At 40.3% G+C, this 72,089-nt stretch overlaps 1 protein-coding gene across 2 annotated transcripts; it reads right to left on the reverse strand.

The window, feature by feature from the left end:
- Positions 1–5,038: 5,038 nt before the first annotated feature.
- Positions 5,039–24,326, reverse strand: LOC147442960 (patatin-like protein 1). 2 transcript variants are annotated; one of them, XM_086528928.1, is made up of 8 exons: positions 24,074–24,326; positions 15,253–15,458; positions 8,464–8,635; positions 7,596–7,757; positions 6,996–7,076; positions 6,669–6,890; positions 6,216–6,391; positions 5,039–5,307 (listed from the first exon to the last, which is right to left on the reverse strand). In XM_086528928.1, the coding sequence occupies exons 1-8, from the start codon at positions 24,209–24,211 to the stop codon at positions 5,253–5,255; spliced, it is 1,212 nt and encodes a 403-aa protein (XP_086385054.1). In that variant the 5' UTR covers positions 24,212–24,326; the 3' UTR covers positions 5,039–5,252. The 2 variants fall into 2 exon arrangements, with proteins under 2 accessions (XP_086385054.1, XP_086385055.1); XM_086528929.1 differs by having other exon boundaries at positions 15,277–15,458; positions 24,074–24,323.
- Positions 24,327–72,089: the final 47,763 nt, after the last annotated feature.

Consider the following 72,089-nt stretch of genomic DNA (forward strand, 5'->3'; position numbering starts at 1 on the left):
AGAGGCCCGGTGCCTTCCTGGCAAGACCGCCTACTTCTTGACAACGTGCATGTTGATATAATGGGTGACATTTATATCCTCATTTATATGAGTTGACATGGTATCCAGATGACTTGTGGGTATGTGGAACCATTTGGGATGTTGAGATTGATGTTTGTGATGTTGATGATGCTATTGGTGGAGTTGATTCTCCTACTAGTTATGATTTTTATTGTGAGCAAGAGGATGGTTTTAGTGATTTGGATTGTGATGGTAGTCTTGATTTGGGCTTTGATGATCCGCAAGTTGATATGGATGAGGAGATGCAAGTCAATGTGTGCCATGCATTGTCAAGGGAGAAGAAGCTTAGGAAAACTTGGATTGTAACTTGGAAAGTTGTGATAGCCATGATGACATGGATACAATGGATGTTTTGTCCTGACCTAATGTGAGTGATACATCTCATGGTGGTGAGAATGTTAATCCATGATCTTTTGGTTTGTATGGAATGACGCTGATGGTTGGAGCTCACTAGTGATTGATGATTGTCTTTTTGACTTTGAAGGACGCCATAATGTGTGCACGATGGATGCAAGGGATAATACTTTCCCATTTGATTGTGGTAAGGGTATATGATGCTAATGTCCGTGTACATGATGTACTTTTGTACATAAGCTTGTGCATAGTGTAGTGCTAAGAATGAATGCTCTAGTAGACTGGGGGTTTTAGCAAACTATGTTGCACGTATTTTGGACACCCCATTTTTAAAAAATTTGTACATATGGAAATGATTCCAAGTGTTAAACGTGTGTGTGGGATTTATTTTTTTAAGCTTGGTTTAGCAAGCACATGTACAGGCATGAAAAGTTGCTAGTGTAGCACAAGCTGCTGGGTTACTGTAAGTGCCCATAAGTGAGTTTTTTCAAGTGAAACTTGTATATAACTAAAACTCATGTCAAAACTTAAGAAAATTTCACATAGCGACGTGTATAATCAATTTTAGTCATCTTAAGATTTCTTGCCAGTCATTTTGCAAGCTTTTTTCCAAGCTTTAAAGTGTCCCAATCGGAGTTATGCTCTTCAGGTTACGACTAGTTCTCTGTAGGGTTATGGCTATGACAGCCTAGTGGCAAATTGTGTGTACACAAATTGGGAGGGAATGTATCTATGAATTGTGGAGTTGATGTTGAAATTGTGGCTTTTTGATGTTCAATTGTGAAAGGGGAGGCCCTTGTCTTTATATGCATTGGTCGATGTGTGTTGTAAATGCGTACTTTGACAGGGTTTTGCTCGTATGTTATGGTCCTTTGGGTGGGTGTGTGATTGTAAGTTCCCAAGGGAGCATAGGCCTTTTGGTTGGGTGGGCGTGTGATTGTAAATTCCCAAGGGAGCATAGGCCTTTTGGTCGGGGTTTACTAAGAGTGGTTTTGGTATACGTTTTAGTGATGAGGTTGAAATTTTAACACTCTTGGGCTGTAAAGCTATCGAGTTGTCCCACCTTTTCTTTTTCCCAATAATGTCCATTTATAGTACCTCTTTGGCCATACCACGGTCAATCGCTCCATAGGCCACTCTTTCCCTCACTATCCATGGGGCCTCCACGAGGACGACTGCCACTAGCACAACCACCACCAAACTGCTGCAGTCAAGAACCTGAAACCAAATTGATATTGTTTTTTTCATATGAGCTCATTTTGTGTGTAATATTGCCTTCAGACTCTGTGATTGTTCTTGTCACAATATATTAATTTTGCAAAGGATCCCTTTCTCCTTTTTGAGAAGTGAGAATAGTGCATTTGTGATGTTAAATAATCTTTGGTTTATATTAATTTCACCAATAGTGTTTAATTTTGAAGTGACATCTCATTTAATGTCATTTATTATTCAAAAAGCAGTCAAAAGACATGGTGTGAATGGTCTTAAAAAATGAATTGACTTTGGGTTTTCTATAAAATGCCAAAAATTCACACATATCATTCATTCACAACTTTCTCTCTACTCTTTTTAAAATTTTCTCTTTCAATCTTCTCACATCTACACATTTACCGTGTTGAGGGGTAACTATGGACAATGTGATGAGTGTGGGCAAGCGGTTCGATGGGGGCATGAGTCTCATCATGGTCCACCAGTCCCCCATGTCCACCCCATCAATATTATGCATGCCAATTATATTTTGAACACTTTGTATACAATGGGTAACTTATGTGAAACACAAAAGTGCATGCAACAACACAGAGGCTTTTCATGCAACCAATGAAGCCACCAAGTTCCTAATCAATGCCATGTATGAGTTAGATAGTAATACACACCCAACCAAAGAGGATTTCAAGCAAGTTGTTGTTATTGCCCACAATGCAATGAATTGGGGAGATCTTGGATATCTCACCCGCATAAGTGTGTAGCCTTCAAGGGACATGTGGAGGCTTGGGTAGAAGTGTGTATGGCATACATTGCTTCACATGGATAATTGAGTGGAGATAACAATGGAAACAAAGAGGACATTGACAATGACAACGATAACGACAACGACAACGACACTAGTGACGATGACAACTAGATTTTTCCACTTTATGCTAGTGTTTGAACAATAAGCCTATAAACTTTGTAGCCATTTGAAAATATTATATTGTTTTGTTTCACTTCATGTTTATATTTTTTTAATTGTTGTTTCAATTAAGATTTTACTTTAAAGCCTTTCAATATTAGTATATGCGTATGTTTCATCCATTTCTCAATGTTGTTCATGCACTTTGTCATATATTAAAGGTTTTTAAGCTTATTTTCAACAAGGAGCATTGTCTACTATTAGATCATATTATATGTGTTGCATATTGGATAGTATCCCACTTCCACAAAAGGAATCATTGGAATCCGATCATTGGATTCCAAAAAGCGATTGCCATGAAATGCTTGCCAAAAAAACATACCCCAATAGTAAGAGGAAGGTATCCATGTCAAAAGGACCTTTACACACCAAAAAGTATGCCTCCAACATAAATAGTAGTAAGAGGAAGGTGTCCATGTGAAAAGGACATTTGCACACCAAAGAATCTAAGGTAACGACCACCACTGAAGTAGTAGAGTAGCACAACAAATAGTACTTATGTTACTATATGAGAACCTAGTGGCAAGCAATACAACATGCTAGGCAAACATCCTTCTAGCCTCATTGAGCCACAAAACAAGATTTGATACATAAGCACCACCAATATGGTTTTCCATATCTGTTAAGCCTATTATGATCTAAAGAAACCACATTAAAAGAAACAAACTAGAATAAACAAGCTAGAGAGGTGTAGCGATGAGGCCGCAAGGTAAGAAGCAAGCAACAAGACTTGTACTTGAAAAAAAACAGCCAAAGACTTTTATGGAAGTAGCAAAGTGGAATTTATAAGCATTGGCCCCCATATTGTCATGCCTTTTATACCTGCTTCTACCCTTGGTTCTTGCCTGCTTTGCTAATCACTCAACACCAGTCTTTGGCTTCAAGAGACTTTTGTTATAGATTTGACAATATCTTTCAAGAAGTCTAGTTGATAAAACCCTTACATTAGAGTAGGCTTAAGATTTTTTCAACATCCCCAAAGAGCTTTGTGTAAGAGTTTTCAAACTTTTATCATACCTACAGAAAGATTGATGACATCTGACACTTGTCTCTATTAAGTAATAAATTGAAGTTTTTCTTAAAATTTTCTAATTTTAGAATAATTAATTTTTTATGTTTGGACTTCAAATGCAAAGATGACTCTGACAGTCTTCTTCAGAGTCTAAACATATGCTCAAGAATTTTCATGAGGCTGTTGCATCATAAATACAAGTTCCTCACATGAGCCACTTTTGTGCCACTCCAAGGACGAGTGTTAAATTAAGAGTTAGGGCTCCTAGCACGACTACCTTAGTGTACCATGAACATCTCTCTAAGCAAGAAACATGTACTATAACATTTTGACTGACTCTTGAACGTGTGATGCTCAACAATTGTGATTCTACTTTGGCTATCCTCCCTATCGGAATCATGCATATTATCATGACCCATTCCCCCATGCCATCATTGTTCAACAATATCATCATAGCCATAACTACGAAAATTCTACATGTTGTTGGGTTTATGACATTTGGGTCTAGAGAGTTTTCCTTGGTGCTTTTACCTCATAATTTATTGAGGCATTATTTTGTATTTATTAGTAAGCTATTCATCAAGTGCTATCAAATTTTGTAATTATAGTTGTGATTTTTTTCCACAAAAAATGTGTCTCTCAAAGTCATGTATTCTTCCAAAATTCTGAGGAGTTCAAGCACATATTGAATACAGGCACACAACCACATTGCAATGGGCAAATATGGTCTAGACTTCTTCAGAAGATGTTCTCATCTCATAAACATCGTCTATAAGTAGCGAGCTACAGTGAGGTCTCACCTTGCTTTATTGTGAATGACTTCTTGTTCTATGGAAAGACGATAACATCTGGATTACCCTCTTGCACAATGTTGCTTATGAAGATCCTATTTTTGAGCTACAAAACAAATGTAGATTTAAGGCTTTGAAATTTTGAATCAATTCCTATTAATGAAACCAAAGTAAAATTGAACAGACATACTGGCTTAGAGTTATGCAGTAGGGAAGGATCTAAAAAATTGGATAAAAGTATTGAGTTGGAATGTAAACTTATCATGAAACTATCTTTCCAAGGCAATGAAAGGACAACTATTCACTTTTCAAATCAGCCAGGCTATCTTTAAGAGTGTCTCTAAAGGATTTTGTCCTACCTCACTATGGACTTGGCACCATACATACATGGGGAGCGACATTTTTCAAAACAAAGGTATGACCATTTACCGTGTTGCTTTGATAAAAGCCACTAGCCTTTTCCAATCTGTAGACTTCCTACTTTTCCAAGGGCAAGTATCATTTCCTCGCATTCTAACACAATGTCACTGACTTGCGGAACCACCATTTTCCAAATCAGAAAGAGTGTCTTTGAAAGATTCCATTTGAGCATTTTGACATACTATTGAAGCACTTTTTTCAAGCCTTAAGCCCACACACTAACACATCATGTACAATTAAGTGTTGGTTTCATTTCTCATACACGTTTTCATGCAAATACATGATGTAAATACAATGAATGTAAACCAACATGTGTTCCTTATTAAGAGAGTTTTCAATTTGTAGAAATGTTTCACTGCAATCCTTGGCCTGCTCTCTAGATGGAAACTATCTGCTCAAATCTTGCAACCTTTGATGAAGAACACCACATTTGCAATTTGTAGTGTCATTCAGCAAAATGACACCTCCCTTTGCGTTCTTTCGACAATTTTTTTGCAAATCTATTCAACACCAAAAGAGTAGCATGTCTTAGATAAGTAGAAACCCAAGCACCCTTCCTTTCAATACCTATTTCTTAACAATTCACAAATTTGAATTTCTCCGAGTAGAAAGCCAAGAACAAACAAGAACCAAGAAAAGCAGTCATTGTAGAATTAGAATGATGATTGCTCAGTATATTTTCACCATTTATGTGTAGCTGTGTTTAGAAATTGTACAGTTTTAAGAGAATCTTGCTTCATCAAGAAGGTCAAAGTTCAACACTGTTGCAGAATTAGCCTTTGTTGACTATATAAGTGAGTTGAATGCAATTGAATGTTTTACTCAATGTTTATCCATGATTTTGATAATCATATTTTATATCCTAAGTCATTTAAATAAAAATGCCTTTATATGCAATGATGAAGGTCCACTCAATGTTGGATGGCTGGGGAGATAGACAATCCTCTAATCAAAATAGTAGAATGCAAAGTTTTCTATGCAACCCATGCCTGTACTTGTCCCTCCTTGTCCACCTATTACAGTATCTGTTTTGAAACAATTTATTTATATTTTTTTCTCGAATAACAAATACAATATGTCCATGTTAGCTTCTCAATGCTTTGTTGCATAGATGCAACTTCACAATAATGCACATATACCTTTAGTGCATTGCGTATGAACATGACTAATTTCCTAAATAAGCATTTAAGTCTTTTTTCCTTTAATTTAACATTAAAGTATTATATTTAATATTTTTGATAGCTTAAAGAAAACTTCCATAAAGTATTATATTAATGATTTTTTGATAACTTACATAAAATTTTGTACGTTATAAGATGCACCATAAAAAGCTAATCACCTTTTCATGATTTTACCCTCTTAGTAAACATGAAAAGCATAAATAAATATATATTAAGACATGGAATACCTTGTGAGAGCCTCTTTATTTGTTCCTCGATTGGGGTGCGAGATGTATTTTCCAGTATCGACATCTGGGAGCTTCACATGTCTATTTAGAACTTTCTCACTAATTTCTAGCAAATTGTTTATATTGCCACTTTGAGCATTGTCAAACGATGCCACATCACCGGAAAGATTTGTGGGCTTGTAAGTCACAAAATGACACAATTAGAAATCAATATTGTAAAATACAATAAATGAAAATATCATTTTGATGAGGTCACTGTGCCAACAAAATAGAGAGCCAGTTCTCATAGAAATCAAAGTTTAAGTCAATTCTTTGGTAAGTAGTGAACCAATTAACAAAGCCGAGTAGAGTCAATGCAACTAAAGTTTCATCAAAATAAGGTTAAATAAAGAGACATACATTGAGCTGAATCATGCTTAAACTAATCACATAACAACCACTTAATATTTTTACCTGGATACGCAAGTAATTCTCTGGACACTCAAAAGTGGTAAAGAGAACAGCAAGATTAAAATCCACTACATCAGCACTTGCTCCAGTGATAATATCTAGGATGGGTACTTTTCCTTCATTGATAACCCATGGTACAATCCCCCACCTTGATGCTTGCTCTGAATTATACGACTCTGCAAAGCTTCCCGTCCCCAAAGATAACACCAACAAGCTTTTTAGGTCCTGGAAAATTTTCAAGTTCTTTTTGTGTCCAAAAACTAGGATGGATGTTTCTTAAAACTTCGTCTTAAAAGGAGAAGATCCCAAATATAATGTAATAAACTCCACCTGTCCTTTTAATATTCGGCTTGCATAGATAGGGTTCTTTCTGAAAATCTCCCTTTGCACATGTACAATGGCATGATGGGTCTACAAAATAGTCATTCCTTAAAGTTAATAAACAATATCAATAAATAAATAAATAAATAAATAAATAAATATATATATATATAGAGAGAGAGATGTCTCATTTTTGTGAGAACAAATGCTAGAATGCAATATCTCGCCAATGGGTCTTGAACTCAAGATCTAGGTAGGCGTTTTCTTCCAACATACTAATTTGAGCTTTTCAACATATATAATCCTTGATATGTTTTAAAATCAAGGTTTCCTAGGAATGCGTTTTAAAGAGGGACCATATTCATAAATCTCCAAATTTGAGATTTTCAACATATATAATCCTTGATAAGTTTTAAAATCAAGGTTTCCTAGGAATGCTTTTTGAAGAGAGACCATATTCATAAATGTCCAAGTTTTGAACCTAGTCATCACACTAATCAAATAAATCCAGGCCCTTACACATTCAATTTGAAAGTATCAAAACGCTACTTGAAATTACTTCCCTACAAGAAGAATATATTCCTTTCCATAATTAAATAGACAAATTACCGGATTGTTGATTCCAACTCCTCCATCAATAAGATTGAAGGCCCTACGTTCTCCTTCGCAATTGGTTGTATAGAATAATGCTGGAGGAAAGTAAATTGGAGCTGCAGTGGTACCCCTCAGAACATCTCGTATGAATGCGTTTTTTGATTCGTCACGTTTGGCCTAAAATTAAAATAAATTGTGAAGTGATTTTGACATAACATAGCATATAGTAAATATTTATATGATGGTTTCGTTGAAGATGATCACTATTAACATAGTTTTTAAAGCAATTGAAAGAAATAATAAAGAGAGGCTTGCAAGATCTTTATGTTGTGGTCTATTTGCTAACCTAGGAATTTTCTTTGACAACCAAGTCCTCTGCAGGTTCACCATTAAGTACCTCCTTATATAATGTGCGTTCACGCGATATTAAAAAAACTTCGCTTTTAACATATCTGAATGAATAAAATGACTTTTTATAATATAATTTTTTTTTAAAGATTTGAATATTAAAACTCTTAATTTTAATATATTTTTGTTAAATTACCTAAAATTTTTATATTTTAAAACTTCTCTTTTCGAATTCACGTTATACATTAACATGATTACATAGTGCACCCCCCAAGGTCAAGTCCTTCGACTCAGGTAATTCATCAAGAGGAGAATCTAATTTTGTTCTTCCAATCACATTTTGATCCCTTTGTTTTTCTCAACAATTGAATGTGTCAATGGGGATAATTCCAATTTCCCTTCTCCTAAGGTTCCTTTCCCAACACAGACAGTGAATGAGTGTGTATGCTAATTAATAGAGAAGAAGGTGTGCATGGGTTGTCAAAATGAAAGCAAATGTGCATGAATAAGAGGATGTGTGCATCCCTTTTCTTACCTCACAAGTAGAGAAATAGGTTGGTTCCATCAGTTTGATGTCAAAAGTGGGGATTACAACATCCGTTAAAGTATCCTTGATTTTAACATCCCTACAAACATCCTTAAGAATCTCTTCTAGTCCACTTGCTTCATACTTGGGTCCAGTTATAGTTGAAAGAACGGGAATATTCCTGAGTGAACAAAGGAATCATGTTAATAAATAAGAAGATGATAATATAGCCAACTCATTGTTTGTGAGTATTGCAAAAAAAAAAGAATAGTAAAGAAAAGAGGATGATCACTTTCTCCTTTGGAGAGAGTACTGTCAAAACGAAAAAAAAGAGGAAGATCCAATTACTTTCTCCTTTTGGAAAGAGTACTCTCACTCCTCTACTTGGAGGGACTATGGCTAAGATCGAAAATTTCACAAAAATCATCATTATACTGTTCCTTCCATTCAAAATGTAACATATGTATGTATATGCATACACATACATACATGCGCACACGCACACATATGTATATATGGTCAAAGTCGATGATGCAAAATTGTAGAATTAGAGCGAGATACCACAAGAGAGAGAAAGAGAGTGAGGTTTGCTCAAACCAACCAACTTGGCGATGCATAAGATGATTATAAAATGGGGGTAGAGAGCTTCATATATACTACTAGCAGTGCCTAGTAGGTTTGCACGCATGTCTGGTTTGGGCGAATCTTCGAGGATACCACTTTGCTAGAGTGGGAAAGAAAAGGTAGCCTTTCGAGTAAAAAAGGGGGAAGAGGGCACGTGGAGAGAGGGAGAGAGAGAGAGAGAGAGAGAGAGAGAGAGAGAGAGAGAGATTATTTTGGCGAATCGTTAGAGACGGGGAGAGTTTTATTCCTGAGTTTCATTTAGAGCAGTGCAAGGAGCGCAACTCAGAAGCAGCTTGCGGGCCACCACATGGAGTGTAGCAAAATGCGAGGAGCACATGACAGGGGGCTGGAGAGCCGAGGGGTGTTCGCAGGGGTGACACTGCTGTGCGTTTCTCTGCAAGGGATGCCCCGGGTGGGTCGCATATGGAGTCGCAACATATGATGACCGGAAGTCAGGTGTAAGGTCATGCGCAGACCATCAACTGTATGGAGAAGGTGGCAACACAGGAGGAGTGAAGGTGGCAAGTGCCACACCTCAAGTCTGTCTCTCTCTCTTTGACTCTCTCTCTCTCTCTGTGTGTGTAATTTTCAGCCGAAAGCAGGGGGTTGTCTGATGGAAACAGTGCAGGTATTGACCTCCAAAAGAATTCCGACGAGCTGTGCGAGGTGGCAGATCGTATGTGTGTGTGTGTAGATGTGCAAGGAGGAGGTGGCGTGACGTGTTGCAGCACAACCGAGGTGGATCTCATGCACAAGGGCAATGGACAATAGCATGGATGGGTTTTTATCGCACAAACAAACGGGAGTGTGTAGCCGGGAAGAGGGGAGGGTTGTACAGAGCAAACCAAGCCAGGGACGAGTTTCCGCACTAGGTGATTTCTCTGAGAGCCATTGCAGGGCAGGGGACTATAGGGCCTTACGGAGCTGGCAAGAGAGGGGGCTGATTACTGTGTCTCTCACTCCATTGTGCACTCTCCATTGCGCACTCATGACGTTGCTCGACACAAGCCGAGGCCTTGGGGAAATTCCATATCGCTTCTGTTCGGGTCGTCGAGTATGCAGGCAAGGATCGTCGCGGACTGGCTCACGACAAACGCTAAGTTGCTAAAAAGCTTCCAAATGTGTGCAAGGAATCTGGAGAAGATTCTCTATAATGAATAAAGACCGAGTAGGAGTAGGAGTTGATGGAGTACGCAAAACATGCAATAGTTGGGAATCCCCCCCCCCTTTTTAGGGGCTGCATTTAGATCCCCTTACCCACCACGAACACATGCTTTGAGAGTGAGTCCAGGTGCGCACGTGCACGCACATTGGCATTTGAGCATGGGGTTTCCATGGTGGCTCAAGAATTCCTTGGAGGGAGCATGGAGCTCGCAACTGCAGGCCATTTCAAAACGCTACATCTCAAAATGATCTGATTAGAGAGCAAAAACATGGCCAATTGGAGGCCCACTAGCTAGCGTTTCACAGCGCTAAAAGAATGCAGCAAATTTTCTATGTCACTTTCTATAACATTCCAAAACACTCTGGTGGTGAGGCAAAAAAAAAACTCTTATCAACCACTGTCTACCTCAAAATTTGTTGGTTTGGTTGGGGCATAGGGGCCAATAGAAGGTAGGGACAGTGGTGACATCATCTTTACCTCCTCTCGCATCCGTGGGCTCTTATGCTTTAGAATCTCAAAGGTGTTTGGCTCACCTAAAAAGCCTGCCCCACTGAAGGTAAATGTCTATTGGTCTTCTCTTGGTTTGCTAGTTCTTAGATGTTGTTGGGTTCTTTAATGTTGGTGCCATGTGCACTTCGGGGTAGGGTGGCAACCCACCAAGAATGGTGGCTCTCATGACACTAGTTGCTACTTGTATTGCCTGGCCTTGTTTAGACGATTTTATCTTATGTATAGGCTTCAAGCTTCCTTGTAAAAAAATCACATTTATAAACTGATATAAGCATCTTTATGGTTGGTGGTTGTCCTCCATGGCTCTCTGTGAGCATGGAGTTATTCTTTTTTGTTTGATTTTATATAATCATCACTTGCTCTAGTTGGAGGGAGTATTGCTATAAACAAAACAATTTTTTTTGAGAAAAATCATCTTTAAATCGTTCCTTCCATTCAAAATGCAATATATACATGTATATGCAGACACACACATATGTGCACGCACACACACATATGTGCGCGCACACAAACATAAGTATCTTTTTAAATATGTATCTATGTATATATTGTGAAATACAATGATGCAAAATCATAGGGTTAGAGAGAGAATTCACAAAAGAGAGAAAGCATTGATCGAACGAACCAACTTGGCAATGCATTAGATGAATATACAATGGGGTATAGTGCTTCTTATGTACTATTGGTAGTGCCTACTAGTAGTGTCTTAAAAAAAACACAATACTTCAAATATCCATCCCCCTGCCCTTTTGTTTCATGCACATAGCCATCCCCTCCTCCCTCTTGCCTCCCATCTATGTGCATACCATCTTCCCCACCATGAGTACATGTTCAGGCTTTGCATTTTGACCGCCTTCCCCACCACAAACACATGCTTAGAGAGAGAGAGAGAGAGAGAGAGAGAGAGAGAGAGAGAGAGAGAGAGAGAGAGAGAGAGAGAGAGAGAAGGCTCTGAAAGATAGGGCAAGAGAGCGAGAAATAGAGAGAAATGAGAACCTCTTAGCTAAGAGAGAGAGCCTTGCATGATGCAATGTCTGCTTGACCTATCACTTTGCCCACCAAATAGAAAGACTCCACAAACAGTAAGGCATATTCTTGTCTAATTAACCAATAAAACAATAAATTTGAATCGGTACCCCCTAGTTGGCGAACAACAATGGATTGTTTACACAACATCCGTAGTGTTTTTTATATGTCATTTGGCTCCTTGCCATATGCAATGTCCTTGAACTCCAACACACATGTTTAAACACCAGTGCCTTCAACTCTTACACGGAGGTCCAAATCAAGTATTGGGAGCACCATTTGCCCCTCTCTGCCACTCACGTGCCTCTCTCTGGTTGAAGCATGTTGTGGAAACCACCACTGAACTAGAAAGCTAGAATAGAATTTGGAAGAAAAAATGGACAAAAGAACACTGGCAAAAGAGGGCTATTATCATCTGGGAGACTAAAGAGCCAGACTACATAAAGGTAATCATCTGAAAGGTGCTTTGGGGAGCTTTGACCACTGGGATTAAGGTGAAAGCTTCAGACCTCGGCTCAGGAACTTGCTCAGAAGGCTGCAAGTCAGCCTTGGAAGAACCCCTTCATCTGTTTTGCAAGTGCCCTACTTCGCGGGGACTAGCCTCTAGAGTGTGCAAGTGGGTAAGAAGAACTTGGAAGTTCACCTCTGTTACGGATGACCTGATCTTGGGAGGGAGTGGTTTCAAAGCCAGGCCGTTATGGTATGCACTCAAATGGTCAGATTCTGCTACTTGAACCAAGTATGGAAGTCCAGGATCATTCGAGTCTTTGAGGGAAAAATAGAGGTTGCTCTCTTTGATGATATTGTGCGATTAAGCACTGAGCTCATTCACATCGTAAGAGAAAGAAGAGGGGTAGTTGACAAAGATGAAGGTTGGATGCATGCTTTGAGTATTTAGAACACCCAAGAGGATAGGAGTAACACATATGGTCTTCTGTGTACAAGTCTCTGATGGAACCTTAGCCCCCTCAAGGCACATGTAGTTCTTGAGGCTGTTGTATCCTTATCGGGTTAATATAAATTATCTCAACTCACAATTGTGAGTATGGAAAAAAAAGAAAGAAAGATAGAATTTTTGCCAATGTAGTTTATGCCAGATTGGTAGACTGTTGAGTCGTTAAGAGAATCATTGTCCCACCTATCCTCAGCAAGCTTTCCTTTGCCTTTGTCCTTTTGTAAGCTCTTGTCTTTGCCTTTGGATTTACAATATTGAGACAAATGACCATGCTTTCATCAATCATAACAAAGGCTTCAAGAATTCTTTTTAATTTTTGAAGTAACTAGTGTATCACCACCACTTCACAAAACTCGGACTTTCCTTGAGAGACTAGGAAGATTTAAGATCATCAAAATCCAGTTTTCCTTCATGATTTGCAAGCTTACTATCGTCGCCACCATCTTGTACTCCTCAAGAAACTTCAAAAGTACTAAGGTAAGTAATTGAGTACTAGTCAATGCACTTTCTATATCCAAGAGTTGATCATGGAGGACCTTTACCTTCATCACAAGATTGCATAAAAGTTAGGGATTTAAACTTAATGGAGAATAAATGTCCAAGAAGGGTGATTGCTCGCATCGTTGAGTCACGATCAAACATTTCTTCGAGCTTTGACAACACTTTACTGACAGTTTTCAAAGTTTGTACAATGGGAGAGATTCCTTTGTTTGAGTGCTTGAACAATGGGAGACATGGTTTTCACATTCCTTGCATCTTAATCAACACATGATTGTAGATACTTGTGATCCTAAAGTCGAGTGTACCTATTATTGATGTACCTTGTAGGTCATGCCTCCTTTTCGTCAGTGATATCCCATAAAGTCTTTGTGTAGAAACTAGAGCATCATGATCAATTTCCAATTAGCATAGTTGTCTCCAGTAAGTTTGTCGCGGCTCTGCACAAACTTGGCCCATTTGAGCATGGGGTTGCTCCCTTCCTCCTAGAGAGAGCAAGGAGCTAGCGAGGGTCTGCCATTTGAAAACGCTACCCATTCAACCCTCTCACAACGCATTTCAAAAAACCGTCAAAAACAACTAGCAATCGTTGTCTCTTGAGTCTTCACCCTTTGTAGCCAAGCATCTCAAAACAATGTGATTAGAGAGCAAAAACACAATCAATTGGAGGCCCACTAGTTAGCGTATCACAACGCTAAAAATAATGCAGCAAGTTTCTCTGCCACTTTCTACAACGTTTCAAAACTCTATGCCGGTGAGGCAAAAAAACATTGGATTGCTCGAACAGAATCCGCCACCGTACCCTTTTTCTTCATCATGCCTTACGACTCTCGAGGTCAATGAGTCGAGGGCTTTGATACCATGTCAAAGTTGAGAATGTGAAAGAGTAGGATTAGAGAGAGAATGCAAGAGAGAGAGAGAGAGAGAGAGAGAGAGAGAGAGAGAGAGAGAGAGAGAGAGAGATTTGCTCAAACCAACCAGCTTAGCAATGAACTAGATGATTATACAATGGGGCCAAAGTGCTTCTTGTATACTATTTAGGCTTGGTTCATATTGCGTGGAGCAAGGCGTAGCTGAGAGGTGCGCTCGTGAGTTGGCATCCAAGTACTGACTAAACTAGAATGTTACAATATCTGAACCCACCCCAGGTACCCCCCTCAACGAGCAGAATCTCCATGTTCTTTTCAGTGCCAATCGCACGCAATGTTGTGGGCACCATACCCCACCGACGAGGACACTTTGTTTTATTGTTGTAGCGCTCCCGCGGGGGGGGGGGGGGGGGTGTTCACTATGTATAAATTGTGTATATCGAGTGCGTTCAATGACTATTTATAAAACTCCTTATCTGTGAATTTTTAACAAATAAAATATACCCTTTTCCTATCCAATCTGTAAATTATTTTACCAATTCCATTTAAGGTACCCTTCTGTATGTGAAAATGTGAAACAAAAATAAAACTTAATAATCCTTTTTACTACACTCACGTGATAGTCACATAATTATTAAGTGAACCCTCCCCCCGAATTGCAGCGTCAGAAGTTTAGTTCGTTTGATGGGCTTTAGTGTGTGAATGGTACGAACTTGGAAACGGTAGTGGACAAGTGTATAAGGTGTGCAATCTAAACGTAGCCTTAAGGGTCCCCCCCCCCCCCCCCCCCCCCCCCCCCAAATTGCCTAACCCCAATATCATGCCAAATAAGATCACATTGCTCATTGTGAGTGTGCCTAAAACTAGCCTTAAAAAATTGGAACCCTCTTGAAAGTAATAAAGCGGATTGCCTTAACAATATTTTCAGTTCCTAATTTTTCGTGACTTTGGGCTAAAAAGTTTTGAAACCTATTTATACTAACTTGTGTGGTCGCACCCTTAGAGTTGATTAAAAACTTTTTAGATCTCTTTGGAAAGTTGCTATTACATACATGTATATAGATATGGATATACATATATTGTGTGTGTGTGTGTGTGTTCATCTCAAGTGATGTCCTCACACAAGTACAAACATTCTTTCAAATGACAACCTGTCAGTTGGGAGAATACTTAACGATCTTCTCGTAAAGATAGTGGTGCCATCTTGAATGTAGAAATTAGAGGCATCCTTGGCTGTGTATCGAGGGCGACCTTTCTCATCTGGAAGTGCTAATGCACTCGCAATTAATCCACCCGTGCTGGTCCCAGCAATTACATCAAAATAATCAACAATTCTTGCATTTGGTCCATCCACTATCTGCAAATGCAATTTCAAATTTTAGTTTTTCAATGACCTGCACAAGTAAACAAGTATACATTTGTTATTATCCAAATGAGTGAACATAACTAGGACTAGTTTGTAGGCGTCACCTCCAATGGCAACACCTCTCTCTCTCTCTCTCTCTCTCTCTCTCTCTCTCAATGCACATTGGCCTGAACCCCGTTGAACGCACGAGAGACATGTTCGGGGAGGGGCCCTTTATATATAGTATAGATACCTCGGTCATTGTTATCATGGAGAATGCATATCAGATCCGATTATGTCATATTAATGTCTGCCACACATACATAAACCGACATTGTGCCAACATGCATGCATCTTGTACATATGGCTGTCCCACTCGTGTGGACTTGTAGAAAGTTGGACAAGCATTTGTGCCAAATTTCTAAAATTCATACTAAAAATGGTGGAGAGATCCAATTTCCCTAAGAACTTGTACCGTAGTAATTACCTAGTTGTGTCCTTGAATAGAGCTAGGACACATACTTGTGGGCTTGCAATCTCCCATTGCTCAAAATCACAAGCCTCTCTTTGTCCACGCTCTGATTTATTATGCTTGTATGATGTGGCATATGTTACTTTGAGGTTGTATAATCCATATCGATCACATTTATTGTATTAGTGTAGTTCAACTAATGTCATTAAATGTGGTAATATGTGAGCTCCAGTTCTCGACAAAAGGTTTGCCTTAGCTTAGCCTTGAGTCAATTGAAAATCCAGTTGCAAACCATGGTGAAGGGAACAAAACTAGTAAAAGATGAGAAAACAGTTCAAAAATCCTGCAAATTTGATAAATTCTACTAGTATTTTCAGTTTGCATCTCTACAAGGAGGAAACTCGGTCGCTCAAGAAAAAGAACTTTCCTCAACACTGGTGACTTTTAATGCTAAAGCACAGTATGCCCTAATCCTAGTGACTTGTGTTAACAGCAGTCCTATAAAAGAATAGCCTTCAACAGATGTTAAGATGTCTAAACAAAAAACCCTCCTAGGGAAATAAGCCCATCACATAGTATGAGTTGATAAAAAAATGTTGAGAACGTAAATCAAGGGTTCAAGTTGTTTTTGCATGGTCATCTGTAAAGACTAATTTGGTAAGATGCATATACTTTTACTAAATTGACTCAATGGTAGACTTTTTTTTTTTTTTTGAGCAGACTCAAGCTTCTCCCTCAATAGGTATGTAATGAGCCTATCATACTTCTATGTTGCTTACATAAAGACCGATAACATTTACTACTCGCCTGGGTTAAGTAGTAAATTATAATTTTACACAAAAAAGCTCTTTCTAAAAAAGTGAAAAGTTTATTTTTAGCATTTTTAACTCGAATATGATTCTTAGAGTCTTAGACACATCCTAACAGGATGCTCAAGAAGTTTCATGAAGTTTCAGAGTCATACACAAAAAGTTATGGTTAAAATACTAGAATCTAGGCATGAGCCACTTTTGTGGCTCATTACAAGACTAGTGTTTAATTAAGAGCACATTCGCACGCTACAAAGGTGGCGTTTGGTTGAGATTAGCAATGTTGGCTGCATTGCATAACTCGACGACACTCCAATTGTCTTCTTTGATTTTTGCTTGAGAGAGAGTAGAGAGAGATGGACAGGGTTTTCCCAACTTTGTCGAAATTGGCATAGTTAAGGCACAAGAGCAACGTTATCAGCAAACGACAATTGGGTGATGATGATGCAGAACACTGTTGAGCAAATCGTGCGAATGCGCTCTAAAGAGTTTTCAGGTGAGATTGGTTTGTAATGCAAATTGTTCTTTTATGGGATCAATGTCAAATCAAAATGTATAGATAAAGTGACAAGCCCATATCGATAATGATATGCTCTTGCCCAGACATTATGCTTCTCGTACAACGGGATGGCCCCCTATTTTGAGACGGACAAGTTGACACCGCAATGGAGAATTGTCAACGCTCGACGCGCATGGCTCAAATCTTGCTGGCGCCAACTTTACAGGCGAAAAATTTGTCTGCTGTCGGGCGGGCTGTGGGAGGCGCGCCATCGTGGACGAGTTCTTTGGCCTACAGGAAAGGCCTTAGTGTTGAGCGACCTTAGGCGTTCTTTCACGGATGTGCTCCACATGGATGGCCAACTATTTTGGAGGTTAGAAAGGCGTGCAAAAACGTGCTTGGAGCCGTCTGCAGTTGCAGTTGCACTTTCTTGACGAGGACTCTGGAGTCGCGAGGGCTTGAGGCAGAACACAGAAGACGCCCTGTTGCATTAGCACGTGCGAACTTCATTGTGCTCAGGAGTTTCAACACCTTGGGTTTGTGCAACCTGTCCAGACGTCGACCCAAGGCTGGTGCGCTTCAGCAATACTCCTTGTGAGCTTGAGCACACCTCGGTTTTTTGCACTTGTCTAGACGTCCACGTGTCATCTTGAGGCTGCTGCGCATCAATAAATGCAGCCAACTTGTGCAGAGTCCAGACGTTCGATTGCCTGAGAGAGAGAGAGAGAGAGAGAGAGAGAGAGAGAGAGAGAGAGAGAGAGAGAGACTTGTTGGGTGTACCTCCACCTTACCTTCCTCCTGCAAACTTTCGATCACCTCAAAGAGAGAACTCTCCATAGCTGCCGCTGTCCTGAGGCCTCAAACAGTGCTCAAAAACAACTTTTTTCCAAAAACTTGGCAAACCTACATATGTGAAGGAGCTCATCAAAATCTCTGGTTTTTGAAGGATCACAGTCGAGCAGCCATGTCGCTCATCCCTAACATACGTGAGTTCGTTCTCTCTCTCTCTCTCTCTCACACACACACACACACACACACACACACACACACACACACACACTAGATGCAAAGGGAAGGTGTTTGGGCAAGAAGAAGCTATGTGCCGCTTTCACTGAATGGAAAGGGAACCAGCATGTTGCCTTGCGTTTAAAAATTCACGAGAAATTGCTTATCAGGGTCGACATGACGGTCCAAGGGGGTGCAGAGAGAGATATGCATGCATGACATATATTGTTTTTTGGATCTCCTGGCTTTTTACACAGGTAGTCGATAGCCAGGCTTTAGCAGGCGCATGAGGCAGAGGCTAAAGAGTCGGTAGCCAGGCTTCGGTAAGTGTAGTTCATCCTTACTAGTGTGCATGCATGCACCTCTCTCTCTCTCTCTCTCTCTCTCTCTCTCTCTCTCTCTGCGCGAGCATCCCATCGCTGCCGTCTCTCACTGTCCCTGTCGTCTCGCTGTTTTCCATCACCGTGACAGGTCATGTAGCTGCTGATGTGTCTTTTTGAAGCATTGTTAGGCAATGTAAGCCTTGAAATTTGAATCTGTAAGAAAATTGATTGGTTTTATATAAAGAGGAGCCAGTAGGTGCTATGGTCTAGTTAAGAGAATAGAGGTAAATTGACAAAATGTGAAGGTTTTTTCACCAAATTTACATTAATTTTTTCAAAATTCGGTAGGTTTTCTCACCTTCAAATATAAAATTTAGAGGTAAATTTCAAAATTTGTAGGTGGGATTACACTAAACATGGGTTTCTTTTGAGGACTGCCCCGCGCCATGTATTTTGTTTGTAGGTATTTGCAGTGGCTTCTTTACTTGCACATAATATACGTTTCTTTTCAAGGTGTTTCTATTTCATAGGTCAGTGTAATATTTTTTTCCATTCCAATTGCGACTATTTACCTTTCTCCACGGAAGCAAGCTTAAGCTATGGTCTTCTACGAATGGAAACTACCCTTAGACGCGCAAATCAAGCCCATTTAGAATAGGTAAAGATATTTGTATTTTACGTGTAGATGAAGACATGAATTGATATATTACATACAAAAGGCAAAGCTCTTGTTTTATATATATATATATATATATATATTATATATATTGTAAACATGTGGATCTAGATGAATGCACAAATTTACACATACATACATACATACATAAATATGTATGCAAGCATGAACATAATATCCAAAAGCCAATTTAATATAGAAAGAGATAACCATTGTATAATTGAACACGTTGCATGGATGCACCAAAATTTTAGAGTTATGTAGATAGCTCTTGGTATATGCATTTGTTTAGTTTATAGTTTTTGTAGAATATATAGAGAAAATTCATGTATTAATTAGTAAAGCAAGAGGCCTTAGCTACCAAGACATAGGTTAAGTGTATACTTGTTTGAGTACAATATCTACATTGGTGGAGTGACATGCTTCAAGTCTTGATAGCTCTCCACACAGGAGCACATCCTCTTCCAATTCCTCTTCACTTCAAGGGGTATCATAAATGTACTACATCGTTGTTTATATCTTGTTTCACAATTCATCTCGATAAGAGGTATCACAACTATTATCACGGATTATTTATGTCATAGCTTTGATGGGTAGAGCAAGTTCATCAATACGCGTATATAGTCAATTAGAAACCTTTCATATAGTAGAAAAAGCTCATATTTTAGGTTTGTAATGTGGAGTATAAGGGTCTTGCCTCGATTGAATTATCATGAAACTTTACTTCTTTGTTAAGTCAAGTACAAACAACTTGCACCAGACACCTACACACGACCATCTTTGTTGAGATTCTTGATTGTAATTTGGGTTTGGTAATAAAGCAAGAGGCCTTCACTACCAAGAGGCAAGTTGAGTTAGTATATACATGTATAAGTAGAGATTGAAACCGGCACGCTATTAAGACGAGACACAATTTACCACGAGCACTGATTTTTGGAAATCCTTTTCCCTCCAAGTGCTCGGGAAAAATCATTTCCTCGAGCATGCAAATTTCTTTCCACTGAGTTTGTCAAGAGGAAACTTTAGGCTCGTCCATTCACTGTTTCTATGATGTTCAACGCATGAGCATGGTGGGAACCCTAGACCACCAACACACACTTGTCCACTAGTTTATTACTACCTTTGAATTTGATGTTTCTTGCATGTGTCCAAATGTGTCAAATCCATTTAATAGATTTGATAGTAAGTTAGCTTTAAGACTCAGTCAAGTCAACGTTGAGAAAGAGAAGGGAGGTTGTAGTATATAAGTGGTCTTGCTGCTTCAAAAATTAGAATCCTTCCATTGGCAGGCCCTCATGATCCCTCACCTTGTTCTTGCAAGTAACATTTCTCCCTACCTACCTTTCGCGCAAAACAGATCTCGAAATGGTGCAGAAAAGCAGGGCTGGAGGGCCATTCAGGGTAAGGTGGTGCGTCTATTTGGCAACCGCCATCATTGTGTGGTGGGCATGCATTTGGTAAGAGGCATTTGGGTTCAATTTGCACCATTCTTGGCCATTATATGCCACTTCCCACAATTTTACCCTGGAAAGTCGGATAGGAAGGAGCATTCGCCGCACAAGTTTTCCCTCGCAATGACTCGAGCATAGCGAAGCGAGCAATGGAGGAAAAATCCCAAAAGTGCCTCTGCTGTCAAAAAAACATTGCACCTGTAGTTTGTTGCCATAGTATTGGCATAGTTACCTTAGCCTAAGGAGACTAGGCCTTTCATACATTAAAGAAGACTCTGCCAGAGAAGGTGGAGGTCAAAAACACATACATTATGGTGGTCCTGGTCGGCATTGTTCAAGAAACGATGCATAGCCGAGCTGACGGACTCCTCTTTGGTATTTGGCTTCATGGACAGGGTGCCAGGCAAGGCAGAACTCATCAACTAGTTTCATTGTCGAGGAGTTTTGAATCACGATGAACCACTGGACCTCATGCCATATCTAGCAAAATGACTCTATATAGTCCAATTCAATGACCCATCATCAGTGTCCAAAGTCATGACCAAATGCTCGTTGTATCTCAACAAGTCACTAGAATTATGCATGCTCCCATGGGACCCATCTTATGAAACTCCAGACACATTTAAAGACCTATGCCTAGCATGGGTTGAGTTTGTCAACATTCCCATGTGGGAGCATTGTTTCCTCCTCCTTAAGATGCAAATTAACACTACTAGTAAAATCTTTCACGTTTACAAGATTTTTGAACTATTTCCTTGTAATTTTTGCCGGTTTTTCTTCTCTTTTTCTTGGTTTCAAACAAGCTAATCTTGAATTTGAACTAGGTTGAGGAAGACCTTTCCCGAGCACTGATGCCAAGAGGGTGCCAAGCACTTGAAAAGTCCCCTAATTGACTCCATTGGCATTGGCTAATTGTACATTCCTTTCTGAGTTAATATAACACATCCATTCACAATTGAGAGTATAGAAAAAAGAAGAAGTTGAGAAGGAGACTATGAGGCCTTAATTGGAGAGACCCAGTATGGGGTACCCAGCCGTAAAAAATGAGAAAAGATCCCCTTAAAAGCGAACGTGCTTGCGACGCAATGGGTCTGTCTGACTTGGAGCCTTGAGATGCGAGCGAAGAGGGGGGGCAATCCAGGTGGAGGCCATGCCCCTTCCTTTCCATTTTCTCTCCCCCTCTTGCTGAGACTCTCTCTCTCTCTCTCTCTCTCTCTCTCTCTCTCTCTCTCTCTCTCTCTCTCAGACTTGCAGACGTCAGGGGCTACAAAGTTCATCGAGAGTATTTTCGCAGGGTGGGGAGGGGGGGCAATCCAGGTGGAGGCCATGCCCCTTCCTTTCCATTTTCTCTCCCCCTCTTGCTGAGACCCTCTCTCTCTCTCTCTCTCTCTCTCTCTCTCTCTCTCTCTCTCTCTCTCTCTCTCTCTCAGACTTGCAGACGTCAGGGGCTACAAAGTTCGTCGAGAGTATTTTCGCAGGGTGGGGAGGTGCAGGTCGAATGAGGGAGGAAAGGGTGAGGAGAGGAGGTAGGAGGGGGCAGACGGCGGAGATGAGGTCGAGAGTATTTGCGTAGGAAAGTGCAGGTCGAAGGAGGGGGAGAGGAGGGCAGACGGCACGGCTGAGGTCGAGAGTATTTTTGCAGGAAGGTGCAGGTCGAAGGAGGGAGGAAAGAGGAAGAGGTAGGAGGGGGCAAACGGCGGGGCTGAGGTGCAGCAGTGGTGTCGAGGGAGGATGGTGAGGGCCTTAGGGTAGAGGAGCCAGTAGGGGGACGGGTAACTTGGGGAGCTTTAATCTCCCTCCTCCGAACTCAAATTTTTGCGCTGAGTAGCTCAATTTAATCACCTTTTCATAAGCTTTCAGGAAAAATAATTTGGGATTGGTCGGGTTTGAAAGTCGATAGCCGCGGCGCGATTTTCGGAATGACGTGTATCAAAAATCAGCATGAATAAGAACACCAATGGGGGCCAAAAGAGGTAAAATGCAGCCACAACGTCTTGAACCCACACCCTAGCCAATGAGAAGGCTGTGTTTCAAATGAACTAGCCGTTTCAACTCCACCTTTTTGTGCTTCTTTTGGTCCCCAAACATATTAAAATTAGGGGTTCATGTGTCTTTTCTCTGGGGGCCGTACCACAACTGGCCCCTCTACCCTAGTGAGACTTAAGGGAGGAGAGAATCTCGAAAAGAAAGTAACGCTTTTTATTTAATGAGCCTGCGTAGGAGCCTGCCATTCATACTAGACTAAAGAAAGGCATTTAAAAATTTGTACTTCTCCCTTCTCCTCAGAGAATGTTTTAACATGCAAAAGAAGATGTATGAAGTCTTTATTTGGATGGCCTAGGGTGTCCATCGAATTCGGGCCAAATGCTTCTGGTTATTGGACATAGTGCTCACATATCTTGGTTTGTAGTGTAAATTTCCAGACTGAAAATCAGAAATATGTGTTACGATTTGGTTGCACCATAATATTCAACTTCAAAGTATGGGCAACTCGGTCTTAAATCCCAATAACTACCTTAATGGTCTCACTAGCACAAGAAGATTTATAAATTTTCTCATGTAGGAAAACAGAGTCTTTTTCAACGTTTTTCATATAATGCATAACATCATGAGCTTCTGTGACGGAGGCACTTTATACCTAGCTAGGTACGATCGGGGGTAGGGGTGGTGGTCCCCCCACTGGGCCAGCTGGCGCTCCCCTACCCCCAATCGTACCTAGCTAGGTATGCGGTGCCTCCCTCATAGAAGCTCATGATGTTGAGGTAAGTCACAATGTGGGAATTATTGTGAGAATTTATCCATAACTTCTTGTGTATATAGCTTGCCCTTGAAATGTTCAAATCCAAAAAAGAACAAGACCGGGTTACAAATATCCCCACCTCAACTCTGAGTGCTAGCATATATAGCTTATTTGTCATGAGGATGTGGACTCATCACATTACCAAACCACAAACGGGGGGCTACTATTTGCATAAAAACTGGGAAATTTTTTCAAGTTTTAGTGTAAAACGGACTAATTTTGATCTAAAGACCATAATATTTTTCGCAAGCCTTGCTTCAGGTGGCGCACAAGAAGTTTTGGACAAATTTTCACAATAATTCCCACATTGTGACTTACCTCAACATCATGAGCTTCTGTGAGGGAGGCGCTGCATACCTAGCTAGGGACCGCCGGTCTGGTGCGGGGGACGGTGGTCCCATGCCCCCAATCGTACCTAGCTAGGTATGCGGTGCCTCTCGAGCAGAAGCTCATGATGTTATTCATTGTATGAAAAACACTCCGTTTTCCCACATGAGAAAATTTCTAAATCTTCTTGTGAATTTGCTTCTAAATAAAATATTATAAGGGGCTCCAAGAGGCGAGGAGAGAGAAATTAAAGAAGGCGGCTGACCTGAAGCTGGTGCTCCAAGAACTCGAGCATCTTGCAAGGGATGAGGCCGCGCACTCCTCCTCCATCAATGCTCAGGATGCTCACTCTTCGTCCCACTCTCTCGTCTGCGTTGCCGCTGCCTGCGATAGGAGCAGCCATGGTGGAGGGAGGGGGACGGAGGCGTGGCTTCTCTGCGCCTCTTATAAAAGTGTCCGGGTATCAAAGCAAGCGGACAAAAATCCGTGCGCTAATTGCCTTGCTTTCGCACGTTATCACTGCTTGATGAGAAAACCATATGTAAATTAATTATTAGCCCTGTAACTTGTGAGCTTTTGTATTTGCCATACAAGCTTCTATCTATTATGCTTTTAAATACTCGTGTTGATTAACCTTTTTGATAATACTAATCAATCTTTTTTGCATTTTAAAACAGAAAAATTTACCTGTATTTAAAAGGGAAAATTACCAAAATACCCCTCTAATTTGTGGAAATTCTCAAAATACCCTCAAATTTCAAAAATTTCCAAAATACCTTTTTATCTATTTTGGTAGATTATTCAAGCTTATTAGTTCTTTATTCTTTTCTGACAATCAAGATCCGTCTTTGAGTGCTTAGCATGTAATTTATTACAAATTACCACGCAAAAAAGGGCAATTATATCTAAAAATAATGAAGCAATTCATCTTCAAAGCCTACATAACCTACTCAAATTCTAGTTTTAGTATCTTGTATTGATAGACAACCAGTCTTCTTATGAAAGGTACAAATTTTTTTATCTTTAGAAAAATATAAGCTTACAACCAGGGGTATTTTGGGAATTTTGGAAAATTTGAGGGGCATTTTATGTCAAAATATTGGGGGTATTTTGGGAATTTTTGAAATTTGAAGGGTATTTTGGTAATTTTCCCTATTTAAAAATCTATATGTTTAATGTGTCACACATGGTTGTGCTCAGAGTGCATAGAGCAAAAATGGGAGTGTGCTTCTTGTAAAACAAAAACAGATTTTAAAAAACCTAGAATTCTGCGAATCTTAAGAAAACATATAGCGACATTAATCAACTCGACATCTTCTCCCGGGAGAAGGGAATCTCAAGCCCTCATTGGACCATTTTCCTTGTATAACAACCCTGTCAAAATTCGAAATGATACCAAATGTAGATATCATGTTCACTTCATACTAATTTTTTCGATGATTAGGATAATTTTATCAATGTTTGCAAAAACCCGCGGTTTAATGTATGATTAACCGACTAAAATTGAAAAATATTTGCTAGAATCTGAGCTTTCTTTGAAGAAAATTGACAAAATTTCACAAGCTTCAGCGAAGATATCGGCAAGCGATTCAATTTTTGACCTAAAATGGTTCAAGTGTGCCCTTATTCATTTCAATTAAGAAAAATGTTTTTGGCAGGCCCTGACTATAATGCCTTGCTTTGCACTCCATTGTTGCCATAGATCTAGGGTTTGGCCATGGCTTGTTGTTGACACAAACACACATTTCTTGTACCAGTTATGGGACTCAGTGTACTTTGAGGCTCAGTGTAATTTTTTGCAACTTTTTTCAAATTTAAATTATACTATTCTCCAAAAAAAAGGTCACCGACTCGTTCAAAGTGGACACATGCAACGTAGCATGCAACCACCTTAACGAAAGAGACAAGATCTAGTCCTTGCTCCATAGAAAACATCATCTACGCTACTTATGTTGAAGATCCTCTTGTTAAAGAAAACTATTCCTTGCTCTATAGAAAACATCATACACTACTCACCTTTTAAGATCCTATTGTTAAAGAAAATAATCAACCTATAATTATACTTTCGTGGTAGGTTCAACTTAGTTCCATCAATATCTCTTTCATTAGAAGGAATTTTTCATCCTTCAAGTAAAGAACAACTTATTTTTTTAATGCCATAGCAACAGTAGGCCTATTTCTCTTCATGGCGTCTACAACTCTTTTTCACAACAACCTGTCTAGTGATTGAAGCTCATCACTTGACTTAAGATACCTTCCAATAAAGTTCTCAAGATTTCATATTTTTCTTCTCCTTGCTAGAGAATTAAAAGCACGTGGCAATCATAGGAGCCAAGGTGGGAGAATAAAGGGTTGGGCTCATTCAAGAGTACTAGTACAATAGTATAACACTATGGTTCAATTGATAAGGTGTTCGAATAGGCTTCTAAACATCGAGAGTTCAATCCGTCCATCTCCCTCGATGCAAGTTGGTGCGGTGTCCATGTGTTCTTGAGGCTAGTAACAAGTTGAAGAGTCACGAAAGACTACTGAAGTTAAGGGGGGGATGAGAGTTGTGGGGAAGTTATCACAGGTCTTTTGGCTGGCCATGTCAAGGGCTTTTCCCAACAATATCACAATTTTATTTTGGACTGCAATGGAGTGCATTTTCGAGGGAGAGATTGCAAGGGGGAGTCTACCCAAGAGACAAGCCATGCTTTAAAAAGGATTTTTTATAAGCAACTAAACGAATTTGAATGTGCAAGCAATTTAATCATAATTTAGTTTACAATAGAGCACTGGAAGAACCTAATAATCAATACCCTGATTAAAGTACATTAAGAAGTGTTTCAAATCTTTTCTCCTTTTTTTTTTCATACTCACCGGAGAAATTGCATTAACTCAACAAAGAGTTATATTAATTGTGTTTCAAATCTTTTGTGTTTTTGGTGCAAAACTCACAATCATGAGTGATTGTATTATATAGTCACCAATAGATATGCAAATCAACCTCAAGCTTAGACCGAGCCTTCAGGGACAGAGGGTTACAATCGAACTTAGTTTTACAAGTATCTAGTAGTTTACTATTGCACAGGGCTCAACCGGATGGCAAGGGTTGCCCTAAGACAATCATCCAAGCTATGCCTTTTACTTATCACCTATATTATTTCCTTGCTTTCTTGTACAATTTCTGAGAAGCTAGCCCCAGAGAGGTCTCTACTATCGAAGACACGACAGTTCTTGGCCTTCCAAATATTGCTTAAGGAACAATATCTAACAATTTGAGTACAAATTAACAGTGCAGAACTTGAAAACTGTTTACCACCAAGGCACAATTTGCTCTTGCAAAATCCTATCTTCCATGTCCTTTGTACCCATTTGCACATCTTTCCTGCAAGGCCTCTAATAGCTAGGCATTCCATGAAGAGGTGGCCGAGGTCTTCCCTAGCCAATTTGCACCCTGAACATCTATCGGGTCCCATACCACGCGCTTGAATCTTGACACTTGTTACAAACGGAGGCACGGAGGGCCCTGCAAAATACCGAGAATAACATAATACAATCCATAAAATTGACAGATCTGCATACTTGACACATCCACGATCACATAATCAACGATATACACAAACAGACAGAGACAGAGAGCCAGGCAGAGTGTGAGAGCATGGGCAGGCGCACCTTCTAGAGCGGAGAGCTACGTCGGCACGGCGAGAGAGAAGAGAGGAGAGGAGAGGAATAACGCAGACACTGGGTGCAATCTCCCCCCGTGGAAGAGTGACCATTTTCCTCTTGCACATGTTTACTTTATAGATTTCTTGATTGGTCAAAGTGAGTACAAACTGGCCGGCCGGTCATAAATTGCCAAAGCTCATTGAAGAGCACTTGAATAATAAAGTGTACATAAAATATATATATTCATTCGCATAGGCCTAGATCGATCAAGCCTTTTCGACCTGTCAACTGCAATAAATAGTAAAATATCAATTCCAAAACATACCTCTCCGTTGGAAAGCAACTGTCCTCAATTGTAAAGATAAGAATCTGCAAACGATACTTATCAAAAACAGTGATAAGTATATATTCTGTGTCAAGATATCACCACATAGTAAAAGAAAAATTTATTAAACTAAACAAAATCATTTATGCCTGCCGTCATTTATATACTACCTATTCTAGTGTCCCATACCACTAGAATAAGTAGTATATATCATATCCTGATGAATCAGGATATCATTGGCCACACTCATCACTCAATAATCAAATCCCCATCAATCTCAAGTCCAATTCCATAAATACTGTCACGACAAGAAAATGTCATATACCAAGTTCAAATCCCACATAAATCCAAGTCCAAATATCTGCCAACATATACCCATTTCAAATCCAAATCCAAATATCCTTCATTTTATAGGAGGGATTGTGAAAGTTTTAAAAACGCTTTGACAAAAGAGCTTGTTTTCTTTAAAGATGGAAAAATTCACTTAAGTGAAACAGGTAAGCTCTTGGGGACGAACTTTGGAAAAGACGGGATGAAGAAGCTAGTTGAGGACATGGCTACTAGCCATGAGATCTCAATGGTTGAGGTAGCCGTCTATGGGTTGAAGGTGGATCCTATTAAGAAAAAAGGATTAGTCAAAGTTGGAGAAGAGGAATCTCATGGTATTAGAGAGCTATAGCCATGCACTATAGAGTCTGCTATGAAGGGTAAAATGACTACAGAGGTTTTACATGAAGCTGGAGATTGCATTCAGCTTGAAACAGGTTGGAATGACCCTGTGGACTCTTTGTCAGTGCATGCATACATTGCCAAATGTCAAGAAAATGAGGCCTTTGTTGAAGAGAACCGTAGGTGCGAGAATGGGGATGAAGGGCCTTCAAAGCGGGCTACGATGAGTGGAGGTAGAAATGACACAGTGCCTCTTAGATCACCTTCCCCGCAACAGATGCCTGCCCCCGAAGTGCCTATGCAAGAAGACTCTAAAGAAAAGAAGAAGAATGCAACAAAATCCAAAGCAAAGGGTCCGGCCTACAAACTCCAATCCGATATAGAGGCAGCAACGGAGCTCAAAAAGGTTTTGGAAGAGAGGATTCCAAACAATTTACCTTGAGTGAGGTCCTTGGTATAGCAAAGCGAGAATTCCACGAAGAAATAATTGATATCATAAAGAGAAAAGCAACAGTCTCTTACTGAATCTATCCATGTACAGGGTGAAGGAGAGACTTTAAATACATAAGGAGTACCGGTCTATTGCGAACAAGGTGATGAGACTATTGTTGGATGCTACAAGTCTAGGGGAGGAGTACAACACGTTCGCTTCTTGGATGATGAAGATGAAGTTGAGACCACTCACAAGAGTTACTACTTGAAGAGTCACTGAGCAAGAGAAACTACTGAGACCCTAGTAAAAGTGGGAGACTTAGAAGAGCCATACATTGCGTTGATAGATCATGGGTCATAGATTAACCTCATGTCAAAGAGTCTTTATCAAAAAGGAAAATGGCCAATTGATATAAATCATGGATGGATGATTCGTGCAACAAAAAACTCATCAAGGGAGTTGTACGTAGCTTGTCCAAATGTTAAGGTGACTATAGTGGATGTGAAAGATGACCCAAAATTTCTTTGTACAGGAGATGTCTACATACCCTCTTATCCTTGGCTAGCCATACATCACTGCTACTCGCATGGAAACCAAGGTAATGGAGGATAAGGAGCATGGATGGGATGCTTGCAGTACATTTCCTTACTGTTTGTGTGGGCCATGAAAGGATCCGTGAAAGTCTTAGAGAGCAACCCTTGCCAAAGACAAACAAAGAATTCAAGGACCAGAGGGATATGAGGGGTTTTGGCCATGTACCATTGTAGAGAGGGATTGCAGTGATACAAGAAGAGAAAGGTTCTCGCATGATGTATATGCAAAGGAAACATTTTCTATGGGTTTTGTAGGATTATCAGAGTATGGATCTATTGCTTTTACAGAGTGTGAGGACTTAAAGTGGGGTGAACGACAACATGTAAATAGTGTACAAAGAGTTTTGCAGATGAATGCTTTGCTAGAAGATGATGAATGCATTGCAGGTGTGTTTGATGAGTGTTCGTTTGTGGATACTATGCAAGATTTGGAGTCTTTAGTGGATTGCAATTTTCCTATGGGAAGTGAGGTCGTGAAAGTATGATCAATAGAAATGTACAAGGTCATTGAGGATTTCAAAAATGCTCAAGGTGTTGATGTACGAGTGGAGACTAAGTATAAGTCCGTGGAAAAGAAAGTGAAACCAGTGGCATTACCTCTACCAAAAGATTGCACAAATAAGATGGAACAAGTTGCTTTGCAACCTAGCCTTTGTGACCTAAGCAAGATTGGACACAAGTTCACACATGATTTTTTGAAGGAGTTAAAGGTTGCGAGGACAGTTTGACAAAAGATGAAAAGATATCCTTTAAGACATGCTTGCCAAACATGGAAAAGCTTTTGCATTTGAGCCTTATGAGATAGGGTGTGTTGATCCATCCATTGTTGCTCCTATGGAAATCTTCACTATCCCTCATGTACCTTGGAACTTGAGGCCTATTCATCTTCCAAAGGCTCATTTGCCAAAACTCATTGAGTTGCTTAATGAAAAGATCAAGATGGGTATTTTGGAGCCTTCTTCTGCTCCATATTCAAACAGCTGGTTCACAGTTTCGAAGAAAAATGGTTCTTTACGCTTTACTCAGGATATGCAACCTCTAAATAAGGTGACAATCAGAAATGTGGGTATAGGGCCAGTTGTTGATGAGTTTGCAAAGGCATTTGCAGGAAGGGCAATATATTCTATGGGAGATTTGTACTCAGGGTATGATTAGTTTCAACTAGCAATGGAAACAAGGGACCTGACTACCATGAGGATGCCCTTGGGTCTAGTAATGATGTGCACCTTACTTCAGGGGGCAACTAATTCAGTTGCACATATGATGAATGGTATGAAAAAAGTCCTACGTGACTTCATACTGCAAACTACAATGCCTTTCCTTGATGATGTGCCAATTAAAAGATGTCATGTAAACGATATAGATGTGGCTCTGGATGCGAGGGGGTGCCACAAGTATGTAGCAAACCATATCAATAATTGTGATGAGATATTGTCAAGATTCGAAGAGGTGAACCTTACCTTGTATGGACAAAAGTCAGTGCTTAGTGTGAATGAAGTTCTTATTGTGGGACATATGTGCGGGCCATATGGTAGAAGGACTTGTCCAACAAAGATTGATGTGATTCAAAGAATGAAAGAGACATGTATTAATGTAACTGAGGTTTGAAGGTTCTTGTGTGCATGTGTGTTCTATGTTATCTGGATCCCACATTATGCGCATGTGGCAGAACCTTTGTGTCCACTTTTGAGAAAGAACCAAAAGTTTCAATGGGAAGAAATGCATACCCATGCCATGAGAAAATTAAAGAAGTTGGTGCTTATGTCTCCAACTTTGAGAAAAGCAAACTATGAATGTGGAAGATATGTAATTGTGACAGTGGATACTAGCCCCACAGAATTTGGATGGGCAATTCGGCAAGATGATGATGATGGCAAGCGATATGTGGTGAGATTTGGAGCAAAAGTCCTAAGTGCTCCTCAACGCAATGTTAGGAAATTTGACGTAGCTAAGTAGATAATTGAGTAGATTACTTAATGGAGAGAGATAATTTTCACACACAAGAGATTATAGAGTAGAGAGAGAGAGAGAGAGAGAGAGAGAGAGAGAGAGAGAGAGAGAGAGAGAGTACACACGATATACGTGGTTCACCCAATGTGGGCTACATCCACGTGAAAGTAGCCACTTAATGGCTTTAGTACTTCAAACAACAAGTAGGTTACAAAGGGATTATACTCTTAATAGAGCTCCCACCTTGCTTCACTCTCACCACCTCACACCCACCTTGTTGCATCAACTTCACACTGTGAAATGTGTGTAGAAATGGCCTCCTTTTATAGGCCAAAAGGGCTGCCCTCTCTCATGAGAGGCATCCATGTGTAGGCACCCTTGTGTAGATAGGTCCAAATCGGACCCTCCAATCCGCCCATGAGAAGACAAGTCCGCTTTTGAATTTGGCCACCAGCCATTGACTTCTGACCACCGGCCACTGGTCAACCGGCCAACCGACCGATCATTTTTTGACCACTTTTCGGCCGTCGTCCGGCCATAATATTCCAGTGAAAAGGAATATTCCGGTGGGGCTCGAAACTGCCGTGAAAATTTTGATTTCTGACGATTGATTTTATTTTTCGGCGAGTTATTTTTCTTCATGGATTCTCCTCATAATGGGGGCCTTACAGATGTGCATTTTTAACACAAAAAATTACAAGGGGTGAATCAGGCTCCATACTTAACAATCTCCCACTTGGAGACTGATCTCCAAACCAAAACTGTGACTGCTTTCCATCCTGGCTTCTTATCCTTGAATGCCGATTGAAGATGAGCAAAATATCAACTTCTCCTTGTTGACCACCTTTGTAAACATGTCTGCAGGATTTTCACTTGTATGCACCTTTCCTAGCTTTAGCTGCCAGTCTTCCAAAAGAGTGCGTACGAAGTGATATCTCACCTCAATGTGCTTTGTCCTTGAATGAAAGGCTGAGTTCTTCACAAGATGGATAGCGCTTTGGCTATCACTATACAAGACACAATTGTCTTGTTTGAATCCAAGCTCTTCTAAGAATCTATGAAGCCACAGAATCTCTTTGCTTGCCTCCGTCATTGCTACATACTTTGATTCCGTGGTAGAAACTAAGACCACTTTCTACAGCTTTGAAGCCCAGCTTACTGCTGTGCCTCCAACCGTGAAGACATAGCCATTAGTGCTCCTTCGTGTATCTTTGTCACCTGTCATATCTGCATCAGCATACCCTTCTAGAAAAATATCAATTCCTCCAAAATACAAAGCATTTTTTGTTGTCTCTTTTAGATACCTAAGTATCCACTTCACAACTTTTCAGTGCTCTTTACCTGGGTTTTCCATGAACCTACTTACAACTCCCACTGCATGTGAAATGTCTGGCCTTGTCCAGACCATAGCATACATAAGAGAACCTACCACTGCAACATATGGAACTTTAGACATATAGGCTATCTCCTCTCGTGTCTTTGGACACATTTCCTTGGTTAGTTTAAAGTGACCAGACAAAGGTGTAGAAACCGTTTTTGCATTTTGCATTGCAAACCTTTCTAGTACCTTCTTGATGTAATCCTCTTGAGATATCTTTATTGTCTTCTTCGTCCTGTCCCTTGATATCTTCATACCAAGTATCCTCTTTGCAGCACCTAAATCTTTTATTGAAAAGGATTTAGATAACTCCTCGTTTAGGTCTTTGATGTCCTGCATGTTAGCACTTGCAATCAACATGTCATCAACATACAGCATTAGGATGATGAACTTCCCATCTCCCAAATTCTTTGTGTAGACACCATGATCTGAGTTGCATCTTCTGAATCCATGATCTAACATCCATCGATCGAACTTCAAGTACCATTGTCTTGATGGTTGCTTTAAACCATACAAGATCTTCTTTAATGTGCAAACCCTTTTCTCCTTACCTTTTACTTCATACCCCTTTGGTTGAAGCATGTAAACTTCCTCCTCTAAGTCACCGTGAGGGAATGCCGTATTTACATCCATTTGCTCAAGATTTAGATCATGAGTAGCCACAAGGCTTAAGACAAGCCTAATTGAGTTCATGTTTACAACATGAGAAAATATTTCATTGAAGTCAGTACCTTTCTTTTGAGAAATTCCTTTTACTACAAGCCTAGACTTATACGTTTTCTTCCCACCTTCTTCTTCCTTCAGCTTATACACCCATTTGTTCTGAAGTGCCCGCTTATCTTTAGGCAACTCAACCAGCTCCCATGTTTGGTTGCGATGTAATGAATCCATCTCCACTTGCATGCTCTTTATCCATTCTTCTTTGGATTCATATTGCATAGCTTCTTCATATGATTCCCTCTCTCCAGAATCTGAGATCAAGAGATGGTTGAAGGAAGGAATGAACCTTTTTGGAGGTCTACTTTCTCTTGTAGATCTTCGGGGAATAGGTTGAGGCTCCTCATTTGGTTGACGTTGTTGCACATTGTCACCGTTTGTAGTCCTTGAGTCCTCATCGTCCTCAAGCTCCATGTACTCATCACTTGTTTCTTTTGTTTGTTTTCTTTCCAAGTAATCTCTGTACATATTTTGTTTGTTAAAAATTACATCCCTACTCCTTAAGATTTTACCATCTTCAGGATTCCATAGACGATAGCCAAATTCACCTTCTCTATAGCCAATGAAGAAACACTTTCTGGACCTTGCATCTAGCTTTGATCTTAGGCTTCTATCTATGTGCATGAAATCCTCACACCCAAACACTTTGAGAAATGCATAATTCACAGGTTTACCTGTCCATGCCTCTTCTAGAACTCCCCCATCTAATACCATTGAGGGTGACCACTTGATTAAGTACACAGACGTACTTACAACTTCCGCCGAAAGCTCAAGCGGTAGGCCTGCATGTAGCCGCACGCATCATGCTCACTCCATGATTGTCCCATTCATCCTTTCTAAAATCCCACTTTGTTGAGGTGTCCTTGGGGTTGTCTTTTGCCTCTAAATGCCATTGATAGCACAAAAGCTTTCAAAAGCTTGGCTGCAATATTTACCTCCATTGTCGTCTGAGGCATTTAACCTTGATACCTACTTCATTCTCCACAAAGGCTTTACACCTTTGAAATATGGAAAACACATTGGATTTATTCTTCATGACATGAACCCATGTTTTCCTGGTGGCATTGTCTATGAATGTTACATAATACAATGAGCCACCAAGTGATGGTGTACTTGTTGGACCCCAAACATCAGAATGAACCAACTCAAGTTTTTTATTTTTTCTTTCATTTTTCGATTTTTGAAATTTTACCCTCTATTGTTTACCATGAATCTTCACACAACTCTAAGTTCACTTCTTTCAAACCTGGTAGAAGCTTCTTTGTTTGAAGTATTTGCATACCTTTGGCACTCATATTGAAGATTGAGTGCTAACAGTACACAAGTAAAGTGTACGGACCTTTTCTCCCTTGGCAAACACCAAAGATCCCTTTGAGGTCTTCCACCGTTTTCTTCCAAATGCAATGTTGTGACCTTCATCGTCCAATTGTCTTGTAGAGATCAAATTTTTGCAAAGAGAAGGAACATGCCTAACATCTTTAAGCTTCCATTCATTTCCGTTAGTAGTTTTGACACAAACTGCACCTTTGCTAACAATTTCACAAGCTTCATCATCTCCCAAGTATACATACCCAAAATTACCTTTGGTGTAATCTTGGAAATGTTGCTTGTGTGGTGTCGCATGGAATGAAGCCCCGGAATCTACTATCCAAGAATTAGACACATTTTCTAATGAGAGAATTAGAGCATCTTGCTCTACTTTACCTGCCACATTGGCCTCCGATGTTGGCTTGTTGTCTTGAGACTCCGACTCCTTCTTCTTCTTGGACCAACAATCCTTCTTGACGTGGCTCTTCTTGCCGCAGTTCCAACATTCAAGAACTGACTTTGTGTGTGACTTGCTTCATCTTGAGCGATCATGACCCTTTGGTTTTTGAACCTCTCCTTAGGCCTTCCTCTTGTTTCCATTGACATTGCAACACTTGATGATTCTCCTGTGCTCCTCCTTTGCATTTCCTCACTTAGGAGAACACCCACAACATCATCAAACTTAAGAGTATTTGTGCCAGAAATAGAATTACTTACAGCCATCATAAGGCTGTCCCAACTATCTGGTAGAGACCATAGTATAAGGAGAGCTCGCGCTTCGTCATCGAAATTTATTTTCACCGATCAAAGTTGACTTATGTTGGTGTTAAAGTCATTTAGGTGTTCTTCAACTGAACCATTCTCTGCCATCTTTAGATTGAACAAGCGCTTCATGAGAAATATCTTATTGGATGCTGATGGTTCTTGTAGAAGTCGTCAAGTGACTTCATCAAGTCCTCTGTGGTCTTCATCTCCAAAATGTTGAAGTCCACAGTTGACGCCAAGCTTAACCAGATTGTTCCTAGTGCCTTTCAATCAAGGACAATCCATGCTTCATCTGCCATTGTTGCGGGCTTCTTTGCAATACCTCCTAGTAGCAAATAGACGTTCTTCTGGTAGAGATAGTCTTCAATTTGCATCTTCCAATGTTGGTAGTTTTTGCCGTTGAACTTCTCGATCTTGAGCTTCCCTTCCTCCGCCATTACTCCCACTCAATTCAAGGAATTCTTTCTTTGAGATAATTTAGCTACGAGCAAACCTTGCTTTGATACCAATTGTTAGGAAACATGACGTAGCTAAGTAGATAATTGAGTGGATTACTTAATCAAGAGAGATAATTTTCACACACAAGAGATTTTATAGGGGAGAGAGAGAGAGAGAGAGAGAGAGAGAGAGAGAGAGAGAGAGAGAGAGTACACACAATATACGTGGTTCACCCAATGTGGGCTACATCCATGGGAAAGTAGCCACTTAATGACTTTAGTACTTCAAACAAGTAGGTTACAAAGGTATTATACCCTTAATAGAGCTCCCACCTTGCTTCACTCTCACCACCTCACAACCACCTTGTTGCATCAACTTCACACTGTGAAATGTGTGTAGAAATGGCCTCCTTTTATAGGCCAAAAGGGCCGCCCTCTCTCGTGAGAGGCAGCCATGTGTAGCCGCCCTCGTGTAGATAAGTCCAAATCAGACCCTCCAATCCGCCCATGTATGGCCACCCTTGAGAAGACAAGTCTGCTTTCGAATTCTTCCACCGGCCACCGTCCACCGGTCATTGAATTTCAACCACCGCCCAACGGCCATTGACTACCGGCCACTGGCCAGCTAATCGGCCAACCGACCGGTGGTTTTTCGACCAATTTCCAATCGCCGTCCGGCATAGTATTCCGGTGGGGCTCGAGACTGGCCGTGAAAATTTTGATTTTCGGCGAGTGATTTTATTTTTCGGCGAGTTATTTTTCTTCATGGCTTCTCCTCAGAATGGGGGCCTTACAGATGTGCATTTTTAACAGAAAAAATTACAAGGAGTAAATCAGGCTCCATACTTAACAAACTCCATAGGTAAAAAGAGAGTTATGTGGAGTAGTCACAGCTTTGAAATGTGACAAAGAGTATTGGTAGGAGAAAATGTAATAGTGGAGACTGATTGTCTACCCCTTCTTGGAATGATCACAAGCTGCTCAACTCCCGACATTGCTATGCTGAGATGGATTGCCCACATAAAACCCTTGAATCTAGAATTTAAGCATATTGCAGGGAAAGATAATCCAGTTGCAGATATTCTTTCAAGAGCAAGGTATGAAAATGAACAAGACATGGTTGTTGAGGGCGATGATGTAGGCACATAGTTCTATAGTATCTCTCACGCCAAGGGTAAGCATGTTTGCCTGTCAAATGCACTTGAGTCATTTACAGAGGACTTATATCAAGGTGACTGGTTGCTCATTGGACCTTATCTGAGCACTTTGACAAGGCAAGAAGAGTGGACTAACCAAGAGTTCAAAAGAATACGGAGAAAGGCCTATGGATACTTTTTGAAATATGGGTACTTATGGAAGCGTTCGAAACAAAGAAATGGAATGACGTTGAGAGTCGTGAATGATAAGGATGCTCAAAATGAGCTTATAAAAAAGTTTCATGAGAGTCTTTATGTTGGACATACAGATGTATGGGCCAGCTTTACTAAATGAAAGAGAGGTATTGGTGGAAAGGTATGTATAAAGATGTATCTCACTTTGTGGAGTCTTGTGAAACCTATCAAATGTATTCAAATGTACGTCAATGTGATGGGTTGCACCCTAATTACCCATTGGCCATGCACTATAAGTGGGTAGTAGATCTTGTTACAATGCCATTGGGCTTATGGCAAATGAGATACATAGTGTTTACATGGGAAGATTTAACCAACCGAGTTGTCGTGCTCTAAGAAAAAAAGTACAGAAGGGATATGTAAGTTCCTCTTGGATGATGTAATTAGCTGTTATGGCTGTGGTGGGAAAATAACAGCGGACAGGAGTGAGTTGGATGCTGACAAAGGAAGGGAGTTTTTCTCTAGGTAGGGCATTAAATTTGCTCTCACTACTGCATATAATCCTGAGGGAAATGGTAAATCAGAGCGTGGGCATCCTCCTATCATTAAAGCTTTGGATAAGGCCTACAAAGGTAAAATGGGAGAGTGGCCTAGGTTACTGCCTTATGCTTTATGGACTGATCGTCGTACAACTCATAGCTCAATTACGGGTTATATGCCTTTTGAGTTGATGTATGGTATAATGCCAATTGAGGATGTAATTCCCACATGGAATGTATTACCTTGGGAAGATGGAACGAGTAGGAAAGACCTTCTTGCTTTGCGCATACAATAGTTAGAAAGAAGGCCCCAAGATATTGAGATTGCAATAGCACGATTGAAAGATGCAAGGTTAAAGAATAAGATCAGATTTGATAAGAGGCATAGGCTTAGACCTAAAGCTATTGAGGAAGGTGATTCGATGTTGGTGTATGAGAGTAGTCTGAAAACCAACATTCAACAATAAGAAATCTTTCAAAGAGACGGTTTGGTCCTTATGTGGTTCAACATGTACATAGGAATGCAACTTACACCTTGCATGAAGTAGATGGGACAAAAATCAAGATTCCCATTGCAGGGAAAAGAATCAAGTTATTCAAAAGAAGAGGTGATATAGATCCCTTTGATTCACAGGAAAGTTAGAATGAAGGCTCTATTAAAAATGGTATAGATGTGGATGAAGAACAAGAGGATGATGTGTTAGATTTTGTTGAAAGCAATGATGAAACTGACATGTATGTGGACTTGAATGACGACTGAACTTGCAAAAAATATCTGTGGCACATGCCGGAGGATGTGTAGGTTTAGAGGGGGTGGATGTCGTACCGTGGCACATTCATAATGTTAAATTACAATATCTGCCTCACTCTCAATGCTTTTGTTATGTGGGACTAAATGCTATGATGTGCATAGTGTGATATATGTGAAAACGGATTTCATGGTTGTAGGCGTGTACATACCTTGCCAGGCATGCGAGGCCTGGGACATGGCACTGTCGCATCTTTTACCACATCAAAGAATTTTTAATTTGCTTTAGGAATGTAAAAATGTCAAGTGTTTCAAAGTGGCATGCTCGTTTTGCCTAGAAAGTTCAATGCGGGCAATCTTGGCAAAAAATAGCAGGTTTCATGCGCCAGCATAAAAGACGTGTGCAAAGTTCTTACCAGGTGAAAAAATGAGGTTCAACATGAAATTTGAGCCCAATGGGATTTTTCCTAGCTCGTTTGGGCTTTTTACGGACAAAAAGTGGCATTTTTGGGCTAAAAATGACTAAAAATGGCCTTAAAATGGTCAAAAATAGCCTAAAAATAGCTCAAAATGCTACATCAACGATGGTGTTATCATTTCTCAAGTGTTGTGGAAGTTTTAGAGCCAAGAATGAGCTCATCTGGGCATATGAGCAAGGAGCCATTCCTTTACAGGGTGCTAGTGCAGTCCCGTGCTGCTTCCACTATATAATTGAGGCTGTGAGGCCTGCAATTAAGGTTTCCCCTCCTCAAATAACTACTTGGGCTTCTCCAATGAAGTATTGAAGCTTCCATGAAATGGTCATGATGAGTAATTAAAGCGTCATTTTAGGGTTTTTAACAGGTCGAATGAGCACTGCATCTGTGCAATTGGGAGCGAGGCTACACCTAATCTTCACACACACAAGAGTTTTGAGTTAGTATTGGTTCTTTTTCAAAGTGGAGCTTTCATGGCTGGTGTTTTTTTCTTTTTTAGTGTGTTTTTGGCTTCAAATCATCTATGCCTTGCTTGATTTTGCTACGAATCCTCGTAGTCAGAGGCCCGGTGCTTTCCTAGTCGCACTACGCACTTCTTGACAACGGCACCTCAGAAATATGGGAGCCACTAGTTGTAATTGGGAGAGTGGGTTGTTAGAAAGCGAACAAACTGCTGAGAAAGTGTGAGATATTACCATGGGTGTGTGGCCACAAGCTCAGAAATACAGAGAGATTGTTGGTGGTGATTCAGAGAGAGAGAAGGGAGAGCTTTGGTCGAGAGAGTGAACTTCCGTGAAAGAGCATATCCCACTTTGCATGGCTTGTGTGAGCCTGTGCATGAGGGAGGTGGGCACATGGTGTGTGCAATCACCAGTTGACAACGAAAGAGAGGGAATGTTTTTGGCAGCTAAACAATCGAGAGAGAGAGAGAGAGAGAGAGAGAGAGAGAGAGAGAGAGAGAGAGAGAGAGAGAGAGAGAGAGAGAGAGAGAGAGAGAGAGAGAGAGAGAGAGAGAGAGAGAGATTTGGTTGGACATGCAACAATAGAGAGAGAATGTGTGTAAGAGAGAGAGTTGAACACTCCAAGAGAGAGAGCTGCAAGTAGGTACGTTTGTGGGCGCATGCACACACACACACACACACACACACACAGAGAGAGAGAGAGAGAGAGAGAGAGAGAGAGAGAGAGAGAGAGAGAGAGAGAGAGAGAGAGAGAGAGAGAGAGAGAGAGAGAGAGAGGTGTTGACTGGGGGCTAAGTGGGTGTGGTAACTGTCGTTGTCTCCCACTTGTAACGTTGACTATCCACCCTGTCGCAAGCTTTGCTGTGCTGCTCATTTGCGATGCGATGCCTCTCCTCGTAAAGATGGATTACCTTACTGGAGTTAGTCATATTACTCTCTTAAAAAAAATAAGCATAATTTTGGAGCTAGCTTGGGGTCGATTCCTTTTATGATCACAAGGTTAGGCAAAATGAGTTTGGCAAAAACACAAAATGCCGGTTTTCTCTATCTCCATCTTCTCCTTCGTCATTCGTCAATCACTGGCATACACTTGGAATTTTTCCTAGGATTTTAAAACTTCTCTAATGCTACTTCTTATCCGACACGAGTCTATACAGACATACAAAATTCTATATAGCTAAAATCTAATTGAGTGAGTTTCTTTCTTTTTGCTTGCATCCTCACTACCATAAAACATCAATACGTTGAGAAATTAATTACTATGCTAGTAGTATTTAAGCTTTTCTAACTATGTAAAGCATCATTATTCTTATTCTTTCTATGATTCTTTTTCTTCTCTCACCACATACACAATAGCAATTACCATTAACGTATCTTAAATTTTGCCAAGGAGTCATAGCATACAAAAAGGATTAACAAAACCTTTTTACAAAACAAAATAGATGATATGATTGCACTTATCTGTGATATATAATCACGAAGACCCATGTTGCTTAGAGGTAAATCTTGCACTTTGGGAGCTTGTTTGTTGCTAAGAACAGAACCGTAGCTCTGATACCACTGCTACAAATGAAGGCATGGAGAGCCCTACAAAATACTCCGAATAACATAATACAATCCATAAAATTGACAGAGTTGCATACCTAACACATCAACGAGCACATAATCGACGATATACGCGAACAGAGAGAGACATAGAGCCACACAGAGCAAGAGAGCACGTGCAAGCGCACCTCCTAGAGAGGAGTGATATGCCGGCATGGCAAGAGAGAAGAGAGGAGAGGAGAGGAACAACACAGACACTGGGTGCAATCTCCCCCCGTGTAAGAGTGACCATTTCCCTCTTGCACATATTTACTTTATAGATTTCTTGAATGGTCAAAGTGAGTACAAACTGGCGGTCGGTCATAAATGGCCAAAGCTCATAAAATAGAACTTGATTAATAAAATGTATATAAAAAATATATATCCAATAGAATAGGCTAGATTGGTCAAACCTTTTCCACATGTCAACTGCAATTAATAGTAAAATATCAATTCCATAACAAAACTGAGGCCACTGTGGATTCCAGATCGTGACCTCTACCCATTGATCCTCCGACCATTGCTTCTTCCACTACTTGTTTAAAGGGGAGAACCAGTCACCGTCATGAATTAACATTTGTTAAATGCCCTTGGCATGGCCTTTAGAGAACTGACTACTCATGGGCCATTTCCAAGATTTCCACTCAAAAGTAGATTCACAGATCGACATCAGAACAAGGTCCAAGCCTTCTACAACCCTGATGACAAGTAGCTTCTTAGTGCCACCGAATTGAAACTGGTCAACCACCTGGTCAGAGGATTTCTAGTACTTGCTATTCCTATCCGAGAAGTGGCACAATCTTTGAAGTCCTTTGTTGTTCATCTTTCTTGCAATTTCTCTCCAATAAGGGTTCAATGTAACCCCAATAGCTTTAAACAGCCAGGGGACCAGTCCGAGATGAAGTTCTGGAAGTACCTAGTTAATTTACTCCATTCCAATGCTCCAATTTCTTTACAATGCTTTTGCACTAGCTCTCCCATGATGCCACTCAATCTTAAGCTAGCCCACACCGAGGCTAAAAGATTGTCATGCACCTTGATCCCTTTCCACTAACCACCTTCAGACAAAAGTTTTGCCTTTTCAATCATATCTTTGGTCATGATAGCCCAAGATTGGTCTTGATTTGTGATTGATACCATAAATTTGGCACATAGAGCCTCAACATGAACAACTCAGTTAATAATTCCAAGGCCCCCTTGAACCAATGGTCGAGTGATCCCTTCCCACTTTGCCCATCTCCATGATGTTGAGGCCTTAGTGTTGTTCCTCCATAAGAATCTTTTAACTGCTTTGAAAAACTTCTTCCAGTTACATTTTGCTATTTTGAGGAGCGGGCTGGTGAAAGCAATATAGGGAAGCATAAATAAATTGATCACTCTAACCCAACTATAAAGGGGAAGCAACACATAATCCCACCTTGTTTTCTTTGGATCTTCTCAAGGACCATTGGAACCTTTACTTATGAGTAACGTCCACTCCAGTAGTCAGGGGCCCCAAATGCATAAAAATCCTGCCTTTAGACACAATCTCCCTTGACCAGACCAAGGGGTTGAATGAGTTGCTTGCATTGGGGAGATCAATGTAGACTACACTTCGACCCAGAAGCCACAACAAATGCCTGCACAATCTCAAGACCTTCCTAAGAACTTGAGCGAAGGATTTCAAGAAGAAGAGGGAGCCATCAACAAACATCTTGGCCTAGAGTAGGTTGTGACCGGGCACAGTTAACCCTTGTATTTCCCCCCACTCAGTATTAGCTTCAAGCATCGTTCTTGGAGGATGAAACCCGATAGCAAAGAGAAGAGGGGCTAGGGGGCATCCTTGCTTGATTGTTATTTTGGCTTCAAAAGAGCCCACAATTCTATCATTGAATAAGAGCTCTGAAAGACTACCTGCACTGAGAGTGTATATAAGCTGACAGAGGTGCGGCCCAAAGCCTAGTGATTTCATGACATCTTCAATGAAGGACCACACAATCCTATCATAAGTCTTGTCTAGATCTATATGAAGTAGAATGCACTCTTGCTTCGTGAAGGCTGCGTACTCAATGTCAACCATTACTGTCAAGATGTTGTCATAAATTGCCCTTCCTTTGAAAAACTTGTGTTGATGAGGGGAGATTACTCTATCAAGGAGGGGGGCCATTCTAAGAGCGACTGCCTTGGAAATGGTTTTCTATTCCACTACCATCATAGTTATGGGGTGTCAGTGCTTAAGCTGCGAGTAGCACACCTATTTTGGAATACGCTTGATAAACCCTCTTTTAAAATTGAGATCCAAGGACCCCTTGACCAGAGCCTGGTTAGCCATACATGTGACCGGGACCTTGAGGTCCTCCCAGAACTCCTAAAGAGCTCAATGGTCAGACCATCCCAACTAGGAGATTTCTCTTGCTAAGAGCTTGCAATGCAAGCAAACATTCATCTTCAAAGAAGGCCATCTTGAGATGATTGGCTTCGGGTTGTGAAACTTTCCTATTGACACGCTCGAGCAAGGTTGCTCTGGCTTCATCCACTTCTTCAAAGCGGCTCTCTTGTTGACCAATGATTTGGCTAAGGTGATTGAGCATCAACCTAACCATTACGTCTTGGTCTTGTGTAGCATTCCCATTCTCGTATGTAAGTGAGTGGATGGAGCCGCGACTCTTCTTGATTTTTAGGGCCCAATAAAAATGTACTTGATTGGTGGCCTCTGGATGGAGTAAGGTATCTCTGGATATTAGTCTTGCCCTCTTGACCTCCTTTGGCTGGATGATGGTCTCTCTGGATATCAGTCTTGCCCTCTTGACCTCCTCTAGCTGCTGCTCAGCCAGGTTGGGTTTTGCTTCTAGCCACCTTTTGTGTTCTTCTTAGGAGGCCATCCCAAAAGATTTTTTGGAAGTTAGATTAGCCACCTCCATTTCAAGCTGCTTTTAGTGCTCTTCCTAAGCCTTTTTCATTCGAGGGCCAGAGCATTTAATCCCTTTTTGAATACTTCGAGCAAAGAGGTCCCAAAATTTAGGTTTTTCGAGATTAGCATCTTTATTTAGTTTGCTCAAAGATTTCTTGGTAAGACTTCTAAAAAGAGGGTCCTTAAATAGGTGAGCCCCAATAACAAGTAGCTTCTTACTCCCCTTGGGGTTTTGACTTCCCCCCCCCCCCCCCTCTCTTGGCTCTCTTGAGTTCCAAGTATAACGGTATATGGTCCAATATGCTCCTAGTTGGTAGCACCTTCATCTCAAGTAGCAAGGGGATCCAATCAACCTAATAAGAGTAGTAGCACATGTCAAGGTGGGAATTGGGAATCCGTGCATGCATATTGTAGGCTTGTGCACGTGAAGCTTGGTGTGTTGCTCTAGGGACCCACCGCCCATAGGTCCACCAAATCCCATTTCTCACAGAGACCCAGTCATTTAGGGTTTTCAAAACCTGCCAAAAAATTGGCTGAGAGTGTTCTATCCTTTCTCTTCTCCACCATATTAAAGTCACCAATTAGTAGTCACTCTCCTTCAATAGGGGAATCCCTAAGGTGCATCCACAATTTGGCTCAATCCCTAAGGTGCTACAAGGGCCATAAATATTTACAATAGTGATAGGTTGATCTGCCCACATCGTTCTCACTCCTAGAGATATCCTAGAGGCATGATTAAGGACCTCTTTGAGCTCCAGATCCTTGTCCACAATCGAGAGGACTCTAGACCGAGCCCGTCCCCTCTTCTCGTAGTTCACCAGCTTCTTTCCCAATGCTTGTTCTCTTTTTTCGTGAGCATCTAAATGATGTTCTTGGATAGTTCAACAGTTAACTTCCTTTTCCTTTCTAACTTCCTCCGAGAAGAAGGCATGCTTCTTTTGGGTCTTCAATCCTATCACGTTCCATGACTGAATAACAACAACTTTCATTATTGGGAGAGGGGAGCAAGGGATTTCTTGTCTTGCAACACTTCAAAGGGGTTGTTGGGCGGGATGGAACTAGACACCACTTTAAGTTGGGCGGGGGTGTGGAGAAGACTATCCCTTTCAAGGCTCCATTAGTCTCCGATGATGTTGTGTATTCTCTTGCCCCCTCCTTCACCCTTTTGGCCCTCTTCAGTCGTGGGATCTTCACAACCAACATAGTTGCTACTGTGAGAAGTTTAGGTATAGTTGCAGAAAAGACAAACAAGTTATCTTAATGTAGGGACACTCATGGATTTTTAGTGTGAAAATCTGCACCGCAACAGTCTTCTCTTGCAACTTGGTTACTTCATTGTTCCAAATCATAGCCTCTTTTTCCTCCCCTATTCTTGTCCCTTTACAACACTTCACTTGTTTCTCACCCTCTTCCACTCATGTCTCCTTGTCTGAGATGTGATTAATATTCCCTGAATTGGGGGCTTTGGCTGTGGGCTAAGGGTTTGCTTTAGTCATCATGGGGAAATCCTTGGCAAAGTGCCCAAATTTGTTGCACTTGAAGCACGCCCCAAAGTAAGTCCCGAAGTTGAGCAGGATAGTAAGAAGACGTGCTCCAACATTGATCACCATGCTTTTTGATGGTGTCTTAGAACCATTCCATCCTATACAAACCCAATTATAGGACCTTCCAAGCCCCATCTTTTTAGGGATAAACAAGGGGGTGCCTAGTTCACTGGCCAGCATCCTGATATTATCCCAAATCCAACTAGGCAAGTCTGCAAACTCAACCCAGACAAGATTAACCCGTGGAGGGATGCTACCAAGTCGAACACTAGCTCCCATGGTACAACATAGACTGTAGTCTTGTTTAATGTAAGGGGACCATTGTCAAGGATTTTTGAAACGTCAAACACCTCCTTAAATCTAACTGAATAGAAACCCTTGGCTAGGTAAGTAGTATTTTCAATTGCTCCCCCATGCCCAAGGATTTTTGGCCCTTGAATCCATTGTATCTGCTCATATCTATTTGGGATTCTCCCACTCAAGACAAACACCAATGTCAGTTTAGTTTGCAAATGGAATAAGCCGCACAATGCGGTCCTGCGGTCTTGTGGATGTCTGGACATTGCGGACTAGGAGTCATGCGGCTCTGGGACAGTTCTTCATGCCAGGACGGGGTTTTGTACCATTCCCGATCTGCATTGGAGCAGCGGTTGTATATGGGGGGCATACCAGTCTTTGGGGATATCTCTATCTCATGTCATCAATATATTTTTCTCTTCTAACTCTGTGTTCTGTTACATATCAATGAAGAAGATGGTGTTCTGGTCCTGTGTATTGTCTTCTATTCTGCCTTCATGTGCTTTGGTGTTGATATAATTTAAGGTAGTGTGAGGGTAATCATTCTCGTAATGCTTATTGCTCCATTGTGGGAAATAGACATTACATATGGCGACCACGCCGCGCAATGGGCGACCTGCTATGAACATGCATGCATACTAGGTTGCAGCGTCCTCCTGACCATGTGGTTCTAATTGTGGGGAGATGACGGAGGAGAGGTGGTTCGGATGAATACATTTTTTCTACAATGCAGGCTGAGGAACATGTGTCTCCATCGCTAAGTCTAGTGCGTGGTAGGTGTATTCGGCGTGCGGTGTGGCGTACTCCACGTAGTCAGTCATGTCCTCCTGCCATGCACTCACCCTCACCCACTCATGTTGCTCCACCACCATCTCCGGTAAGCAATCCTGGGGTTTCACCGCCATTGTCCCCACCTCCTAGTGTTCGACAGCTTTTTCCAGGAGGGGGTACAGTTGGGCAAGGGACTATGGCACAGCCAGTGGCGGGTGATCAGATTAAGTATAGCCGCTTTCGAGGTCTTTCAAAGGAAGACCTTTATGCACATTTGTGACAATTTAATAAAGTGTATGGATTGAATCATCCTGGAGTGGTGATTTCTCTTCATCAACAATCAATGTTTGAATCTACACTTTTAGGGAAAGCTGCCAAATGGCTGTCAGAGTATCCTGACAATCACTTTCAGACGTACGTTGAAGGGTCCAGAGCGTTCTTGCAACGGTTTAGAACAGAAAAGATGGTCCCTCAACATTTGGAAAAGCTTCGAATGGTACACCAAAAGTCATTGCCAATGGAGGATTATGTTGCAAAATTTTGGATGCTTTTGCAGCGGGTACCTCAGGCACAATGGCCAACAGCGGAGGTGTTGAATGATCATTTTCTAGAGGACTCAATAAGGATCTCAAAACTGCTATGGAAATAGTAGATAAGGTAACCACTCCACTGGATAATGTAATTGCAAGGACTGTTGTAGCAGGAGAAGCTTTAGAGGATACAGAATCCCCAAAGAATCAAAGAAAAAAGATCGGAAGAAATCTCATCGTAAGTCTCAGGGAAGTGGCAGTGATAGTTTGGAGTCGGAGACTGCAGACTTAGATTCCTCAGATTCAGGCAACATCGGTTCGGTGAAAGAATTTGAGGATGCACCTCGGAGAAAATCCCAGCGTCAAGGGAAAGGTGTTCCATCCGGATCGTCAAAATATTATGTGGTGGCTAAAAGTCTGAAGGAACTGTGGTGTAATTAGTGCCGAAATCCGAGACATTCCGCTCAAGAGTGTGCAATGAATCAGAAATGTGTGCGATTTGCACAGCCAATACTCATAACACAGTGGAATGTTATTACAATGGTCGGGGTTGTAGGAGTCGAGATTCTTCTACATGGCACCCACCACAGTCAGAGCAGGGACAAGAGCCTACGGTGGCATAAGCCGTAGGATAATTGGAGATGTGAGAAGGCAGTCTGATATTGAGAAATCTATATAAGAAGTATTTCTCTTGAATCGTACGTAACTAATGTGACTAAATTTCTGAAACGGTAATACGCATGTTGATTGCGACCATCTCTGTGTATTCTGAGTGTTTTGAGTATTGTGTGGGATCATGAGAGTTTTCTTATCATTCATGTATGAGGGAGAAAGTGTATTGTTGTATGTGTTGATTTAGAGAATCATAATTTAGTAAGATTGTATCTTCTGACACTGTGTTATGTGTATGTATCTAGCATTTGTGCCAAGATACACATTGGCGATCTAGCGGGTTCTAATCTAGAAGTCGGGATTGTAGAATTGGGCAATGTGTGTGATAAATTGGTGTTTGCATGTCCGAAAATGATGAATTGAGAAGAGTTTCTAGGGTGTATTTCACCAGAAGAAGAGTCACTTTGCTTAGGAAGCAAGTACTAGTGCAACACCCATTCGTCTTCATGAAGGGCATGTACAACCTAATCCAATTCTGTACGATGAGGTTGCAAGAATGTCCATTTCAAATTCTAATTATTAGGATTAAATTGTAGTAGAAGAGGGGACAAAGATTATTGAAGAGAAATTGCAAAATGAGGAACAAGGTTTTCCACCTAGTACAATGGAGAGCAGTCATCAACATCCAATCAAAATCAGCATGTGGTAAGTCCTTTTTTCTCTGAAGCAATTATTTGCTCTAAGATCTAGAAGGAAGTTGTAATTTAATCCATTGGGGGTAAGGCAGAGAAGACCAACATTTATGCTAGGGAACCCAAACCCAATAGTCCAACCAGCCAATCCAACGGTTAAAGCAAGAAAGTTTAAAGGAATTTCCAAGGAGGACCCTGACTGCCATGTGGCTCAATTCCAGACCAGATGGGTGGCCAGTGGATATCATGGGATGTATGGGGATTCAATTAAGTTATCACAATGTGCTACAACATTGGAAGGAAAGGCTATGAAATCTTATAGCCAGTATGGGGCTGGTCACTTTGCTAAATTTGATGCATTAATTGACGCCTTCTTATCTAGATTCAGAGGGGAGAAGACACCCAATGATGTTTTGATTTTTTTTAAAAAAATGAAGCACGGGAATATGTTAGTTGAGGACTTTGCTCAACAATTTAAGGTGATGATAGCAAGGTTGCAAGGACCAGATAGACCAACAGTGGAAACCTTGGCAGGGTTTTTCCTCAAGGGTCTAAGATCAGAGATCAAGGCAACAATGGCTGATGTTGATTTGGCCAATGGGTTGCACACATTGATTAAAAGTGCAACAAGAATGGAAAAGAGGCTTGGGATAATTAGGAGAAAGAAGAAGGAGAGCTATTATTTAGATTCAGATAGTAGTTCAGAGTCAAAATTGGATACCGAAGAGGACTTTGAATCAGACTCAGATTCAGAGGATGAGAAGAAGAAGAAGAAGAATAAGAAGAGGAAGCATAATTCACCTTCCTCTAGTAAACAGAAAAAACAGAAATCAAAGAAGGAAAAGGGAGTAGAAGAAGGGTAGTTTTTGAAGCAACTTAAGGCCTTAGGTTATCCTCCCATTCATCCCAAGGACAAACCTTTCGTTATATATGTGAGAGAGAAGGACATCTGATCTCATTTTGTTGTATCACACAAAAAATAGGGGGAAGCCTCATTCTCTAAATAGGCAAGGCAAAGATGTGGTTTAGGCAACTCAGGTATACCAAGTTAATCAAGGTAGAGGGAATTTTAGAGCTAATAGACCCATGTCAAGACCATCCTAGCAGGGTCAGGGGCTTGCATGTAGTTTAACCCTCATGAAATGTAATTATTGAACCAAGGAAGGCCACGAGGTGGGACGTGATTGTGAGTTATGGTGTAAACACAGAGAAGAAAGAGACATGCCTGTAGTGAGATATGGGGGGCCAGTCAATAAGTTATAAGGGAAACATGAAACTTCCTCTAAACCATTGACTCAGAGCAATGTGGTCTTAATTGAAATGGATCAATTACCCGTAATTAGTTCAAGACAGCGCTTGAAGAAACGTCAGAAGAAAGGTAAAGCACTAGTCTCTGAAGGGGGGGTCAAGTGCTGAATGTGATTGTTCCAATTACATTATTATTGAAGATGTGGAAGACCAAGGGATAACAATTCCTGTTATGCCTGTGACAAGGTCTAAGAAGAAAGGTCTTCTCCCATGGAAAGATCAACAAGAAGTCAAAAAGACAATGTAATAAATTGCAAGAATTACCTCCATTTATGGAGGAAGTTGAGAAGCAACAGGAAGGTGGCTGGAGTTCAAAATTTGAAGTTATAGTGGTAGAAAGGAATCCCACCAACAAAAGCTTAGATGAGTTGATGCAGGCATATGTGCAAATTCCACTAGATTAGTTGTTGAAAGTTGTGCCCAATTTCAGAGAACTCCTATTTCAAACATATGTTGGACAAGGAGCACAAGTTAATGAGGAGTTGGAGGCAGCTTACATTGGAGCTCAGGAAATTCCACCAAATGAGGTTGATTTTAAAGAACCAACTATTCAGACTGGGTTTGTAGGAAGAATATATTAGGAAGTCCTTCTTGATGGGGGTTCATGAGTAAATATTTTACCAACATCTGTGTATTACAAGCTAGGAGCTCCTAAGTTGGCCCCTGCTCCATTTCAGGTCAAGATCGCTGATTAGAGAAGTTTACAACCAATAAGGATATTGAAGGATTAAGATATTGTGATAGCATCATTAAAATTCAAGGTTAATCTTATGGTGTTAAAGGTGGAGTTTGACAATGATTGATATCCTATGCTTCTAGGTAGACCTTGGTTTAGAACATCAAAGTTGAAACAAAATTGGGGATTCAATGAGGTGAGAATTAAATAGGGTATGAAGAAGGCCAGATTGCCTATGATTAGGGGAAGTCAGGATATAACAATCAAATAGACCATTGTGGGCACAAGCTATTAGTTTGGGCTGAAGTAGAAGATCTGGAAGAAGTGGAGCTTTTGTTAGCAAGTCTTTTTGTGGAACCTGTATTTGATATCGATGTGATGACAGTATTGGGACTAAAGAGAATCAGCTCAGAAGGGGAATAAGATTAGATGTTGCTAGGAACAGTGATCATTAAGGGTGAATTTTTGGTTTTAGAAAAGAAGCAGGTGATGGAGCAAGAAATAAAAAAGAAAATGGAAGGAGCTGAAGCCATGTGGTAGCAGAACAGAGTTTTGAGGACCAGATATCAAAGTCAGCTAGAATATCAAAAGAGGAACTTCAAGAACTAAATTTAGAGACTAAAGAGGAACCACAAATGGTCAGGATGATAGGGAAGAATTTGTGAGGTCATTGAGGAAGTTGTTGATGGAGTTTAAGGATGTTTTTGCTTGGAACTACTCAGATATGAAGGGTATAGATCCTAACTTTGCTCAACATAAAATCAATCTCAAAGAGGATGCAATTCATTTTATACAGCAGAGATATAGGATGAATCCAAATTATGCAAAGTAAGTAAAGGAGGAATTGGACAAGTTACTACAGGCTGGGTTCATTAAACCTATTCATGAAGCTACATGGCTATCACCCATTGTGGTAGTGCAAAAAAAGAATGGGAATTTGAGGGTATGTGTTAATTATAGGAAGATGAATGTAGCCATTATATCAGATCATTTTCCATTTCCATTTACTAATAGATTGTTGGATTCAATTGCTGGAAATGAAATGTATAGCTTTTTGGATGTGTTTTCAGGGTATAATAAACTTAGCATGGCACCAGAGAATCAACATAAGACTGCTTTAATAATAGAGTGGGGAGCCTTTGTGTATACAATGATGAGTTTTGGGTTGAAGAGTGGACCTTCATCTTTTTCAGATATAGCAAGAAAGGTGTTTGATCCCTATCTTACATCATTTATGAGGCTGTTTTTGGATGACTTTAGTGTGTTTGGAAAGAAATCAGAGCATTTAAAGCACCTTCGGAAGTGTTTGGAGAGATGCAGTTATAGTGATGTGGATTGTGATGGTAGTCTTGATTGGGGCTTTGATGATCCGCAAGTTGAGATGGATGAGGAGATGTAAGGGAGAAAAAGCTTAGGAAAACCTGGATTGTAACTTGGAAAGTTGAAGAGGATTGTAACTTGGAAAGTGAGTTTTTTCAAGTGAAACTTGCATATAACTAAAACTCATGTCAAAACTTAAGAAAATTGCACATAGCAACGTGTATAATCAATTTTAGTCATCTTAATTTCTTGCCAGTCATTTTGCAAGCTTTTTTCCAAGCTTTAAAGTGTCCCACTCGGAATTATGCTATTCAAGTTACGACTAGTTCTCTGTGTATCATTGCACCATTGAGTCACTTGACAAAGAAAGATGTTCCTTATGTTTGGGGTCCTGCTCAGGAAAGAGACTTTCAAATTTTGAAGAAAATGTTGGTGGTGGCACCAATTCTTCAACCTCTTGATTGGCAATTACCATTTCATGTATTTGTGGATGCATCTGATATTGCAATAGGAACAGTACTTATGCAACAGTCAGTAAAAGGGTGGTATAGAACAATTTTCTATGCTAGTAGGTTGATGACATCAGCAGAAAGAAATTACAGTGTCACTAAAAGGGAAGCTTTAGGGATGGTATATGCTCTAAAAAAATTCAAACACTATTTGTTGGGAAATAGGATTACTTTTCATGTGGATCATCAAGCATTGCTCTATTTGATTCAAAAACCCCGTTAGCATGCTAGATTGGCAAGGTGGATGTTACTACTTCAAGAATTTGACTTTGTTGTTCATACACCTGGGAAGGAAAATGAAATAGCTAATTTTTTGAGTAGAGTAGAGACAGTGAACTTGCAGTGGGAATTCAAGATGAGTTACTTGATGCAGAATTGTTTGGTGTGAAAGGATTGGTTTCAAATTCTTGGTATGATTAGAAGTTAACCTTTTTGACTGATGGATTGATGCCTGGTTCTTTTACAATAGATCAAAGAAGGAAGTCTCCTTTAAGAATTAAGGTGTTTTTAGTGATAGCAGGAGCACTATATAGAAAAGGCATAGATCAGACTATCAGGAGGTGTGTTCCTGATTAAGAACATACAGTGGTATTGCAAGAAGCACATTATGGGAATGCAGGTGGACACTTTTTAGGAGAAATAATAGGTAGGGATATTCTTCAGGCAAGGTTGTGGTGGCCAACAATACTGAAGGATGCAAGGCACTAAAGTGTTTAGAAGATCACAATTGAGGTGGTATTTGGAAAGGATGTGCTTGCTCATTAGTTTGACTACATGTTCAAGGTGGCCTATGTTGCTCTCAAAGCACCTGAGAGGGGGTTTTCCTGTTAACTGGGCAGGTTAACTATTTGAGAAGTTAATGGATGATATTGAATTGAAAGATAAGAGGAAGTTAGCAAACAAGTGAAGAATTGGACCCTATCTTCAAGATTTTTTTTCAATCAACTTGGGTCTAGTGCCATTGCAAATTGTGGATCCATCAAAGAAACAAGAGGAATCAGATCCTGAACTAGGTCAGATTGTGAAGGGAACTTTGAAGAAAACATTTTCTAAAATGATTAAGGAGAGTGCTGATGCTCTGGAGCAGAAAAGAGAGAAGATGTAGCAACTAATAACTAAGGAAGAGGATGTGTTTAGTTCATCCTTGACTACAAGATCTGGAGGAATTCCAAAATTGGAGGCCTTGTTTTCTAGCAAGAAGAAACAACTGTTTGAAGATGACAAGAAGGTTACTACAAATATTGTAGGAGTGGCTCGGGAGGCTAAAAAGGAAGTTTTGAGCAAAAAATTTGAGGAGAGAAAGAAGACGAAAGAGGATATTTCAGAGTCCATATTTACATCTAGCATGGCTATGGATTTCATTATGAAGTTGGGAAGTCATGTAATGGCTCAAGCAAGTTTGGGTCATAAGCAAGAGATGGAGTTGCTAGATGCTCAGAATTCAAAAAAGTGGAAGAATCAAATAAAGCAATTAGAAGGTGACCATGAAAATGAGATAATAGAATTTCAAAAGAAAATGAAGGAGGAAAAAAATAAGTCTTTGATTGTAAAGAAATTAGTACAGGTGTTTGATACTTGGTCATCTGAAGCCAGGAAATTTATTAATAAAAAATTGGAAGAATTGGGGAAGGAAAACAATGCGTTAGTGGCTGAGAATGAAGTGTTAAAGAAAAGAATCAAACCATTGGAAGAGATGGAGAAACAATTATTTCTTCAAAATGAGGGTTTGGCTGTTCAGGGGGTTTTACTTACTGATGCTGAAGCGGATGTGTTACAGGAACAGTTGGTTCATACAAGTAGAAATGTATGGCAGGTATTGAAAGAACAACTGGAAGGAATGATCGTTAAGCCATTTCAGGAACAAAGAGAGGGAATTATCTCTGTTGCAGACTATGACATAGTCAAGGAAAATGAGCAGTTGTATAAGAAAGTTGAGAAGATGGAAAAGGAAAATATAGGGTTGAGGATGCAATTGGCACAATTGCAAAGCAAGAAGGAAGAACATGAAATCTTAAGTTTTGATACTCCTGTTGTGAGATATTTTGATACAGTGCATCAAACTCTAGCTCGTCAGGACGTTGCTAATCAAAGAGTGGTTTTTTAGAACTCAAAAGTAGGAAGTATTGTTGAAGAAATGAATATACAAGAGGTGTTGCTGAATATGGAGGATCAACTAGTGTTACCATGTGGACAAAGTGATAAGGGGGAGTGTATGGAAATTAAAGAGGGGAAGAAAGTTGATGTGGAGATGAAAGAACTTGAATCAGAGGGACATAAGACTTTGGAATAGGGGAATGAGAAAGAAGTGGACCAAGGAGTGGTCCAACCAACGGTTTGATGTTGTGCTTGTGCTTCAAGGGAGTTAATTTTATTTGTATACTCTGAAACATGGATCTAGTTCCAAGAACGTCAGTGGATACAAGAAATCTTTGACTTACCTTTTCTTTAGAAAAAAAACCAAAAAACATTTTGAAAAAAGGCAATTGACATGTTTTGTGCAGGTTTTGATCAAGGATTGTGGGTATCAGGTCGGATTTTGGAAAAATCAACCACCATGCTGTGCCATGTGTAGAAGGATTATATTGTAGGCCTTAGTAAACCTTAGTAAGCCTTAGGATAACTGGAGATGTGAGAAGGCAGCTTGATATTCAAAAATCTATATAAGGAGTACTTCTCCAGAATCATACGTAATTGATGTAACTGAATTCCTAAAATGGTAATACGATTGTCGATTGCCACCATCTTTGTGTATTCTCAGTGTTCTGAGTATTCTATGGGTTCATGAGAGTGTTGTTATCATTCAAGTATGAGGGAGAACGTGTATTGTTGTCTGTGTTGATTTAGAGAATTAAAATTCAGTATGATTGTATCTTCTGACACTGTGTTGGGTAGTTATCAAATACCATGTGTATGTATCTAGCATTTGTGCCAAGATACACTAACTAGCTACTGATTAACTTCCAACAGCTCTTTTCAAGCCGACTCTTCACATTCTTTAGATTTTCATGGCTTGGAACACTTGAGGTATCAATGGTTGTGACTTTAGCACAATCCTTAACATCAAAACCCTTCAAAATGCTTGCAAAAGAGATCCCTTGTCTCAGAGCTAAAGACAATGCCGCTACCTTGCTTCCACCCGTACAAATATTGCCATGTGTCTCACCTTCCTTGAGGGTTTTAACCTCAAAGTTACATCCTACAACATTTTGGTCTGTCAATCTTCCTTGTTCTTTAGCTGCACAGACCCTATCATTGGGCCCCGTTTTAATAATCACTTGGGTTAGACGTGATGTCGAAGAAACATCCCCATCAAGTCTCCATTTGATGGACACATAGAATGCCCATCTCCTTCGTACATCGTGATGATTACATTACTCAATGGGAGTTTCCTAGCCGCAAGCGATTGTGAGAACGTAACAATGTCTTCCTCGATGGGAAGAGCATCCAAATGCATAAATAGCACCGTAGGGGAGCGGCTAAGGTTTGGATGACAGAGGTGCCTAGCACCAACACCAAAAACTAGTGGTAGGGGGGAGTGGGCTAGTAGGTCTCTAGGAACAACCCTTAGGTGAGGGCACACACAGAGCACCTAATATAAGTAGCAATGATTATTAGTCTGCAAAGCGCACACTAAGAAGTAACAAGAAAGATAAATTAAAAAGAATTGACTATTTCAAAAAAAAAAAACCGCATAAGATAGCACTACTATGCCGATTATAACATGCAAGGGAATGCATAGAGCAAGCCAATGTAAGGATAACAAGCGTGCTCTCTGTGCCCTCCAAATGCAAAGCTTGTGTGCCCTTGTCAACTAGAGCCCACCTATGACCTGCCTCAGATCAACAACAATGAGTCGGTATACAGGCAAGGCCAAGAACCTTGGTAGAGCTCTCAATCGAGAGAGTGACTATGATGCTCACAATAGAGCTACGGTGATGGTTGCAAAGCTAGCTTTTAGATGAGCCAAAAATAGAGGAGACTACCAATCGCACATGAAAATACTTGCAATCACCCTCTTAACCCTGATCGACTGCCATCGCTTAACCTTCAGCTAACCTTCCTTGTTTTAAATATTTTCTTATGGAGCCATAAAGCTTGTTAATTTAATTTGTTTAGTTCTAATTTTAGCTCTCTCTCTCTCTCTTAAATACACACACACACACACACACACACACACACACACACACACACACACACACACACACACACACACACACACACACACACACACACACACACACACACACACACACACACACAATTATAGGTCCATTTTTTTTTCTTCTTATTGAAATGACCATTTCATAGGAAACACCAGTCTTCTTTAATATTAGCACCCCTTCATTTCATGGCCTTACATTACTTGATCTCTTTTTATTTTATTATTTTTATTTTATTATTGGTTTTCAAAAACAAACTTTAATGAATAAAAGAGTGAAATTCTTGGAGATGGCTCGGAAGTAGTCTTTTCTGGAAACCACATTCTAAAGGCATCTATCATACATTAATGCATGAGAATAATTGGTCTAGCACCCTCAACAAAATATGGAAGAGAAATTGGTTAGAAGAATGGTGGGAGGAAGTCATGGGGAACATTTGGAAGCCAAAGTGGCTGCAATTTATGAAGATATTTTTGTGGACGGTGACGAGGGGTGACCTACTAATGGGTGTAAAGATCCAAGAAAGAGGAATCGGGTCCAATCATTTCTTGGGGTGCAGGTTAGCCAATTGAATATTTGGCCATTCTTTTCATGGAATGCCAGGCGATCAAAGGCTTGGCAGGGAAGATTTGCAAGTGGATCCAAAGAACATGGCAAATTAGGTTCTTCAAGATTGATCTATTCCTTGGTGGCAAGAACATGGGAAGACATGCTCTTCTTATCTGCCCTCAAACTACCAGGTGCTTCTTCTTTCACCATATATGGAAAGCAAGGAACCGTTGTGTGTTTGAGGACCATAATAGAATGTGAAAATTTATCACATCTAGGTACCAAATGAACTACTTCATTACTAGAACAATACTTTATTTCAAGTGTAAACAATCATCTGTTAAAGTTGTTTAACGGTACTTGTATCCTTAACAAGTCTTACTAGGTATCCGACAATTTTTGGCCATTGAAATTGTTCCCGATAGAATGTGCTCAAAATGGTGTAATAAACAAATTTGACCAGCACCTAGGGACTGATTCACGACACATAATTGATAAGGGGCACCAATGTCAATCCCAAAGACTCATACTCTCCACATGTGAAATGTGTCTCAGATAAGGATGTCCCAAAAAATAACATCCTTCAAGTACGAGATGTACTTGTGTGTGGAGCTTTAAACTATAAACACTTTGCGACGTGAGTGAGAGGGACCCTTGTTATCCTTGCTCCACACTGGCTAAATCAAACTCCATGAGTTCCTAGATCATGTTGTTTTCCATGTGAAAGCATGTGCCAAATAAAACCCTACACGTAGGTCCATAACCAGTTGCATAAGGTAAAAATGTATTTCAAAAACTCATGCCCCAAAATACTTTGCTCCTGCATGATCTTGTCATGTCTTTGAAGAGCAAAATGAATGAAAGCATTCAAGCCAACACATACTACTTAAAGGATTCAAGAATACATAGTAAAAAATGGAGTAAAACCAAATCACATGTGTACCTGAAGGTTGATCATAGTGTTCACTTACCCGTAATCAAATGCACACAATAAAATCTCCCACATGAAAAGACCTAGTAACACTAATTCAAAGATTAGTGAAAATTGACTAGTATTGCACTGGTAACCGTGGTTTTTGGCTTTTCAATCCAAACCCCTTGGTTAAAATCTAGAATGTCAAACCCTTTGGTTAGACTTTATACGAGAACTACTCAAAATAGCTCCCAATGGTGATGAACACACTCTACCATGTTTAATAGAGATTGAAATCAACTTTGGAAGTTGAACTTGTCCACTACCCCTTGGTAGATTGTAGATTTCTTTCCTTGAAAATACGATTGTGATGAGATCAACATGTGACCCTCAATGCCTATGGAGTGGTTTGGTAATGGATGGATCATACCCCTAGAAATACCACTCCTATAGCCACAAGTAATGTTATGTATTCAACAAAAAAATCTTTATAAATTGGAACCATATTCAAAAGTGAGCTTGAAAGAATCATATCTCTTTAGGAAGAGAAGAGAAATTAAATCAACACCCAAAACAAGACATCACCGTATTTGAATCTCTCTTACTCTATTCATGTCATTCCATGATGTTTTTGCTTGATAGCAAGGCCGTGCCTACTCACTATCCACAAAATTCATCTTCTGTATTGCCGGTACATTGTGCACAAAAATTAAACGTCACTATAGTCATTTACAACCATCAAAAGCAGATATACGATGATTAGAATAAAACATACGAGCCTCAACTCTTTTGAAATAGAGTAGCTATTGTTATAGCAGAAGCGTAAACTATGTTCTAGTGGAATGAGTCCACCATACTTGCATGTCATGCATGCATATCAAAAAAATAGTGGGACAAGCCCTTGGCATCAATAATGGTCTCACTAGTTTGAGCTGGTAACATACGTGCCTTGCACGATTTGTAATGACATGGATACATCATAGTTTGTTGGTGCCAAACATTACTGCGAGCTTATATCATGTTATTGCCAATTTTCCAAGTCTGTGTGCCATCATCCTTGATTCTAAATCAATGGATATAACTTTGGGTACGAAATAGAATTTGTGCTTCGAAGTAAGTCTCTCAAAGCACTTCCCTTTTCATAGCAAAGAAGTCTTTTTCAAATAAAATGTAAAAAAGAAAAATACAAGTAGAACTTGAAATGTCTAGCCTTGTTGCACCTTTGACAGTAGTTGCCTTTGATAGAATGTGGCTCGTAGCCAAGTATGCTGAGAAGTTTAGAGCTATCGGATGTAGCTTGCATGCTCTTGGGGCTTGGTTCATATTGACCTCCAATAAAAATTAGGTAGACTTGTTGCTAAGTTTTCCCAAGTTTGTAGCTAAAAGCATACTCTAAACTTTGGAAGCTTCTAGGCAAAATTCCCCAAAGTAAAGCCTTGCTTCACATAAGTTCATTGAGGAGATCAAACACAACTGATTAGCTATTAGGTCTTGGGTTGACACGCAAATTTCAAAGCAAAAATAATCTCAGGGGATGCACCTTTAAAGAATAATATTTATATAGTGTGTGTTAAAAGGGTATTAAAAAAACCCTTTACTTACATGCTTAAGGTAATAAAATGACCCTTTTTCTTAAAAAACTTATGGATTTTCCTCTAAAATCAATTAAAGAACCCATTCTGTTAATATAATCCTGTTAAAATTTGAAAATTTTGGCAATTGAAAAACCCATTCATTTGAACTCACGTGGTAACTTACATGTGTAAGAGCTGAACCCCCTCATAAGAGAATCAACATTGTCAATCTTCCCTAGAAAAATGGCCTTGCCAAATCATACAACTAATGGAGAAGCATGAGATTGCCCAATATTACAAGAGATAGCTCTCAAAGCTTAGCTACCAAATGTCAGCTAATTGCCAAACTCTGCTTGACCAAATAAATATTTGCTTTGTCAAATTGGCATGTAAAATCTTGTAAGATGGGATAAGTTCAAAATTAAAGTTAAGTTTAAGGTACTTACAAAGTTGTAGCATCTTGTGGCATGATTGTGATTTCAATGTACTTTGTGTTTCTTTGCACTCTGAAAAGATTTAATTTCGTTTGAGTGATTATGCACCCGATGCATATACATACATATGGAGCCATGGTCGTGGAAGCCTTGATTCTCCCCTCCTCTTGATAGTACAAAGAAGACATATCAAAGAGATGATGGCTGACATAATACAAAAGCTGGTTCCTAGCATCTTTGTACGGAGCCTTGTTCCCTAGTGACAACTGATCTACCGTGGTGCATCTTAAGGAATTTTCGTATTAAACAGAGTTAAAAGAAAATTAATCCCAGCACCATGGGATCAAAATCAAGACATAGTTTAAAAAAAATTGAGCTTTATGATTCCTGACCTTGTCAGGTAGGATGCCATATTGAAAACATAAAATTTGGACAATCAATTGCTATCTTAATGGTATGAAGCAAACATACATGGGGTACAACCATCTGTTGCCACTGCTAACCTCTTATCATTGGCTAGGCTTACATCATCGTGTAACCTTGTTTTGGCATGGGGCGCCTTGCCGACCTAGTATTTGGTTTTGCTCGGCCATTGTATGCGGCCTTAAGGACCTTCATGCTCCTGAAAGGGCCTTGCTTTAGCACGGTGCTTGAGCTTCAACAGGTGGTCGTCCTCTCCAAATCTATTGAGTTTTTTGAACTTATATAAATTCTATAGGTTTCATCATCCTTGGTAGTCATACGAACTTCCATTCTGTAGGATACACAAGCTCGTTGAATGGAGATTGGCTAGCTTTGCTAAGCTCTTTGAATGGAGATCGGCTAGCTTTGGCTGTGGGCTATAGATCTTAAGTGGGGAGTTCCCAAATTAGGATGCCCACCGTACAAAATTGAGGAAAGAAAACATGGATACAACAAAGCAAGGTGCACACAAGGGGGAAAAAGGGTGATGGCACACTCTGCAGGCGGCATTTGCTCACACTACAATGGCAAGAATCACTCCCCTTTGTTGTTGTGAAACTCACAAGCCCGACCATGATTGATTTTGTCTTTGCCTTTTTGTCCATGCAAGGGGGATTTCCCCCTTGGTCTCTCCCTTGTTGGACCCACCATGGGAATCCAAACTTTCAAGCGATTGCACATGCAACCTCATTCTCTGCCGATCTACCTTTTCACCTTCATGAGAGAGATCAAGGGAGAGACCAATAGAGTTCATGATTTCTCTCTCTTGAAAATTCCATAGCCTTCATGGGGGAGAGAGAGAGAGAGAGAGAGAGAGAGAGAGAGAGAGAGAGAGAGAGAGAGAGAGAGAGAGAGAGAGAGAGAGAGAGAGAGAGAGAGAGATCATGCATAGCCATACAAGGCCACCTTTCCCCTCCTCCATAGCTCCCTCTCCCCTGAGCTCACATACCAATGTGAGACCAAAGGGGAATGGACCATGCAACTCAGCACCCAATCGTGTCCTATATAGTTCCTTGGCCCTACTAGTATTAAGACCCCCTTTACCATGTCCATCCCGACCCTTGGCTTGCCTGTTATTACCTTTAGGCTGCCACCGGAGTACTCTCTCCATCAAAGAGAGTTAAGAAACATATTACTTTCCAAAAAGAAACACATTTTCATATTAAATTGATCATTAATGTCGGAGAATAAATGAGAACAAGGGTTAGAATATAGACATGTGCTTATGGATCTATCTCAATAATACAGGGCCAAAGTTAAAAGGGCTCCAAATGAGAGATGGTCTTTCAAAGAGCAATACTAGCTAATGGAGCTTAAAGACCTTAGGGTTAGCTTCATTAATGACCTCAAAAGATTAGTGTTAAAAGTCCTTAGACCTTAGACAAGCTAGGGTTGTGCTTGAGGTGGGAACTCGGCCCAAGCAAGAGGTGCTTGTCGTGCTTGCTGACTAAGGTGATTGAGGTGCCTGTCGTGCTTGATGACTAGTGTGCTTGAGGTGCTTTATGACTAAGGTGCTTAAGGTGCTCCATGACTAAGGTTCTTGAGGGGCTTAAGGTGTTCCAAAAGTCAACCAATATCCCTACTCATGGGGGGGTGAGCCCCGACTGTAGGGGCATGAGAGAGAACACACACACCCTCAAACAAGGCAAACCTAGTCTAAAGAAGCAGCAAGGACACATGTCAAGTTCCTTTCCATATTGCCCTCATAAGGTGCCTAAAGCCTATTGGTTGGCCTCTAAAATGGTCCAATGATAATTTAACTGATTAAATTAATTGTTTATACATTTATCAAGTCCTCTCTCAAAGGAGAAAGGGGGACACTTGTCCTAAGGCTAGCATGATTGCTTGATATGCACTATGCATGTGATTGGATAAGCTTGTAGGGTTCCAACCAACTTGAAGATTGAGCTACAATGAGGGGTCGACCAAGGAAGCTAGGGGTGTGCATATACTCTCTCTCTCTCTCTCACACACACTCACAAGCTTACTGTCACTTGGAAAATTGCAAGAGTTCCATCTCCTTCTCCAAGCTTGTTGAGAAGTTGAGAGCCTATACCAACACTCTTGGCTATTGAATGCAAATCCAACCAAGAGACATGCTTCAATGCTTAATATTTCCATCTTCTCCATCCTCATTACTATGCTATTATGTTATGCTAAGCAAGAAGAGTGTGATAAGTGAGGAACTATTTCTTTCTCATATGAATGTTTCTTCTTCATCTTCCCTACCCCCATTCCCCACTAGCTCTCTCCACCTTCAAAGGTGTTTGAGGCCTTGGGACTAAGGCTGGAGATAGTTAATGCTTTTACAAGTTTATGTTATGCTCATGATGCATGAAGCTTTGCATCTTCATTGCATCACCTAGGTCACAAGAACACAAAGATTGGATTGTACCAAGTCTCTATTTATGGGAGAATCTATAATACAAAAGCCTATTGGAGGGGGGACCAATTCCACATAAATCCGGTCATCAACTCTTGTCAAGTTCTCTAACTCTCTCTCTTTAGAAATTATTGATCATGCCAAGTTAATTAAGTATAATGTTTATGTTACTACCACTAATTAGGTTCACCCTCTATGTTCTTAAAGTAGTATCATGAAAATGCTCACTCTAATTCTCTTAATTCCAATATTCTCAAAGTAAATAGGCCTTTTCCATTACATTGATATCAAAGTTATTGGTTTCTCTTTTCTTGCTTAAGAAGACAGGTCCTTAAGTTGTCCATGAAAGGTCGGACCTTTCATTGCAATAGAGTAAGTGGGACATGAATCTATTGTCTTAGTTGAGAAGGACTTAGTTCGAGGCACACCGTTGGGAACTATAGTCTTAATAATGGAGTGTCTCAGGGCTTGCCTTTGGCTTAGCCATTATTGAGCTACTAGCAAGCTCAATAGGAACCATAATCAACTGAGAAATGTTAGACCCTCTGCACTAGTCTTTGCAATCAACACTCTTTAAACCATGGGTGTGGCTGCTTGAGAACTAGTTCTCAAAGGTAAAGACGAGTAGCAACTAAGGTTTTTGAGGGTACCAAAGCACAAAGTAATTTTATACATAAGTTTAATTAGCATGGTTGACAATAATCAAGAGAGTAGAATAAATATTGACAACTTTGATTCTGCACATGAAGGTGCTGATGATGATGGCCCCATGTTTGTTAATTATCTTGTTACTAGGTTGCAACAAGCTATGGGAAACCCTGCTTTGCAAGCCGAAGTAACTCAACAGCTTGTGCTTATGGGATTTCCTTTCCTCTCCAAGAGGAGACAGAGCTTAGGAGGCCTTTTGATGAGACTCCCAGAAGAAGACTCTCTCCCATAAGAGAGGAGGAATCCAAAGAATGAGAAATAAGCAAATCACTAAGTTTCTCTGAAGATGTGGCTCCGAGACGATGGTGGTTTAGACAATTGCCAACTCCTTCCAAGAAGAAATGGTCAACCCATAGTCCTTCTCCTTCACTCCAAAAGGGAAGAGAGGAAAAATGGGAATTAGAAAAAGGCAAGAAAGAGGCCACCCTCTTCTCCTTCTTCTTCAACTTCCTCCTCTTCCAACAAAAGCAATAGCTATTCTCCTAGAGAATACAAGAGGAGAGGACATCGAAAATCCTACCCTACATGGAGAAGGTCCCAAAAGCTTAAGAAGTTCAAAGAGGGAGGAAAGAGCATCTCTTTTATTATCTATGATGGCACTTTTGGTGCCACTGACAAAGTATTGGTCTTCATCTAGCAATTTGATGCGTCCTTTGGAAACGAGGGCTTCACATAGTCCTCCAAGCTACGTCATGTATCTTTGTACTTCCACAAATCTGCTCGTCAATGGTGGGCTAGCCTTCGTGCAACAACAAAGCCCCAAAGACATGGAAAACTCTACAAGTTTCCATCATGAAGCAATTCCTTGCAACAAGCGATGCAAAGGACAAAGTGCTTACCAAATGGCGAAGTTTGAAGCTGTGTTCCAATGAGTCTATCCACAAATATGTGGACAAGTTTTGGGATTTACATCTCAAGGCTACTATCTTTCAAAAGATAGACTTTGCCAAGAAAAAGCAACAATTTTTTCCGAGACTACCTGAAGAAATGACCAAGTATGTCAACTCCCAACAACCTGGTTCTATCACTGAAATAATTGACAACACTATGGTTGCTTTGTGCATCAATTTCCAACAAGCAGATAAAAGGAATGCCAAGCCCATGGAAAGCAAAGACAAAAATGATGCAAAGGGGAAAAACAATGCCCAAAAATCTTCTCAAGGAAATTTGAACAACAACAATCGGTCCAAGAAGAAGGGAGTTCACAGAGGTAAAAATAAAATCTCTTCTGAAAAGCTAGAAGCTTTTCGTAAGGACGCCAAATTCTTTAAGTGTGGGAAGCAAGGGAATGGCTATCGTTCTTGCTCCAAAATACCCAAAGTGAGACTCCTAGATCTTCCACGATTGAAGATTCAAAAGAGGATGCTCATTGCAAAGGATCACCTCTCTCCTATGCTTGGGGAAAGGTAAGGGAGCATGATGCATTCATCTTGTTTGACCCTAGCTCTACTCACAATTTCATATCTATGGAGTTGGCCACCAAATTAGGCATTCGAGCTCATGAGATGGGAGATGTTGTGGTAGCCTATGGAGCCTTCAAGGTGAAAGAAGCCATAGTTACTCCCTTGATTGGGAAATTGAGGCTTCATGTCCAAGGATATGTTGAAAAAGAAAATCTCTTCATCTCTACTCTCAAGCATGAAGATGTCATCCTAGGGGCACCATGGTTTGACCATATGGCTATTAATGTAAAGTTCCCTAAAAGAAGGTTATACTTCAAGTACAGGGAAAAGAACATGTACATAGATGCTAATGAGCCTAGTCATACCATACCCCTTGTAAATTCTCTTGCTTTTGACAAATCAATGAAAAGCTTAGTTTCTACGTACATGATTTTTTTCAACAAACAATCCATAAAGGGTCCTAATGTTTTGTCAAATGAAAATGGTAGGAATCAAGAAGAGTTAAACTTGTCTTATTTTCTAATGGATTCCAAGATTATTTTATCAATGATATCCCTATGGACTTACCTCCAAAACAAGGGGACGATGACCATCGAATTGAGATCCTACTAGGAAGCTCACCGCCTAACAAGCATCCTTATTGAGTCTCCCAAGCTCAACAAGAGGAGATCAGGAGGCAAGTACAAGAATTGGTATACAAAGGGATGGTGAGGCCTAGATCCTCTCCCTTTTTTTCTCCATTCCTTATAGTGCAAAAGAATATGATACATACTGCATTTGTGTGGACTATCAAGCAGTATACCATATCACTATCAAAAACAAAATTCCCCCTACCACGGGTAGAAGATTTGTTTGATAAGCTACAAGGTTCAACCTAATTCAGTAGGATTGACCTTAAAGGTGCTTTTAATCAAATAAGGATAGTGAATGAAGATATTGTAAAGACCGCGTTACATACAATGTTTGGTTTTAACACATATTTAGGAATTTTGGGAAAAATGCACAATTTTGGGACAAATCTTTGTTAACCAAGCTCTTGAGTGATGGTTGTAATGTACTAGGTTGCACTATTATGAACTATTGGTGTCAATTCTAGAGTGCAATTTGGATTGTGTTAGGATGCCTTGTTGTAACACATTGGTGTCGACTTCTAGAGAATATGTTGCATTGTTGTCAAAGATTGGGCGTCAAGCTCTACTGAGACTTGGAGAAGTTGCATTGTGGTAGGGACGAAGAGTGTAAAAAGAACTTGTACAAATTTAATTAAAACTTCATGTTTAAATTGGGATCAATAGTATACAAAGAACTTGGGAAATAGTGATGCCTAAAGTGTAAAGAGATCGTAGCTTTGCCTTGCTCTAGAAGTAGAAGTAGAGCTTGAAGAAACTTCGAGGGCCTTGGATGGTTAAGTGTGGGGCCTACCATGCTCAATGCCACTTCTTTCAAAGCTTGGGTTAGTTGTCTTACAAAACTCAAGTTTGGAATGTGGTAGTTTGTGATACAGAAAGCATTTCTATTTTAGAGTGAAAGAATAGGGATTTTTTAAATTTTGAGGTCCCAAAAGGCATGATTTTTTACAAGCACAAACGCCAAAACTTGATTTTGCTCAAGCTAAAATGTTGAAACTTGAGCTAGCTAGAACACTTACTACAACAATAAACAACCCAAAAACAAAAGGCAAGTTGCATGTACAAATTGACAAGAGGTTGCAAACAATTTTATGTAGGAAAGATGATACTCTCTCTCATGATTTTTCCACATTAAGAACTTCTTGTGAGAGGCCACATATTGGAAACTGACCCCCCATGATCTCCAAGGCTATGCACCCCAATATCACCAACTTAATTTCTATAAACAAGAATTTTTTCTCGTGCTCACAATGAGCCACGAACTTTAGTTACAACCAACAATGACATATAAGATCCCAAACAGAACCAAGAAACACGAAAGAAGACCAAATATCACCAAGAGAATGCCACCGACTCCACGCGGACTGCCATCCCGATGCAAGGGTAGCCTCAAGATGAAAACACCAATAGATAAAATAGATACTGATAATACCAAAATCCATACCAAGAGAAGATAAAAATCCATAACAACAGGGTAGAGTCCATTGCCTCCATTATCTTGCTGTAGTAATCCAAAGAAGAGCAAGCACGAAACCAAAAAAAGGCACATGAACCACCGCATCATAGAACCACCAAGCATGGTGATGACGGACTTGCACGGAGCCACCGTGCAGTCAAAGACTTCCACGCTTTAGCAACATGCCAGAGCAGAGCCGACGCCGACCACAATGCTCACCACATCCGACAAAGAGATCAGACCCCTAAAGGTGGGGCAAGCACCATACACCTCACGAGGGCCTGTCATGATAGAAATCAACCCTGCCACCATTAGAACTTGTCTCACCAGACTGCTAAAGGTGGGACATGCACCATACACCTCGAGTGGGACTACCACGATAGAAACCAAACCTCCCAATGTTATCAACTGTCTCCTAGGCATGAATTAGCATGTTGCTAAAGGGATGCCACCCTTTAGTAACATGTTGCAATAGAGACGATGAAAACCACAATGCTCACCACATTCAACGAAGAGACCAGATCATTAAAGGTGGGCCAAGCACCATACACCTTGCTAGGGGTTTCCATGGCAAAAACCAACCCATCCAATATTACCAAATGTCTCCCTAGGCACGAATCAGCACTGAACACATCTATCATTGATGCTCTTTGCATCGCAAGAAGGAGCGCCTCCACCCGTTCTGAAAACACAAGAAGCCGACAAAGGAAGAAAGCACATAGAGAGTGTGGATCCGCTGGACCTCTCTCACCGTCAAGATGGGTGACTTCAAGAGCCCCCCCATCTACCTTCTTCAGCAAGAAAGATTTAAATCCATCCTGTCGCTCGGAGCGCCAACTTTGAACCTCACCGATCCCTGGCCTTGTATATTGCAGGGCACTCAATGCTTCTTTCTCTAGTGATGAACCCTAAAAGAACTTAAATTCACGTTCATCTAATAGTTTTGTTGGGCAATTCTCACAGGAAATAAAGCTCAGTCTACAATTCAAGCCATCAAGAACCACCTAGAGCCTACAAGGCCGGAGCTCCAGTTCGATTCTTAAGGAACCACCTAGAGCCTGGAAGGCTCGAGCTCTAGTTCGAGCCTCACCTAGAGCCAAGAACTACACAAGTATTCAGATTATACATGAATCATTTTCATCAAAATCAATAGCAACATTAGAAACCTCATCAAACTTAGCCCAGGTTTAGATGAGACGGTGGAAGATCTTATAGAATAATGGTGGTGCATTCGTTTTGCCAAAAACAAGGCACACATTTTTGGACCCACCAAGAGCTAGACGACACCGCTCCCCTCGGTAAAGATGCATTATCGGGCTAATACGGTAGTTGAACATGGATGGCGAGAGTAGCATGAAAGCTAGATTAATGTTTGCTAACGCATCTGGTGAACCTGGTGAAAGTAGAGCATGGTGGGAGGTTAAATGATTCCACTGGGCTCTCGTTTGAACATGCCATTATCAGTCAGTTTTAAAATTCAAAACCAACGTCCGTCAAACTTGAAATCGACGTTATTTAGAACCTCTGTCAACAAATTATAAAACAACGTTAATTTTGAAATTCAAAACTGACGGCGACAAACGACCGAGAAGACGGGAAAATCTCGGCAACGGTCTGTGGGTTTTCAAGCCATGGCCCCTTGCACCTTGTTGCTTGCTGTCCGATGAGCCCATAGTTTCTTACCGAATGTCGCTTCTGCCATGAGCTGTGGTTGCATAAACAGAATCATGAATCACAACAAAAACCAAAGGTCACCTTGCCTCAGTCATGAACTATAGCACGAACTAGAGGTCGCCTTGCCTCCCGGGATGTTGTTGATGTTGTAACGCTCTAGTTGTTTGTGAGACTTGCACGAATATCTACAGGTAGCTAGTTGCTCATCAAGGCATGACGTGGTAGCTCACCTGGATGGGCGTGATCAGCTGCACGAATATCTGCAGGTAGCTAGTTGCTCATCAAGGCATGACGTGGTAGCTCACCTGGATGGGCCTGATCAGCTGCACTCTTCCACCTCGTAGGAACCTTGACATCATGTGGATGGGCCTCGACTTGCCTCGAAGGATTCAATCATGCAAGATCATGAGGATTAGAAGGCGAGGGTGAAGCCGCCAGCTTAGAGGCTTATGTTGCCGCTATGATAGCATCTTTCGCTCCCTCCATTGCTTCTCAGACCAGCACGCTTGCTGCTTGAACTTCAAGTCCTGGGATGGTGCTGCCCTCCCTAAGGCCAACCCCATGGCCTGCTCACTCAAAATTTGAAGGTTTGAATAAACAATCCTCACACTGCTCGAAATGCCCATGGATCTTGTGCATACCATGCTGCTACCCACAAACACCTCCCTTGCAACTTTCATCCGAAATCACCACGTCCTACAAAGGTATTTGCGCTTGCCACTCTCTTCATTCAATATGCCACACTATATTTTTCTGCTCTTTTGTTACACTTGCTCAAAGAGCCTAGCAAAGCTTAGCCAAGAGCAAAGCTCGTCCAGGTCATGGTCATATATCATGGTTAACTAAAGATGTAGGAAAGCATGATCTAACCAAGAACTAGGATGTTGCTAAATTTTATATAAATGTTTTCAATCTCTCTCTCTCTCTCTCTCTCTCTCTCTCTCCCCATGTGTCTCAAGCTTATGAGAGGTTTGAAACCTCATAAACTACAATCTTTGATCCTAGGGTCTCTAGCTTGTGAGAGGCTTGAAACCTCACAAATTACAGTCTTTGCTCCTAGAGTCTCTATCTTATGAGGCTCGAACTTAAGTTCGAGCCTAATGACATGGAGACTCAAATTTCAAGCCTCATGTGACCTAGACATGGTAGTAAGATTCTTTCTAGCTAGAAAGCATTTGCAAACATCTATAGATCATGAGACTTGAGCTTAAGATTAAGATCCTAGAAAGATCACCAGCTTAAAGCCTCATAACTGATAGTCTCTTCTTTGAACATCTAGCTCATGAGACTCGAACCTAAGTTCGAGCCTCTATGACCTAGCGACTCAATTTTCAAGCTTTATGAGCTAGAGATCCTGCAAGTTTTCGAGGAAGATTTTTGAAAAACTCACAAGCTTAAAGCCTCATAATTGAAAATCTCACATCTAGCTTATGAGGCTCGAACTTAAGTTCGAGCCTCTACGACCTAGAGACTCAATTTTCAAGCCTTATGAGTTGGAGATCACTACAAGTTTTAGACAAAGAATGTTGAAAAATGCACAAGCCGCATAAGTGATGATCTCTTCTTCGAATATCTAGCTCATGAGGCTCGAACTTAAGTTTGAGCCTCTATAACCTAGAGACTCAATTTCAAACCTTATGAGCTACATATCACTATATGCTTTAGATGTTTTCTCACTCAAACTTGCAAATAATCTCCATGAGTTCAATTTTTTAGAGTTTGTTTTGTGCCCATCTAAAAAAAGGAGCAGTCATGGTTGTCATGACTCATCATTGAGAAAAACAATTACTCTTTGGTGAGAAAGAGGCCTCTTTGATCACACCTAAAAATATTTCCCAATCAGAAAAAGGGTCTTTCACACCTAGAAACATTTTTCATAGAAAATTGATTCTCTAGGTCATGAGGATTCTTTCCACCTAGAAAAACCTCACAAGCTTAACACTAGGTTGGTAACCTAACAGGACATAAAAGTGTCCTTTCAGGGTTTTGAAAAAAACCTCCAAAACCATAGTAGATCCACTCATTTTGTAAAATCCTTTCATGAGGTTATAGTTCAAGGCCTACTACACATGGAAAAAATAAGAAACTTGTAAAATTTCTCATCTTTTGGTCACACCAAGCCTCTAAAGTTGATGGACCAGTACATTTTCATCAAAACAGTCATTTCTTATGTTTTTTTGCATAAAAATAAGATTAGGGATTTTTGTAGGACTTGAGATAAATTCCCTAGTTGACTTCAATGGGTTGGTGATCAGACTATATGAGTGCTTCTCACTCACTATTTTTTGTTTTGCCAAAAGAAATAGGCACAAAAAAGTTGAATTTTTACCAATGTGCAAACCTATCATCAAAGTTTCTATAGCCACGCTCAATACAAATAATATATGCATGTTTTCTTAGTTCCCTGTTGTCCTTTAGGTTCATAAGGATCCATGGAGAATGTCAAAAGAATAATACATCTCTTGCCAAGGGGAATCTTGGGGACAAAGATGAAGTGCTAAATACAGCAAACATGAAAAAACTGGGTTCAACATTATGAGTTGTAGAATCCCATAGAAACTATTCAATATCTAGGCAAATTTGATCCTTATGACTAGATATGGTTACTACCTACAAAATGCATATAGTTGTCACAAGAAACTAGAAATATTGAAAAAGCTATACTTGATATACTAGAATGTTTCGTTTTCTTCTATAATTGAAAAAATCAACCATCGTTGTGTACTATGAAAAATAGGGTATTAGGTGTCCCAAAACTCAAGGAATATTAGCTTTATGTTACAATATGCGACATAGAAAATTAAAACTGCATTTAGATATCATGAAAGCCACCAAAAAAATCATAGAAGAGCTAAAATTGGCTGAAAAACAGGATTTGACGATTTTTGTAATTTGGTCATAACTTACAACTTTAACATTTATTTATCCCTAGAAGCATCAAGACATGTTGATGACTACTAAAGATAGTTCTCTAGCATTATAGACCTCACAAACATGAATTCTAGAGTGGTATAGCTGCAAAAAGTTGAAAAAAGCCAAAAACAGGACCCGTTTTTTCACACAGTTTAGGTTGTGAAATGTTGTGCAAGGACAAGCTTAAAGATGGAATTGATATTCCAAAAAAAAGTCAAGTTTTTTTCAGCTCATGAGACAACTTTCTGGATAGATAGAACCTCAAAATCCATTTTGAAACTCTTGATATAATTCAAGGAAAATGGTCACTTAACATGACATAAAAGTGTCCCAGGACATAAAAGTGTCCCATTACCAACCTAGTGTTAAAGCCTCATAATTGACAATCTCACATCTAGCTCATGAGTCTCGAACTTAAGTTTGAGACTCTATGACCTAGAGACTCAATTTTCAAGCCTTATGAGCTGGAGATCACAACAAGTTTTAGACAAAGAATATTGAAAAACGCA

Source organism: Adiantum capillus-veneris, chromosome 14 (genome assembly GCF_014529385.1).
Source record: "Adiantum capillus-veneris isolate H3 chromosome 14, ASM1452938v2, whole genome shotgun sequence".
Taxonomy (NCBI): Eukaryota; Viridiplantae; Streptophyta; class Polypodiopsida; order Polypodiales; family Pteridaceae; genus Adiantum; species Adiantum capillus-veneris.

Coding starts and splice junctions, on each gene's coding strand:
- LOC147442960 (XM_086528928.1), bottom strand. CDS start 24,211: ATGGCTGCTCCTATCGCAGGCAGCGGCAACGCAGACGAGAGAGTGGGA. Junction 15,459..24,073: donor TCTTGGAGCACCAGCTTCAG/GTCAGCCGCCTT, acceptor TTGCATTTGCAG/ATAGTGGATGGACCAAATGC. Junction 6,891..6,995: donor GCCGAATATTAAAAGGACAG/GTGGAGTTTATT, acceptor AAAATTTTCCAG/GACCTAAAAAGCTTGTTGGT.